Here is a 72089-nt window from a genome sequence, read left to right as displayed (position 1 = left end):
TTCCTTGTTTGTTTTTAGTTTTCCATAATCCTTGGGCCGGCCAAGATGGAAAAACATCTAAAGGAGCTCCTTTCAGGGGGCCGAATCTCCGGCTTTCGTCGCCATTTTTCAATCCTCGATGACATCCATCTGTCACTTTTGGCAGACAACACCACTAATATGGAGAAGGATGACGAGAGTACAATCGTCTTTCCCCTCCTGTCAATTGCTGAGGGCGGAGTCCGCTTTCCCCTTCATCCATTTTTAAGGGCCGTTCTACGATACTGGGGTCTAATCCCTTCCCAGCCCAACGTGAATTTCTTTTGTATCATAATGGGAATTGTAGAGCTAAATCGGCGTCTTAGGATTAATTTAGGTATACTCGCCGTTCGGCACTGTTATGTCCTAGCCAAATCTACTGGCCGGCTAGGATGCTACTTTCTTAAAGCCAAGGATACTGATCATCACTTAGTGACGATGCTTGCTAGCTCTAGCAAGCGAGTCGATGACGTGATGGTCATCGTCCGTGGCAATTGGGAATTTGACGAAGGTGAAGATCGCCTAAACCCTGTGCCAAGGCGAAAAGGTGAACCAGGTGGCCAATTAGATCACTTTTGTTTCTGTTATTTCCATATCTGAATTCGACCCTATATACATCTAATCGCTTTGTTTATGCAGGAAGCGACTTGAGAAAGTGTTGGTCTCAGACAACGACGCTATACTTGCAGAAATCAAAACCGCGCTACAGTTTGTTGGCCGTTCAAACCTTCAAAAACAAGGGAGGGCGGCCCACATTCTTCTGCTGTACGAGCCGACTTATACGACATTTTCGATGGCAGACAACATTTCGATCTCGAAAGGTGACAACCATCTTATAGCCCTTATCTTCCCCAGCTTCAAAAACTTGAGACAGATTGGTTTAGAAGCATCCAATTCGGAACAAGTAGAAGAACAAACGGCCGAACCAATCGCTGAGGACCCAAACCAGTTGGCGGCAGAGATTGACAAAGCTCTTAATTCGACCTTTGAGGAAGCCAGACTTAACTCGTCCATCCCTCTGTCCACATCAGACCGAGGGGACGTCTCCTTTGAAGATATTTTTACGAATTTAGAAGACCTTTCCGGTGCTTATTCTGAGGGCATGACTGGGGAAAGCCTCACGTAGTTGGCACAAAAGAAAAACGTCGAACGCATGGCTGCCCAACGGAAAGCCGAGGCCACCCGTTCTGGACCTGCCTCGATTGAATCTTTCGAACCCATTATAGTGGAAGAAATGGCTTAAGTTCGTGCGGTCGAGACGGAGAAGGATGCAGAGAGGCCGATGACAGAAGAACGGCTGATTTCAGAAGATCGGGGAGAAAAACGTACCGCCGAAAGCGAGGCCAGCTCCGAGGAGGGCCCCGCTGACAAACAACCACACTTAGAGAAGTCGGGTGCGGTTGCTCCTTTCGTTGTCGAACCAAAGATAAAAAACATGCCGATCTCCTTTGAAGCGTCGGCTTTGAAAGATCCGGCTGTGGCTCTAAGCTTAGCTGCCTCGGTCTCCTTGCCGGCTGACAGGGCAACCTTTCGTGCCGAGCCAGATTTGGTAACAATAGCATTAGCTGCCTAGTCGACCCTTCTGGTATGTGACTTGATCTTTTTTACTCCTTGTTTGGTTTGGTTTGCAAACGATATTTCTTGGTATGTGACGATCCCAACTCCTTGTTTTACAAACGGTTGGAAGGATAGCCGAACTAGGCCGCCTCCAGCACGATGCCATTGAAAGAATTGGCCGCTTGAAGTCGGAAGCTAAAGGTGAGAGGAGCAGGGCCGAGTTCAAGGCGGTGAGAGCCAAAATGGAAAGTGCTCGAGCCGAAGCTGAGAAGGAGAGGGCTTGGACTGCTGACTAGCTCAGATCCGACGCTGAGGAGAGGGAAAATACGAGCGAGGAATCACTCAAGTTAGCCAAGGAGGCGCTTGCCAAGGTGGAGGCCAAGTTAGAAGATTTGAAGAAGGCCAAGGAAAAAGCCGACTCTGAGGCTTCTACGACGTTCGAGGCTGGAAAGAGCGCCGCCCTTGAAAACTACGTAGAAGAAGTCCCCAAATTCGAGAATCGGGGATTCAAACACGGGTGGCTCAAAGCCCTTGTTGCCGCTAGAGTTACATTGGCCATGCCAATTCCATACGAGCAAGTGGACGTTGAGCTGCTTGAGTCTGATCCCGAGGCTTGATTTGGGAGACATTTTAGTTTTATTAGGTATTTTCAATTTCAATGTATGTTTTTGTTTTGTAGATTTCTGTTAGTTCAAGGTAATTTTCATGTATAAATTAGTTAATGAAAATTTCCTTTTCATTTCACTATTAGTTGTACGCAGTTTTTGATATTAATGAAGAGTTTTGTTTTTCATTACTTTGGATAAAATGATTACTGTCTGTTGTGCATGCTAACTATTGATCCAATAGGAAGTAGGGTCATGAGATGAGTAGATTAAATATCCCACTGCATAGCTGTCGATTAGATAACAGTGTAACTTGGCAATTAATTTAACCTTAATTTAACCGAACGAGTAAATCGACTCAGGGCCCCGTCGTATGCCCTTGCCCCAACCAATGTATGAACTCCGAAAGCCGAATAGGACTAGTTCATGGAGTGGCTACGGCACAAATCGATCGGCATTGCGCTTAGGTATTTGGCCGATCAGATTAATAAATTTGCCCTTGTCGCAGCCAATGTATGAATACAAATCGATCGGCATTGGGCTTAGGTATTTGGCCGATCAGATTAATAAATTTTCCCCTGCCCCAATCAATGTATGAACTCCGAAAGCCGAATAGGACTAGTTTATGGAGTGGCTGCGGCACAAATCGATCGGCATTGGGCTTAGGTATTTGGCCGATCAGATTAATAAATCTGCCCTTGCCCTAGCCAATGTATGAACTCCGAAAGCTGAATAGGACTTCTAAATCGAAATGAATCAATAATGTTGAATATTGGTGGTTGCTGAAGTGCGCACATTGATGATGTCGCCTCGGGAGTGGGGTGCACTCCTGAGTGATTAAAAAGGGGTTGAGCGATTCCATCTGGGTGTCATAAAGCAACTCGATTTTGCTCGTCTTTCGTGGCCGGAAAAGTGTGAATGTCAACCAGACTTTTCTTTAATAGTAAGGGAGAAGCCAGGACTTTGGCGAAGCTGGACTCATCAATGAATTGAGGTGGTGAGCCTCCCTATACGGGAGGTAGGGCATCTGCAGAGCACGAGAGGCGCCACTCTCCGCGTCGACGAAGCAGGTCACCAAGGAAGGAGAAACGCCAGCGGGGGAGCTCCCATCATTTGTGAAGTGAGGCCAGCGGACCACCATGGCCGTTGAGCTTTTCTGTTTTCATTGGGAACAGACCGATGACAGAGGCAGATTCCATCATCCGGGACCCAAACGTGGCGGTCGAATTTGCACAATAGATTTTTTCGCCAGAAGTACAGCAGTCGATGGTTGGTCGACCTGACTTCGAGGTGTTTTGAGAGGGCATTCATGAGGCAGTGGAAGGGCTGCACACCACCTATGAAATCGACATGCACCTTCGTGCTGCGCAACGAGAAATAGAGAAGAAGGATAAACGCATTCGAAGCTTGGAAGCTCGTGCGGAAGCGACTGAGCGCGAGCTAAAGAAGGTCAAGGCTACTCAGATACAACCAGCCGGACAGGCTAACCCAATCGTGGAAGAAAGGGTGACCCAGTGACTCATCAGTACCGCACTTGCCGATTGTGATACGGCGAGCATGTTTGCAATAGAGTCCGCGAATGGGAGGGCCTATGAAAAAGGCTTCCATGAAAGGTGGAAAGTAGGGATACAGAAGACCAGGGAGACGCTCGCCGAGGAAGTTTGCCGATGTGAAAATCGTGGATTTAGACATGGTTGGATCAAGGCATTTCAAGCCGAGGAAGCTCTCCGAGTAGTGGGCGTTGATTCGGTGTTCCCGCTATGCCAACGTGATAACTTCCCATTTTCCGCCTTCAAAGTCGAGAAGAGTGACGACGAGGGAGACGCCAAACAAAAATAGACATTGTAATGCTCAAACGCAGATTGCATGCAAGATTATGTAATTATTGTCTAATTGAATAATATGTTTTACTTTAAATGTTTGTATTTCATTCTGAATTTTTACATGCTTAATTAGGCATCTCATTTTGAATGTTGGCATGTTTTGTTTTGTTTATGCAGTTAGGCCGGCCCAAGTCAACTAATTATTTCATTTTGAATGTTTATATGCTTTGATGTGTAAATGGATTTTGCCGGCTCAACTTAACGGAGCATCCCACTTTGATGTGTAAATGTCTCATGTTTTAATCTTCGTCGTGAAGGGCGCTCCGAATTCAGAAAATTATTCGACCCATGAGCGTCATGGACCGATGGGCTCCAAATCCGGACTCCATTTGGCCAGCCGAATCCAGAGGCTTAACCGGTCGAAAGGCGTCATGCGCCGATAGCGCTCCAAATTTGGAGGCTTATTCGGCTCAAAAGCATTATGCGCCGATGGGGCTCCGAATCTGGAAACGCCAATCGTGGTATCCACAAAAGGCACTCCGAATCCGGAGGCTTTATCAGCCCAAAGGCGTCATGCGCCGATGGGGCTCCAAATCCAGAGACTATTTGGCCAATCGTGATATCCACGAAGGGCGCTCCGAATCCGGAGGCTTTATCGGCCCAAAGGCGTCATGCCCCGATGGGGCTCTGAATTCGGAGACTATTTGGCCAATTGTGATATCCACGAAGGGCATTCCGAATTCGAAGGCTTTATCGGCCCAAAGGCATCATGCGCCGATGGCACTCTGAATCTAGAGGCCTTATTGGCCCAAAGGCGTCATGCGCCGATGGGGCTCCAAATCCGGCAATTCTTCAACCCATTTGCCTTTAGCTTTCTCTAGCCTCTTCTTGATGGCATCCAAGATGGACTTGTTAGAGGCTTTAGCTTGACCATTGCTTTGTGGATAAGCCGGCGTAGAAAAATAAGGCCGAATGCCACACTTGCTGCACAACTCTCGATAAATGCCACAATCAAACTGGGTGCCGTTGTCTGAGATAAGTGCTCTTGGAATGTCGAATCGTGTTATGATATTTCTCCAAACAAAACGCTTCACATCGGTATCTCGGATGTGCATTAGTGCCTCCACTTCTATCCATTTTGTAAAATAATCTGTCGCGACAATAAAAAATCGCTTGTTACCCGGGGCACGAGACAGTGGTCCGACGATGTCAAGTCCCCATTGGGCGAACGGCCAGGGACTGGTTATGGAGCTTAGCTTTTCAGCAGGTAGATGGGTCAAAGGGGAGAATTTCTGGCATTGTTCACACTTTTTCACGTAACATTCGACATCGGCTCTCATTGTTGGCCAGTAATACCCTTATGTCATGGCTCGATGAGCCAAAGAGCGCCCGCCAGAATGAGCGCCACAACTGCCTTCATGTATTTCAGTCAGAAGCTCTTCGACTTTGTCCGAATGCACGCATTCCAAATATGGACCAGAAAGGGATTTTTTATAAAGCTTTCCTTGCGGATCCAAGTAGTATCGCAGGGCTTTATTTCACAGCTTGTGCGCTTCTTTCTTGTCCTCTGGGAGCTGTTCGGAAAACAGGAATGCGGCAATGGGATCCATCCAACTTGGTCCAGATTCTATGACACTGACCAGGACTTCCTCCGAGGGGCCAATGCTCGGCTCCGGGATGAAACCTACTTCGATGGTCCGTTTAATCTCTGAGTTAATGGCGAAAACTAGGCAAGCCAAGGCATTTGCATGTGTGTTCTGATCACATGCTATCTGATTCAATTCATGATGGTCAAATTTTGCTAGCAAGGAGTTAGTTGTTTTCATGTAAGCCGCTATATGGTCGTTTCTTGCTACGTACTCCCCCTTCAGTTGATTGATCACTAGTTTTGGATCACAAAATACAAGCAAATGCCAAGCACCCAGAAGATGTGCATTCCGCAAACCAGTTAGAAAGGCTTCGTATTCAGCTTCGTTATTTGATGCTTCGAAGTTGAACTTGACGGCCTGCTCAATTACTACGTCGTCGGGAACCATGATTACTACCCCGACTCAGCTGCCCCGCTGATTAGATGATCCATCACAGTATAACTGCCAAAATGTCACCATCATAAATTCTCCAGTTCAGCTTCGGTCGAATTTCATCAAACTTGAAGTTGGCAAGACCCCCAGTGAATTCAGCAACAAAGGCAGTCAGCACCTGTCCCTTGATTGAGGTTCTAGGTAGAAATTGAATATCGTATTGGCCAAGTTCAAGAGCCCACTTTGAAACACATCCTGATGCTTCTGTGTTTCGTAGTACTGATCGGAAGGGATAATCTGTTAGCACCCCGGTGCTATGCCCCTGGAAGCAATGCATCAGTTTTCTTGCTGCCACTACTAAGGCTAGGATGAGTTTTTCCAACGGAAGGTAGCGCGTTTCGACGTCAACCATTGTCTTGCTCACATAATAAACTGGCCGCTGCTCCCACAGCTCTTCCTTTATCAGTACGACGCTGATAGCCCGGTCGGAAACTGCCAGATACAAAATGAGCGGGTCACCTGCCGAAGGTGTTGTCAAAAGTGGTATTGATCAGAGGTAAGTCTTAAGGCCGTTGAAAGTAGCTTCGTACTCAGCGGACGATTCAAAAGCCTTGCCCTGCCATAGTGTATGAAAGAATTATTGACAGTGATCTGTGGACCGACTAATGAACCTGTAGAGTGCAGCGGCCATCCCCATTAACTTTTGAACCTCTTTTACTGAACGAGGGGAGTAGAGCTTCAAGATTGCTATGATTTGCCTCGGGTTGGCTTCGATTCCTCGGTGGTTTACAATATGACCCAAGAATTTCCTAGAGCCGATCCCAAACGTGCATTTGGAAGCGTTCAGCTTCATTTTGTATTTGCGTAAAATGCCGAATGTCTCTTCCAGATCGGCTAGATGAGTTTGCTTTTCTTTGGACTTGACCACCATGTCATCAATATACACTTCCATAGTCTGGCCGAGTTGCTCCTTGAACATAGCGGTGACCAGTCTTTGGTACGTTGCCCCTGCATTCTTCAGCTCAAAAGGCATAACCTTATAGCAGTAGGTTCCTCCTGGGGTGAGGAATGCAGTTTTGTCTTGGTCCTCCGAATGCATAACGATTTGATGGTAGCCTCTGTAAGTATCGAGGAAGCTCATACGCTGATGGTGTGCCGTCGCATTTACAAGTTGGTCAATTCTGAGTAAGAGAAAGCAATCCTTGGGGCAGGCTTTGTTTAGGTCCGTGAAATCAACGCACACTGGCCAAGTCCTATTTTTCTTTTTCACCACCACAGTATTAGAGAGCCATGTAGGGTAGGTCGCTTCCCTGATTGCCCCGGCATCAAGCAACCTGTCAACCTCTTCAACAACGGCGGCAGTGTGCTCTGCGGCTGATCGCCGGCTTTTCTAAATGACCGGCTTGCATTTAGGGTCAACATTCAAACGGTGCTGTGAAACAGACGGATCTATACCCGGCATCTCGTATGGAGTCCACGCAAAGACATCAAGGTTACTGAGCAGGAAAGAGATTAGCTGCTGCCTGTCGGCTTGATTCAGGGAGGCACCGACCATGAAGAATCTGTCCGGGCTTTCGTCGATTTCAACTCGATCTAGGGCTTCCGTGGCCTTTTCACTTGGTAGCCGGCCAACATCGTCGAGGCTCTCCCGATCTGGCGCCTCAATGGAATTCACTTGCAACTTTTTTGGCATTTTTCTAGCAAGGAGATAACATGCTTGTGCCGATTTCTAGGAGCCACGGATCTGCTCAATGCCGCGTTCTGTCGGGAAGCGTAGCAGTTGATGATAGGTACTCGGCACGGCCTGCATGGTGTGCAACCAAGTTCGCCCCATGATGAGATTATATGGCGACGATAGCTTGACGACCAAGAATTCTACTTCCACTGCTCAGGAGCCCGCTCGAACGGGTAGTGTAATTTTTCCCAACGGGTATTTTAGATTGGCGTTGAAGTCGAATAATGGATAAGGTGCTGGAGAGAGATCTGATTCAGAGAAGCCGAGTTTGGTGAATATCTTGTAATACATAACTTTCGATATGCTCCCTGAATCAATGAGTACGCGCTCAACGGTGAATCAATTTATGTGTAACTCGATTACCAAGGGATCGATGTGGGGGAGTGCCACTCCGGCCAGATCTGAATCATCAAAAGTAATGCTCGCAGCTTCATGGGACCGTTTAGCTGGAGTGAGTTGATTTTGAGGATCGGGATTCGACTGAATCGTATGCACCGCAGATGACATTGGCAGGCTGTATATCATGTGGATCAAGCCGAGTGGAGGTGAATCTTATCGTAAGGCTATTGCTTTGGTTGAGTTGCCTTTGCGGACATACTGTTATAGCTGACCATCTTGACCAGTTCCTCCAGGTGATCCTTCAATGCGTAACAACTCTCAGTATCATGGCCGTGATCTTTGTGATACTCATACCGCCTATCCCGTCTTCTTGTTTTGAGAGGTCCCACCATTTTGGAAGGCCACTTGAAGAACGGAAGGTGTTGGATTTTGGACATAACCGCACTGATCGACTCTGACAACTCGGTGTATTTCTTGTCGGCGTGCCTTGTGTGCCTGCCATCGACTTGCAGTTGTTCATTTGCTCGGTGGGGACATTGGTCGCTCGATCGGCGAGAATCTCGTCTCTTGTCCCGCTTAGCCCGATGCCGTGGTTCGGGGCTCTGAGGTGGTATGGAACTTATCGGCTGAGCAATTTCAGAAGGGGCCATCTTGTTGGCCATATTTCTGGCTTTAACTCGCAAGGCGTCATCCTTCACTTTGCAATATTCCTCAACTTTCTTCATCAACGACCAGACTGTTTTGGGGGGTTTTCTAGTCAAGGAGTTGCGGAGAGCACTATCAGGATGCAAACCCATTTTGAAGGCGGTGATGGCCATGGAGTCATTGCAAGCGTTATCAACCAGATTAAAACACTTCTAGTAGCGTGCCGAATACGCTCTTAGTGTTTCTCCTAGCTGGATCTGCATTGCCAAGAGAGAGTCGGCTTATTTCGACTGGACCTCATTGTTGATGAATTTGGCCCTGAAGGATTTCTGTAATTGATGGAAGCCGGCTCTAGTTTATAATACCACCTGACAGCCAATGGGCCCAAACTGCTGGGAAATATTTGGCACATGAGGGCCTCATCATCTGCATGTAATGTCATGGCTTGCTTGTAGTGACGGATGTGATCGGTGGGGTCTGATTTTCCATCATAGAGAGTGAATGACGGAGCTTTGAACTTTTTGGGCAGGACCGCTCTTGCGATCCGTCATACAAAGGGATCGTGCTGGTCTTCTTCGTCTGAGCTGTTTCTTCTTCGCTTATGCCTTATACGTACACTCTTTTCAGAAGAACTGGTAGCTTCGAGTCGACCCTTCTTTTTGGGCTCTAGGGATAGTGAGTCAAAGTCGTTGTCAGTGTCTTGTTGTCGGGCTCGAGGTCGTCGACCACCTGCCCTCAGAGGTCGCTCCGGATCTTGGCGTACAGCTTGTTTAGACATCGCTACTTCCAAGGCCAAATCCTGGCAGAGACGTTCGTTCTCAGCGATCATGTTCTCCAACCTTTATTCGTTTTGTTTTGCTTGCTCCATAATCGCTTGCATTGCCTCTTGTGCTGATGTCGAGGGTGAACCGAAGTTCAAGGCCCTTCTTGCGGTAATATTCTCTGGCCCAAGCATATTGCTTAGAGTGGTTTCATCTTGCGATGTAGGGTCGACAGTGATTGCCGGAGGATCTTCCGTCACACCCGTCATGGATGTGCTTGAGTATTCCCACAGACAACGCCAATTGTGGGGGAATGGTTTAGAAATACTCTTCCGGTCCTGGGGGACGCTTGTGATCCTCAGCTAGCCACTTGAAAAGGAATGAACACTCCGGTCAGGGGTGCCGGAATTAGCACTCCGACGGATAAGTCAGTGTATACTCTCTTGATTACTTGTATCTTAAGTTAAGTTCACTAGTTCTCACATACCTTTCTCTGACTGATGATCCCGTATTTATAGTGTTCTCTTTGGGCCTTAGGGCTAGGCCCATCCTTGATCCTTTACATGTACTTCTACTCAGCCTCTGTTCTACTGGTTGGAGTGCTGGTTATTTTATTCGGGTCTTCGATTGACTAGGATCAATGCCGAATAGAGGTTACATTCCGGACCGGACGGGTCCATTCGTCCCTATTGATCCAGCTAAATTCGGTTCCCACAATGACCATGTGCATTTGTTTGGACTAGGTTATCCCTCCTTATGCCTTCATTCTTGGGCCCTTCATCTTTACAAAAAGTCCTTTATATTGTTTTGACCATACAATCAATATAAATTATCTCACAATAATTTCTAAAAAGATTCTTGTAATGTCATCAATATAACATTTTTCTCCAAAAATATCATTTGTAAATTTTTACTCGAGTTATGTTAGGAACTTCAAATATTCTTCTAAATATTTTACCAAATCTCTATATGGGTCTGGACACATGTAAATTTGTGTGAATCTCACTCCATATGAGAGATTTAATAAAATAATTAGTAGAATGTTTGAGATACATAATATTTCTTTTCTGACCCCAGCTCTCACCGATAGAGATTTCCTACTAAAAACAATGTAAGGCTAATATTGTTGGCGTCTTGGAATGAATTGGTGACCCACCTTTTAACCCGCACGATACGAAAAATTATTTAGTCCTTTGGACCATGGTTTTGAAAACCGGACCGGATCAACCGGTTCGACCGGTTGAACCGTCGACCGGTCAGGGTTCCGGTCCGGACATACTCTCTGAACCGGCCAAAGATGAAAACTGGCGTATTTAACAGGAACCAGAAAAACCCGCGGTTGAACCGGCGAACCAGTCGACCCGGGGCCGGTTCACCAAGCTGTCCGGCTCGAATTTTTCTTTTTATTTTCTTTCTTTCTTTTCTCTTTCTTTCTTATTTTATATATATATATATATATATATATATAATATAAGAATATAAGAAAATTTTAATTTGAAACTCTTTTTCATGGGTCTCCTCTTGTGAGGAATCCCGTTAAGAGCTTGATGAAATTATTGTGAAAGTCTTTATCTATTCATAAGAAAAAAATTCTTTCAAAAAAACTCAAGAAATCCATATGGGATTCAATTAAATATATTTGAGGGAATATTGAAATTTTGATATCCCTCCAAAATTTTTGCTCTCATTTCAATCAAATTATTTGAATTAAAATCATATGGAGGGAATATTAAATATTTGATTTCATCTTCCAAAATTGAAATTAATAATATTTCAATATATATTATTATATTTTTCAGTAAAAAAAATATTAGGACAAATATTTAAGATAATTTAATATTTTTAATATTTTTAATTTATAATTTTATTACTTATATTTTTATTTAAATATAATTTTAATATATTTATTATGCACGATTCGATTACGGTTCAACCCAACAGTTGAACCGGTGACCCGTCCATCCGATCCCTTTTTGGGTTCGCTCACCGGTCCGATTTTTAAAACATTGCTTTGGACAAGGATTAATTTTTTATTTATTATTTTTTTTAAAAAAAACTCAGTTTTTGATTCATTGGACCAATTAATTTAGAGATTAATCCCATCATCCACTTATAGGATCCCAATTAAACTCAAAACAAAGTCCTGTATCAAAAAATTTATATGGTACTCTAATTTGATTTTTATTAGTTAAAATAGTATGATTTAATATTCTTTTTGTTAATTTTTTTTTAAAAACCAATCACCCATCAAATGATATATTTAGATTTTAGATTTCCTATAAAAAATTAAAAAAATATATTAAAAGTAACTTTCAGGGGCTGTTGTTAGGTGATGTTTGACAAAATTGAAAATTGAATGTTAAATTTTTTAAATTAAAAAGTTGTTTGATAAAATATTAAGGCCTGTTTTGAGAAGGTGGTAAAAAGCGTTTTTTTGGATAATATTTTTTGAAGTTGTCATATCATGGAGTCTAACTATAAAATTACCAAAATGCCCTCACCCAATGTAAACATTTCGCTGCATGATCCTGCACCAATTCTATTTGACAACAATGAGGGTAGTATCGTAATTTCATGTAGTTGCTTATAATCACAATGCCAAATCAATGGGAGCTTCTATTTACCCACACCAAACCCACTCTATACACACACTTAATGAAGAGGATATGCAAAAAGTGTATATTGTGTATGCAAATAGAAGCTCCCCAAATCAATTTTGTCCAAAAATGATGGCGTCTGGCATTGGCATTCTCGGCCAGACACAGCTTATAACTCTATTGCCAAAATAGCATTAAGTGTTAAACCTGAACAAATCTATACTATATATTAAGTAAAAAGGGATTTTTAACTCCAAGCCTTGTGGGAGTTTCAATCTCCCAATCTAAATTTCTTGATTTTTTTTTAAAAAAAAATCTTAACATTTATTAACTTCTTCCAACTCCCAAGTCTTACCATCATAATAACACTTTAATGCATTAAGATCAAGCATAAAGAAAATTCTTTGAAATCCAACACATATGAATTCCTTGAAAAGTTCCAACACATATGATTATTATCCCTCATAATAACACTTTAATGCATTAAGAACAAGCATAAAAAAAAAAATTGAAAAGTTCAACACATATGATTATTATCAAAATATTAAACTTTAATATAATATAACAATAAAACAAAAGACATTTAATTCCTTTAAAAGTTCAATACATATGATTATTATCAAAATATTAAACTTTAATATAATATAAAAAAGGGAAAAAAAATATTTAAAAAAAATATTTAAAAATTACAATTCACATATATAGATAATTGTAAACACAATCCGTGTATAGCACGGGTGATATGCTAGTTGTTTAATTATACAAAAAAACTGTTCGTGTAATTAATGTATGGTTGACAAATACTATGAGGCCCCATTTGTTTTGGGAGATAGAGGAAGGATTAGAATTAGGATTAGGATTAGGATTGAGGTAGGACCCACTAACATTGTGTTTATTTTGGGAGATGGAGAGGAGATTCATAATCCCCTCTAGATTAGGATGGGCCTTGGAGAGGGGATTATGATGGAGGCTTGGGACTTGGTATTAGAAAATAGTTCGCTGGATTATTTTTTTATTTTTATTTTTTACATGTTGGCCCCTTTTTTTTAAAACATTAATGTTTAATTTTTTGTTAAGTAAAAGTCATAATTTTATTTTTTATTTTTTTACATGTTGGGCATTTTTTTAACATTAATTTTTAATGTTTTTGCATTTTTGATTTGTTTTATTAGTTTGTATTTATTTTATATGAAAATAATTTAACAATTCATACACCAATAATTATCATCAAATAAATACAATTTTACTTAATCTCCTCACTATCAATTCCCTCCATTCTACTTTTGAAAACAAACGAGTCAACTTCTATCTAGTTAATTTGCATCCACAAGAACAGTTTTTAGCAAAAACATGTAAACATTTTAAAAGCATGACAAACCGATCTTGTTAACATAGGTCTTGTAGACAGTTGTTAATATATTTAAAATTTAAAATGATTGTATATTTTTTTGTGAAAATATTATGGTGAAATTACCACACAATGGTAGTTTCATAAAATTATTACAAATTCATATAAAAACTTATGGTTTTAATTATTAATATTTATAAACTTTATAAATAACAACAATTCTACATTTATAGAAAAATACATCTATGGACTAAAATTATAGTATGGCTCATATCCCACCAACTTAATTCTACACCATCCACTTCATTTTTTGAATAACTTTCGGAGTGAACTTTCATGGTTTGTAGCATTTTTCATAAATAAATTGATTAGATTATATTGTTGCTATTAAGTAGCATGCAAAATAGTTAGACAACATCTCATCATATATTATGAAAATTTAATATAATAAAGATTTAGAAAAATTATTTTCAAAAAATGAGGAGATAATCATATTATATATATTACAAATATCATACAATATAGAAGTATAGATGTAATTTTCCAGGGGCCATGGCCACCCCAGCCCCTGCATAGATCTGCATCTGGGTAAAAGGACAACATTTTAGCATTTCATAAATGGACAGCTCCCGAAGCAAGCAACACATCAAAGATTACTCTCTATTAGGGTTGAGCATGATCCATATTAGTTTAGTTTAGAGTAAAATCAAGATTAATCCGTTATCTACAGTTTTTTTTTTCTTCTTTTTTTTAAATTGGAACCAATCCAATTTATTTAAATCATGGAACCAATCCGAATCAGACCGTTTAAACACGGTTCGGCTCGGTTTGGAAACCACAGATTCGCATAATCTATTAATAAAGAAAAATCATATAACATTTTCATTTCATAATTTTTTAAAACATAAATATGTATATTGTTCCACTATTAATTTAAGCAAATATAATATCTAGTTCCACAATAACAACAGCCATCACCAATTTCAAAATAAAATTAAAATTAGTTTCACCATTAGACCATTACAAAACAAAGACTATAACTAAAAAAACTACAACAAAAGCAACAAAACTACACCAACCGTATCTAGCAGAATTGGTTTTATATATAAGAAGTATGATAATATGTAATCAGGGGTGTATGATATTTATATAGTCTAAGTTGCATACTGTTCGGATCAATTCCAATTCGAAATTGTGAAATGTAATCTAGAACCAATTTGCGAAACACGGTTCCTCAATTTTTTAATCTTTAACTGAATCACAGATTTAAAAAATTAATCAAAACCTATCAAATTGGTTTGGACTGAATCAATTTGCGAATTTTAAGAATTTCTTACTTACCACTCCTCTCTAAGAGAAGACCAAAACTAAGCATTGTACCATACAAAAGTTGCCCTTTCCTATAGAATGATAATTTTAAGAGTTCTCCTTAACAAGTAAAAAATTATTAAAAAATCTATAATTTTAAACAATAATACTATGAATTTAAATTTAATTATTTAGAAATTATATAAAATTATTATTTTATAATTCAAATTTATTTTATATGAATCGCATACTACATAAATTTAATTTTTATTACATAACCACTCACTCAGAAAAATCTGAGTACATAACTAGGAGTTTCCAAACTTATTGTATTAACAATAATTCTAAGGACTGTTTTTGATATTTTATATATATATATATATATATGTTATGTTACTTTCAAAATTAATATACATGTTTTTTTTGGATTCGCCTAATGGATGGCAATGGCATTGCTTGTTTCTCGGCTTGGCCCCAGCAATTTTGGCTTATTTTAAATAAATATATTTTTTGATTTTTTATAAAAAAAATATATAGAAAATTAGAGAAAATATATTGATTGATATGATCTAAATAAGTACATTTATGTAAAAAAAATATACTTATATAGTTTAACCTAAACAAGGCTTTTCTAAAAGTTAATTTTTAAATTTTTTTGATTTTTTTTGAAAACGAAAAAATAAATAAAAAAGTGATACAACTTTTAAAAAATCAAAAAATTAATTTTTTGTCAAAATAGGCCTTTAATAATGTTGTTGGCAACTTGACTGCTTGATGTCAAGGGATGACTTTTCAACTAACAAGACCGGAGGGGCTAAATATACTAAAATAAATTATAAATGTGTTGGAAGATTTCAATAAATAATGTACAAAGATTATAATTGGGGTGCATTGCGAAACTCTAATGTTGATCACCCAATCTCATATTTTCTAAGGTAAATTATAAATATATTTTTTTAATTTTTTTTAAAACATGAATTGCTATTTATAATTTTAAAAATTACATCTCATCCTTTTAAATTTTTAATTGCATAACAAACGAGCTATTTCATTAGTAAATTATTAAGTCAACTAACAATTTTTAATGATATTATAAATATATTTTAATTAAAAATTTTGATAATTTTATTATTATATAAGAAAATAATTAAAAATTTTATTTTTTTTGTTAATTCTGTTAAATAAAAAATTCTGACAATAGAGTATGTATAATTCTTAGAACTACAGGGGACAATTTATATTTTAAGCAATCTCAAAAAATGTATTTGTAATTTATCTTATTTTTTAATAGAAGGAACTTGTAATTAAAAAAAATAAAAATAAAAAGTAAAACAAGAAAAGTCTATTAGAATATCTACAATGAACTCTTTAAATAAAAGTTGTTAGTTATTATAACTACTATAATCATATTTAAGTCACTCAAATTGACTAGCAAATTATAACTATTTTAATTTTAAAAAGAACTAAGATTAGTTACATTTGAAGAGTCTTATAAATTTATTTAACCAATTTATGTACATGACATGTAAAATAAAAAGTAGAGTTATAAAAACAAAAATTAAAAAATATGATTGCACCTGCTCTTAATAATTAAAAAGGGGAATTACATTAAGAGAAAAAAATTTACCCAAACAGGGAAGGTTGCACCCCATTAAAAATTGGGGTTTTTTTTTAATGTCCCTGGTATTAACATTTTCTAACATAAAGGATACTAAATATTTTCATAATGTCTAAGGTCCCTCAGGTTGATCTAGAGAAAATTGGTCCAAAGAAAATTAGTCCAGAGAAAATTGGTCTAGAGAAAATTGATCCAGAAAAATTTCATCCAGAGAAATTATTCAACCCAGAGAAAATTCAAATTTCTCTGAGAATTGTGAATATATATATATATATATAAATATAACTATGACTGCCAATTAGGTGGAAGGGGAGAAAAGGGAAGGAAATGGAGAAGGTATGGAGGAAGTTGTTGTGAGGAGGGGAGGGAAAGAAAAGAGATTCTGTTTCTCTGGACTCCCCAAACCCAAAGAAATTCTCAGACATACATTTCCAGAGATTCTTCCACCCAGAGAATTTCTGTTGACTCCACAATCCAGAGAAAATTCCCAGCCAGAGAAATTCTCTCAACCCAAAGAATTTCTCTGGGCATGACCAGATGCAATAGCTGCTGTTGCCATAGCTTCTGTTTCTGTTGATATTCATGATAAATTGCGGCTTCCCAAATCATTAGATTCTAGTTCCTCCTCAGGAAAATCCCATTCTTTTATTTCTGATTCATTAGAAGAAATAAAGTCATAATGTGTGTCTAACATATCAGTTTCCAAGCTTGCAAACTCGTCATTTATAACCAGAATACCAGTACTTGTTCCTAACATAGCACAACCAATTTCCAATTCTAATCGTAGCTTTGTTCCAAAATTTTTAGGTTCTCCTGTTGCTTCTACTCCTGCTCTGCTCAACTCGTATTAGTCTGCAGAATTGGCCAAATCTGCAAAACCAACTGCATATCAATCAACAACCAGTTTACACCAAGTTTGACTTGGCCTTCTATATTTCTCATGTTTATTCCAAGCTCTTTTTGTTGGTCAATGAATGAACATTCACAAACTGGTTCTTATATATACATCTAACCCAGAGAAAATTCAGTCCAACAACCCAGAGAAAATTCAGTCCAACCAAACTAGAGAATTTTGTAAGAACTAGTTTGTGTGTATACTTTTAAAAAAATCAAATTATTTATACTCAACTCATCTTCGACTTGTTAAAACTGCAACAAATTTTTTCATAAAAAAATTTTAAATGCACATAAATCAATTACCAAACAGGACACAACATATCTCTCCTTCCATATCTCTGAACCTCAGCAAGTACACCTTCAATGGCTCGACGTATTCTTCAAACCCTAGTGTCGTCATGGCCCAGAGCAAATCGTCGCCGGTGATGAAGCTGATGAACTCTGAAATGCACTCTTGAACTGTTTCCTTGGCGTCCTTGGAAATCTTGGCGTTTGCCGGTAAAGCCTTTTTCATGATTCGACTCACATTCGCGATCGGAAGGAACCTGTCTTGCTCCCTCGGTGATAGCTCGCTGTTCGAGTTCTTGTGTCCTCCTGATGGGTCAGATTCCGACGGTGGTCGTGGTGGTGGTGAGAGTGGTGTGAGATGGGTGAGTTTAGGAGTGGGAATGGGGTGAGGGACCTTAGACTACAAAAGAACAGATTATGGACCTAATCTATTACTAAAAGTTGGATAGGGACCTTAGACCGATTTTCCCTTAAAAATTTGTATCTCATCACAAAATTACTTGCATTTTATATATTTTTGTAATTTTTTTATCTGGAGTTGAAATTCTATCTAATTAAAATATATATTTGGATGAATTGCACTAACGATCCTTATAGTTTGGGACTTGTGTCGCCTTAGCCCTTAACCTTTCAATTGTAATACATTTAATCTTGAATTTTGAATCTCATTTCAAATAAGGACAATTGAAGACATTGTTACTTTTTTTTAAGGGCAAAATTGTCAATTTGATAAACTATAAACTAGTTTGACAAATATAAATGTCAATTTTAAAAAAAAAAAATTTAAAATTATTTTTACTTACCAAATATAAAATTATATAAAAATAATAAATTTTTTATATTTTTAATATTTTACCAAATTAATTTTTAGTATATATTTTGATGATACTCATGTAATGAGTGGTTGTTTTTGTTCATATTTTTTGACGGTTTCATGTAATAGATTGTTGTATTTGTTGTTGATAGAGTTTTTGGATTGTTATCATGTAATTAATTGTTATTAGGCTTTTAATGTATAATCAATATGTTTAATATATGAAATACTTTTAGTTTTGGATTTTTTTAATTTAATGGATTAGTTTAATAATAACATCAATATGTTTAATATATGAAATATTTTTAGTTTTGGATTTTTGGATTTAATAGATTGGTTTAATAATGACATCAAAGTTATCTTCATATTTGACTTTAAAAAAAAAAGAAAACTAATTTAATGAAAATAAATAACAAAAAAAATATTTTTTAAAATTATTTCTAATCTTCTAAAAGATAAAATTATATAAAATGATTTATTTTTAATTTTTTTTTACCAATTTAATTTTTAGCTTCGTAGAAAAAATTTCTGAAAATAGATTCTGAAAATCAAACAAAACAAAACTTTATAACTAAAAAAGTTCCAACATTATTCATTAATTTTTTTTTTTTTATATTTCAAACAACATATAAGTTAACCAACACAAAATAAGTTGTATGACGACTTTGCCCTTCAAATGGAGCAACAATATCTTTAATTGTTCTTATTTAGAATTAGATTTAAATTCAAGATCAAATGTATCACAATTAAAAAGTCAAGAATTAGAGTTATATAAGTCTCAAACTATAGAAACTATTATATAAAATTATACTCCCTCCGTCCTAAAATATTAGTCACTTATTTCATTTTTCATTGTCCCAAAATATTAGTCCATTTTCAAAAATTAAGGACAAAAATAATATAAATTTCCTATTTTGCCCTTCTTTTGAATTCATTAGCAACATATGACAATTGATGTTCCTTAAAAAATGTACTATCAAAAGATAATTTTGGAAAATTAATTTTTTTAAATTGCAATATTTGTACAATAAAAAAAAGTTAGATTTTCCAAAATAGACTATTATTTTGTGACGGAGAGAGTATAAAATTTAAGAAATAAATTAGAAAAGAAAAGAAAAGAAAAAATATAAATATAAAATATATATATATACAAGGTCGGTGTAATTGCCACGTATATTCTCAAGAAGAAACCCAGGGGTGAGCGGCATTGTGGTTCAGACTTGGAATTTAAGCCCCAAGGTCACAGGTTTAATTCCCTTTCCCCTGGGTCAATTTTCTGGGTGAAACACAGTTGGTTAAGAGGTTGGACCTCAAGTTGTCTAATCAGCACTTGGTGTGGGTTCAATGCCCCCCGCTGCGTGAGTCCTGACTTAAACGGAGTTTGTCTTAGGAGGTCGGGACAAGTTTCCAGGTTATAGTCTCCTTACTCGGAAAGGCTAATAGAACACTTTGATGATCTCAGTAAGAAGCGCTGTCTTGAACCTACGAAAATGTAGGAAAAATTTTCCTGTAACAAAAATATATATATATATATATATATATATATATATATATATGTATATATATATTCTCAAGAAGAAGACGTACTTCAGTTTAAAAAATAAAAAATAAAGAAAAGGGTGTGAGCGACAGTTAATCTTTCACTGTCATATCCTGCAAACATGTGACTAGTTGATCATTCACTTTCCCCTGGATGTAGCAGGGTACAAATATAAATAATTAATAAGATAAAGAATTATTTTGAAAAACTAGTTCAAAATTAATATTTTGATTTTTTTTTAAAAATGTACAAAAAAATTAGAAAAATAGTATGACTCAAAATAAGTTAAAAATTAAAATTTGACTTTCAACCTTATTCCCAAATTTAGCCAAAATATAACCTTATTCCCTAATACGAGAGGTTTGGGAATGACGCACCTCTAATGTACCGCTTGTTAACATAAAATTTCAGAACATAAACCTTACACTTTGGATCATTTACCATGTGTATTATCAAGAAATCAAGACAAAATGACATACCTGAATCCATCGATGAACGGTTAAACGGAAGCGTCTGATTGTCAATAAAACCTTAATATTGACTATGTTATTGCCTTCTAATCCTTTCCCCTTTGGTGCCTTATGTTTCTCCTTGAGAGGATTTAGAAAAACAAAACAGTGTTCTTATATTTCCACCTTAGGAAGGAATAGGGACCATAACCTTTTAAAGGTTGTAATTGGTTTTCATAACTGAAAGGTAATGAAAACCAATAAATTAACCATTATTGGTTTTAAAACTGAAAGGTAATGAAAACCAACTTTAACCAATATGTTTTAATTTCTATTTATGCCCCTCATAGAAATAGAAATTATACAACTAGTATCTACACATTAGGTCCATAACACATATACCCTTAAGCCTATTAAATAAATTGAATCACTTAAATTGTAGGCTTCTTATAAATGATAACACCACATTTAATTATGTGGTCCCATTGAGACATTATCTAACAATCTCCCACTGGACCACATATGTATCTTGAAAAATGTGCTTAACTTTAGTGAGCTCAGAAATTTGTTATCATAACTTGAGGGTATCCAAACAATTTTGTCCATTAACTATATTAATATAGGATCAAAGCGGTCTTCGTTACATCAATCGTAACTCGACCCACCAATGGTCACGTATACAAATATAGCTAAATGACATAGATCAATCATGGATGCGTAGCATGGAAATTACATGTGATGTGATCCATACATGCCTATGTCCAACTGGTCCTACTTAACTTTATTGAGATCAATACTTCACAATACGTAACAGAGCGTAATAAACTGAATACTTCATTTCTGCAGAAATTAATCTAATTACATAGATAAAACTCAAGGCTGACATAAATCAGTAATATAAATATAAACTCCCACTAAACCAGAATGTTCTCAAATAGAACAACACCCATATGAGCAGTGTGCTCATGAAAGACCTTGGGTGGTAGTTTCTTCATAAGTGGATCCGCTATCATGGAGTTTGTCCCAATGTGCTCTATGGAAACCTGTCCACTCTGCACTCTTTCTTTTACAACTAGGAACTTGATATCAATATGCTTTGATTTTGTCGAGCTCCTGTTGTTATTGGAATATAAAACTGCAGACTTATTGTCACAATATATCTTAAGTGGTCTTTCAGTGCCTTCCAAAATACGCAACCCAGTGACAAAATTCCGCAGCCATATCCCTTGGTTTGATGCCTCATAACATGCTACAAACTCTGCAGCCATGGTGGATGAAGCTATGAGCGTCTGCTTTGCAGACCTCCAAGAAATTGCTCCGCCAGCTAACAGATAAATATAGCCTGATGTGGATTTCCTACTGTCTTGGCATCCAGCAAAATCAGAGTCGGAATATCCAATGACCTCTAACTTATCCGATCTCCTATATGTGAGCATATATTCCTTTGTTCTCTGTAAATATCGCATAACACGCTTGACTGCTTTCCAATGATCCATGCCAGGATTACTTAAATATCTGCCTAACATGCCAACTATAAACGCAATATCCGGACGCGTACATACTTGAGCATGCATTAGACTTCCTACAGCTGAGGCATAAGGAATCTTCTGCATTTCTTGAATTTCAAGACTGTTCTTCGGGCATTGGCTGAGACTAAACTTGTCTCCCTTAGCAACCGGGTTTCACCTGATTTACAATTTTGCATGCCAAATCTAATGAGTATTTTTTCGATATAGCTTCTTTGTGATAATCCCAGAATACCCCGAGAACGATCTCGGAGTATTTCGATTCCTAATACAAAGGAAGCATCACCAAGATCTTTCATTTCAAAATTCTTAGATAGAAATCTCTCGGTGTCATGCAATAAGTTTATATCGTTTTTAGCAAAACGCTTTTGAATTTCTAAAAGAAATTCACCGGCAACGGTAACATCCTCTGTTATTGCACCCCGAAAAACTTCTGGAATCCCACGCTTCATGATCATAAGACTTAGCCTGTTAGAACGATCCCACTTTTCAAAGTACACAGTTTCCTCAAGAGTACTTTGTGTAGTGAGAGCATTCGGTTTTGGCATCCTTAATGCCAAGTCTATGTCCATGCAGCCGAGAACAATCAATATGTTCTCTTTCCAGTCCTTAAAGTTTGTTCCATTTAACATTGGAACATTGTTCATGTTGGCAGAGATTGAAGTAGTCGACATTAAAGCTGAATCGAAAAGAAAATAAAAGGAATAAACAATTATACTCACATTAAGTTATCAAACAGATAATCTCTAAATAAATTAATTTAATGACAACATCTCAAGATACCTAGCACAACATTAATACCAAGCCTTTGGGTAGTGATATTAACTGTAAGTGGTATTCTTGTTGTAATGATCAAACATTGACAATAAGTTATGTCAAATAACAAATCTATCTTTTGATGGATTTATTATTCACATTAGGTTTCCTTGACAATTGGCACATGTTTATCACCACAAAATGTGTGTGTAATTCTGCCAAGTCTTAATCATGTCTTTGGACCGATAAATACCCGCATGAGATACACAGACATGAATTTCAAAACATTCCATATAAAACAATCAAGACAAGAGAGATCACTTTTGTGACATCTTGTTTGAATTGACTTATATTTAGAACATTAGAAAATTAAATTTCCGTAGACGTTGTATGAAATTACATTAAATTTAAAGATTTCTAAATTTGTTACCCCGTATATGTTATATAATCTGCAGCAATCCCAATTATATACATATATATATAAATACATGATGTTCACCATTTGAAAAATGAACCGCCCATCCGAATTATGTTCCATTTCCAGAAAACAAAACAGAATTTGCAGCAGAGGGAAAAACAGAAATACAAAAACAGAATCTGATTCCAAGAAACTAAATAGGATGAATAAAAGCATATCTATTCTGATAATACACTTGATATAACCGCTCTGATACCACTTGTTAACATAAAATTTCAGAACATAAACCTTACACTTTGGATCATTTACCATGTGTATTATCAAGAAATCAAGACAAAATGACATACCTGAATCCATCGATGAACGGTTAAACGGAAGCGTCTGATTGTCAATAAAACCTTAATATTGACTATGTTATTGCCTTCTAATCCTTTCCCCTTTGGTGCCTTATGTTTCTCTTTGAGAGGATTTAGAAAAACAAAACAGTGTTCTTATCTTTCCACCTTAGGAAGGAATAGGGACCATAACCTTTTAAAGGTTGTAATTGGTTTTCATAACTGAAAGGTAATGAAAACCAATAAATTAACCATTATTGGTTTAAAACTGAAAGGTAATGAAAACCGATAAATTAACCATTATTGGTTTTAAAACTGAAAGGTAATGAAAACCAATAAATTAACCATTATTGGTTTTAAAGCTGAAAGGTAATGAAAACCAACTTTAACCAATATGTTTTAATTTCTATTTCTGCCCCTCATAGAAATAGAAATTATACAACTAGTATCTACACATTAGGTCCATAACACATATACCCTTAAGCCTATTAACTAAATTGAATCACTTAAATTGTAGGCTTCTTATAAATGATAACACCACATTTAATTATGTGGTCCCATTGAGACATTATCTAACACCGGTTATCGTGTCCACAGTAAATATTGGATAGCCAAGTACTGAGCGAACAACTGCTGAAAGCATCTAAGTAGGAAGCCCACCCCAAGATGAGCGCTCTCCGATTCTGACTTTCCCAGAGCATCCGATAGCACAGCCGAGGCAGCGACGAGTTCTCTACCTTTGCGGGGATGGTGCCACAAAAATTTTGAGAATTCAAGAGAAGGTCATGGCAAGGAAAGCCGTTTAATCTATAATCATTTAACTTTTCAAATCTATAATCATTTAACTTTTCAAATATAAATATTTTACTAAATTAAAATAATCTAGAGATGAGTAGCGGATATACTGATCCGCCAAAACCGACCGAGCCGAACCGATCCGCCGTATTTTGGACGGATGCGTGATGACGAGTGGACGGTTGCGGATTGATTTTCTCCAATCCGCCAATCTGGTGGACGGATGACGGATTTGAGATTCCTTTGGCCGCAACCGAACCGCCAAACCGCGAACACCCTTAATAATTTATAAGATTTTGTGTTTTCAGTTTATTTAAATATTCTGTTTCTGTTTTCAATTAAAAAAGAGTTTAAATATTCTGTTGAAAAAGTTTTCAACTTGAATATCTTTTTTGAATTGAAAAAAATAAACGTATTATTTATCTATATTTTTTGGTTTTTAAATTTATCTCTAAAAATAATAAATAGAAAATACAATATATGCTGGTTGGTTTTTGTTTTCAAAAATAGATATGGATGTAACAATACAAAGACATACAATCTCTACTACTGTTCTATTCATGGTTTTGATGGTTTGAATTGTTTTTATATTTTAAGAACCACAAATTATAATACTTTATGTGGATGAGGCATGCTATAATTGTAGTATGTGGATGAGACATGCAGTGGTTGTAATATTCTAAAGTTTCAAACTTTCTTGCTTTGGATGAGGCATGTTGTGATTGTAATATTTTTTTTAAGTCATTGACTGTAATACTTTCTTCTTCTTTTTTTAAGGAAGTGCACAAGTTGAATTATGTTGAAAATTTATAAAATTATAAACCGCTAAACAGATTCGCATCTATCCGCCAAACCGCTCAATTCACATCCCCCGGATTGGCGGACGGATGCGGATTGATTTTCTCTAATCCACCAATCTGGCGAACGAATGGCGAATTAAAGGTTCCGTGGCCGCAAGAGACTCGTGCCCACCCCTAAAATAATCAATTAAAATAGGAGTAACTAATTTTTCAAACAATTAATATTTCAATTATTAAATTTCTTACGGATTGATAGAAAATAGACAGTAAAACACGTGTAAACAAGTGTACACGTACGAATATTGTAGGGAATGTTAATATGGAAAAGATAAAAAAATAAAAAATAAAATATAGATACAACTAAAGTAGTTTGTAAAAAATATTTATTTTTAATTTTAAATAATTCAAAAATTAGTTAAATAATTTGATTTGTTACTATACAACTTATAATAATATAAAGCAAAATTAAATAAATAAATAATTTGTAAATTATAACTTAATTTTAAAATGGGCTAGATTTCTTTCATGTTCATATCTCAATATAAGAGAACTTAAAAAGTCTATAGATCTCACCACATGTTTCTTTTTAATGATTCAAACCGTTCATATTAAAATTCGTTGAGTAAAATATTCATGCAAAAAATAAGATGATCGAACATTGATAGTTATATGTTTGAATTAAATTTAGATTATAAAAAATATATTGTTATTTTTAAAATTATATTTGTCATCTAATTTTGTAAAAAAAATATGATTTAAATACATAACTACCGATATTCAATTATCTTAATTTTACATAAATATTTTACTCAATGAATTAAAAAAAACAGTTTAATCACTAAAATTAATTCTAAAATGAGCTTATAAAATTTAAATCCTTAATGCCTCAGACCTCACTGGGGTGACCCCTAGGGCCCCAATGGGGTGTGATTGGTCTCTTTTTTTCTTTTTTTTTGATCCAATAACCAACCCCCACGTGTGTGTGGGGGTGGTGGGGGTGCTTGGAGACTGGGGGTCTCAAGCATAGCTCAATTTAAATACTCTCACAAATTAATATGACAAATTAAAAAAAATCAAACTATTTTTTTAACATCATGCATCTCTTTTCTCGCTTCTAATTCTCTTACACACTCACACATACTCTCTCTCTCTCCCTCTCATTGACACGCACACTACACGAACACACTACAGGAAAAGATGGCTATTGCAACGCTTCTTTTATGGCGTTTATGAAAAACGCCATTATAGATTATTTAAATACAACGTTTTTAAAAACGTTGTATCAGATCTCAGTAAAACGGCACCGTTTGGGTCAACTTGTGAACACCGTTCAATGCTCCGTCCCTTTCAAAGCGTCTCTCCGTCAATCTCACTCTTGTCTCCCTCTCAGTCTCACTTTCTAAACTCTCTCAGTCTCACTTTCTAAACTCAGATTCTCTCTCGGTCAGAAACCCTTTCGATTTGAAGCTCAAAAACTCCCCACTCTCACTGATTTGAAACGCTCGATTTCAACCAATCTTTCTCGCTTGATTTCAAACACTTTCTCTCGCTCGATTTCAAACAGTCTCGATCTATTTCAGATCTGTCGATTTCAGAACCTGTCGCAGATTTGAAGCTCTCCAGATCTCGCTCAATCGGTCTCTTTTTTTTGTTGCAGAACTCAAATCTGTAAGTTTTTATTATATATGCATTTTGTTTGTATGAACTCAGATCTCTGATTTGTCATTGTTTTGAGTTCATTGTTTTGGATTCATTGTTTTGGATTTGGTGGATGTATCTCACCTCTCTCTCACGCACACACATCAAGCTATTAATGTTTCGTTTACATTTCTCACAACGGAAATAATAACAGTTTGATTTTTAATTTTTATTATTAGAGGGAGAAAAGACCTACATTAAGATAAAGGAAGACTACATATGAAATATTATTGAAATATTCAATAATATTGAAATATTATTGAATATTTGATGTAACAAACAGAGTTAATTATTGAATATTATTGAAATATTCAATTTGATTTTTAATTTTTAGTTTGATGTAACAAACAGAGTAATTAATTGAAATATTCTTCTAGATATTTGAAGCCTACCTTTCCCACCTTTAAGTCTTTAGAAATTGGTGGAAACTGGGTGGGGAAAGGTTCCTCTTATTATATGCTTATCAGTACCCCTCAGTGCTCAGCATCATCAAATTATTGAAATATGCTTCTAGTTATGTTTTCATTTTCCTATTTTTTGTTTTTGCTTTCTAGAAAACACAAAAACAGAGGGGATTGTTCGTTTTGGACTTTGGTTTTGTGTTCTCGAAAACAGTAACAAATGAAAGTTCGAAAATACCCATCATTTGTTTTAGTTTTTATTTTTTTATCTTTCTTAATATGTAGAGGTTGTTTTCATAAATGATGTTTTGAAAATTGTCTTTGATTCACCAAGCAAATATTTGTACAGAATTGCGCTTTGTGTTGCTATGGGACTAAAGGAGAGAATTGATGCCAATTGGATGAACCTTGTATTATTAATGTTGAAATATTTTCACTAAATCTCTGTGTAATTAAGAATCCCATTCTGAATTCGTTTTTCTTCTTTCTTTTTTCTACACAAAAACGAGGCAAATAATGCTAAAGATGGGATTAGCTTCATTGTTGCAGCTTCAATATGTTACATCAGTATGCTATTTTTAAACTTGTTATTTAATTATTTGAAAGTTACAGTATTAGGCTTATCAATGAACCTCTGAAATATCATATTCCTTAATGACAAAGAAAGACATTAAAAAAAAATGTGTTAGTGTATGAATGAGTTGATATTTTTTTGAAGTCTGATGCAAAGTTACAAGTATGTGTGGTTTTGCAGTTCTTTATTCATCCCCTTTTTCCTTTTTTGCTTTTCCTGTTAGGCTATAGTTTGTTTGAACAATGAGTTAGTGGGTACTAAAAAGGTGAGAGAGCATATATGCTATCCATTTGTTTTAGTTTAGACCTGCCTGGAAAGAGAGAGTGGCCCTTTTGTCATCTACAAAGAATATAAAAGGATCATAATAGAAATGTCCTCATCGTACTATCTCATCTTAAACAATAATGTTAACTACTCAAAAAAGTATTTTCAAAAAGGGTTAGTTTTCAAATTTGAACTAATTTGAGTGACCTATGAGCTCACTACAGGTCCATGATCCACAGTATTTAACACCATTAAATCTTTTCACAATAAATTTCATGGTTACATTTTGAGGATGCATAAGTACCACTTTTTGGCTAACATGTGCTTTTTTTAATTGATTTTTTTTTTGACTATTTTAACTTTTGTTAAAAAGTTCGTTTATGTTAATTTTTTTGATTTTTTTGACTTTTGTGAAAAAAAAATAAAATGATTATAATTTGAGTGTGACATTTTATCTTATTAACATTTTAATTTTTTTTTTGTGTGTGTGTGTGTGGCGGTGTCTCTGTCGACCAACGCCGTAAAATTATACTCAGCAGTCACAGGTCAATACTTGGGGGAGTGTAAAGGCCATTCTTCCACTATTAATCAAATCTCATTCTCTACTCCAACAACCCCTCACCTTCTTCACTCTTGCTCTTCCGATTCTACCATCAGAGCTTGGGACTCTAGATAATTCCAGCAGGTCTCTTTCTCTCTCTCTCTCTCTCCCCCTCCATATATTTATGTATGTATATGTATTTATCTCTATAGACTAGCAATACGATTGTAATTTTACATTTAGATTTTTGAATGGTTTGATAATTGAAAGGTCATTCATTTGATGAATGAGGAAAACCATTAACCATTTAGCAATATTCGGTAATTTGAATGAGAAAATCCCATTTACAGAAATCATTAAGTAGTTATTGAATGTTTTATTTATGTGAAGTGAAGGGCATTTTTTGAAGAACAAAACAAAACAAAACAAAAACTTGACAGTTATTAAATGTGAGGATATTTTTGAAAATGTTAAAAACTGTGACATTTTATATAATACAACTGACAATTTTTTCTATTCATATTTTCTATCCCTTTTATTTCAATTGGTGGGTATGGTTCAATGGGTATCGTTCGGAAGTCTATTCTTATAGGCAATAAGGTAATTATATATAATTTAAACAACCTAAATCATTCATATAACCAAGCATCTTCATACCTGCACTATATTAGACTACTTACCGTTACAACCAAACATTAATATTCTTCTCCATCCATCCCTCATCCTCTCTCTTTCTCTGCCCTTTTACTTAGTTGTTCAAATTCTATAATGGCATTTTTGTTCTTCAAATTCGGCTTCAACAATTATTTATGTCTCCAATTCAATTACATGAGCTGAAATAAGAAACTCTGAAGACTAAATAGATGAAATTGTTAGCTCAGGATCAAATAGAAAAAGAATAGCAATGGCTTAGAGAATAAAAGCAAAGGCAACTCTGTATATATTCATCTCTTTCTCTGGTGTTTTTGCACTGCACCACTGGTCTTTGTTTGTATATATTTTCTAAATTAATCTGCTGGACATATCAATTAATCTTTTGGTTTCTAGAGTCATGTTCAGGCCAGTCTGAAAATTCATAAACATAAAATGCAGTGGCCCAATCATGAAATCAGGCTTGAGCTTAATTTCCTAAGCTCAGACCAAAAGGAAATGAAAATGGTAATGATGCAAATTTAACCCAAAACTACTTTAAAAAAAAAAAAGAAAAATTTTGTAACAATTTTGATACAAATGATAGTTAGATTAAGTGGCTTGGCTATGAATTTCGGGGTTCACATCTTCGAACTAGTCCTTTTATCATAAATGAATTGGTGGCGGCAGTGGTGGTAGTGAAGTGACAGTGGCAGCAGTAGTGATGGTAAGGTGGAGGTGATGATGGTTATTGAGAAAGTGACGATAATAGAGTTTTGAGTGAAGTGACAGTGGCAGCAGCAGTCCTTTTCTTATGAATTCACTGAATACTTTCAGTTTTTAGTGTTGAATTGAGTTGTCAAACAACTCCTTAGCCCTAGTGAAAGCAAGAAAGAGATTATGCCATGTGATTAACAATGTAATGCTTATACTTGATAAGAGTTGATCTTATAAGAATTTGGTATTTTGTTTTTTGTTTTTTCGAATTTTCTTAGAGACATAAATCATTAAAGGGTCAACTGTAGTTGCTCCCTTGTGTGAAAAATTTGTCCCCTTGTCTCTCTCTCCATTATTTTGAAATGGTTCTGCTACTTCCGTTCCAAGAGAAACAAAAAACATCCAATATTTTCAAGGATTCCATTTCTAATCGCTTAGGGGCAGGGTTGTTCATGAGATCAATTACAGGTCATGTATAATAAAGTAAGATGCGACAGATTTCTAATATGTAATGCATGATGAATTATCATTTGTTCACTGTCAACTTATTAGTCTAATGGGACTTATGTTTTGTTTTTGCTTCATATTTCAGGTAGAACTAATTGATCCTGCATTGAAGGGAACAGTTAATGTGTTAAGATCATGTGCAAAAGTTCCATCTATCAAAAGAGTGGTTCTAACATCTTCTATGGTTGCGGTCATTTGCAACCGAAAGATGCTAACTCCTGGTTTACATATTGATGAAACTTGGTTTTCTGATCCATTGTTTTGCAAGGAGTCAAAGGTGTGTACATGTGCTACTTTCTGAGTTTCTGATCATCATTTCTTTGCAATTGCTTATGAAAATAAAGCTTGTGGAAATTCTACTTCTTGTATTTCAATGTGATGATGTGAAACACTTGAAAAGATCACCTGTCAGTTTGGTGTACTTGTGAGCTGGAGCCAGGATTTGATCATGTATACAGCAGGATACTTTCTTTTTTTTGGTTTTCGTTACTATTACTTTACGATCAGAAACAACTGTTTATAATATGGCCATTCTCTTTCTTGGTCGCATTTTGAAATGTTGACTGACATGATCTGACTTTGTAATATGAATATAACCAAAAGTAAAGATCATTTTTCTGATGCTTCATAATTCATATGTTGGAGAATGTGGTACTTGGACTTGACAATTTTTGCATTGAGATTACTAGAAGTAGAAATGTAGCAACAATGACGTTATGTATTACAGTCGAGTTTGTAGCGATGCACATATTCTATGGTATTTATGTAACTTTAACACGTCTCTATTAATAACTAAAGTATGTGTACATATGTTAGATCCGTTGATGGATCTGGTTGTTCTTGTAGAATCTTCATTAGAGATACCTAGTTTTTTTTTTTTTTGATAAATAGAGATACATAGTCATTTTTTATGAATCTCTATATCATAATCTATCAAGAGCATTGTAGAAACTATTAGTTTCTTCATTAATATGCTTCATGCTAGAAATGCTTCTAGTATGCTTGATAGTTTTGATTCAGGTTGCACCATCGGATGCAATAATCATGACAGTTGTTAAGTTAGCAAGTAATTATCTATGCATACATAAAAAGCCTTAGTCATCTTTGATGAAGCTCTTCTTGGATTGTCCAATTGGGACAGTTCAGGAGCACAAGTCTATGTTGTAATTAGTAGTTCTACCGCTTAAATGTAGTCCATCTCGTAGAGATTTCGTGTAGTAGCTTCTCATGTTCTCTGAGTGCATACTAGACAAGGTGTAGCAGTACACCTAGTCTATGTCGTGTACTTGGAGAATCATGGGGAGATGCTGCCGAAATTTCGTTAGAGATGGATAGAGCGGTATGAGCTACTTTTTACAATATAGACTGTGCATTCCTGAATGGGAAAGTAGGATGAACCAACCTATTAGAGAAGAGTTAGCGGTGAATGGTGTCATGTTGCATGCATTGTAATATACTTAATTGAGGTTAAGAATAATTAAAATGAAATGATAATTTTGAACCTTGTTGATTTGGCAGTGACATTTGTAGTGTAAGACGAAGTCAGATGGATAAAAGTTGGATAAATCAGCATAGGTTGCATCCAGAATATATAGAAGGGGTTAAAGAATTTTTTAAACTTGCATGCCAAAATAATCCTCTATCAAATGAAGTCACATGTCCATGTAAACGGTGTCGGAATGTCAAACTAGTAAAGAAAGACCTTTTGGGGGAACATTTAATGGTCAATGGGTTTCTTCCAAGCTACACCAGATGGATTTTTCACGGGGAAGATTTATCGGCGTCTGTGCCATTGAATGAGAATGTCAGTGATTCGAATGATGGCGATGAAGTCAATGAAATGATATATGAGGGGTTCGGACTTCCTCCACCAAGCTTGGTTCATCGTGCTAGTAATGAGACAGGAAGTTCTAATATCGAACTAGGCCCGGATAAGAAAACTGAAAGATTTTTCAGTTTATTGAAGGAGGCCGAAAGAGAGTTGTATCCAGAGTGTCACAAGTTTTCAACGCTGTCATTTGTTGTTCGATTATTGCATATCAAGTGCCTTAGTGGATGGAGCGACAAGTCTTTCACGATGTTGCTCAAACTTTTGAAGGATGCATTCCCAAAAGGTGAAACTTTGCCAAAGTCGTTCTATGCAACGAGGGCACTCCTTAGGGAATTGGGCCTCGATTATCACAAGGTACATGCATGCCCAAGAGACTGCTCACTGTATTGGAAGGAGACAGCTAGTAGGGATGATTGCATAGTGTGTCAGACGCCTAGATACAAACAGTTTGAGGGTGAGAAGAATGATTATAAAAAGAAGCAACAAAGAATTCCCCAGAAGATTGTGAGATACTTTCCTTTGATTCCAAGGCTTCAAAGATTGTTCATGTCATCCAAAACTGCTTCATTAATGAGATGGCATGTAGAGGGCCGAATTGATGATGGCAAAATGAGACATCCTGCTGACTCTCTTGTCTGGAAAAATTTTGATACTTTGTATCCCAAGTTTGCGAGTGAGCCTCGCAATGTCAGACTAGGTTTAGCAGCGGATGGATTTAATCCATTCAAGGCAATGAATGTTGCTCACAGCAGTTGGCCAGTTATTGTAATGCCTTATAATTTGCCACCGTGGTTGTGCATGAAACAACCTCATATGATGATGATATTGCTCATTGATGGTCCTTCTTCACCTGGCGATAACATTGATGTCTACTTGCGCTTGTTAGTGGATGAACTGCTTGAATTGTGGGAAAATGGTGTTCAGACGTACGATGCAGAAACTAATCAAATGTTCCAATTGCACGAGGTCTTACTGTGGACAATAAATGATTTTCCTGCATATGCAAATTTGTCTGGATGGAGCACGAAAGGTGCTTTAGCTTGTCCTTGCTGTAACATACATACTCGACATCGGTATTTGAAGAATGGAAGGAAAATTTGTTACATGGGGCATCGCCGCTGGTTGAATGCGAGTCACAAATTTCGAAAAGATGGTGCGTCTTTTGATGGAACTTCTGAATTTGAACCATGTCCAACTCGGTTATCGGGGGCTAATGTGTTACGACAGCTAGGGCCTAAGCATCAACCAACTAACAGACAAAAAAGAACTAGGAAAGGAAAGGAAAAAGAGGACAACGAGCAGGATCATAATTGGAGGAAGAGGAGTATTTTCTTTGAGCTTCCATATTGGGAGCATAATTTGATTCGCCACAATCTTGATGTAATGCACATTGAGAAGAACGTGTGTGATAATGTATTGTGGACGATATTAAATGTTGATGGGAAAGGAAAGGATAATTTAAATGCTCGTCGAGACTTGCAAGATATGGGAATTTGAAAGGCATTACATCCTAAAAAAGGGGTTGGGAACAGGTATTATTTGCCGCCTGCATGTTTTGCTATGAACAATAGAGAGAGAGGTTTGTTTTGTACACTCCTGAAGAATATCAAAGTTCCAGATGGGTATGCATCCAATATTTCTCGTCGTGTTAACCTCAAACAACATAGCATATCTGGACTGAAAAGTCATGACAACCATATATTGATGCAACAAATTCTTCCAATAGCAGTGAGAAATTTGTTACCGAAAAAAGTTGTTGAACCATTGATTGAGTTAAGCAATTTCTTCAGGCAGTTGTGCTCCAAAACTCTAGAGCCAGATGGGTTAGATCGTCTTCAATCCCAAATTGCTCTTACACTTTGTCATCTTGAGAGAATTTTTCCTCCATCCTTTTTCGATATAATGGAGCACTTGCCTATTCACCTAGCAGAGGAGGCCAAGATTGCTGGTCCAGTGCAATATCGCTGGATGTACTTCATAGAAAGGTGTGCAATTCTACTCAAATTTAAGGTTGTAGTCATTTGTTTGTTTATAATTGAAAGTCATGTGTGCATTTGTTTGTTTATAGGTATCTTATGACACTTAAGTCATATATGCGTAATCGAAGTCATCCAGAAGGTTCAATTGCAGAGGGATACTTAGTTGAAGAGTGTATGACCTTTTGCTCAAGGTACTTGGATGATGTCGAGTCAAAATTGAATCGACCAATAAGGAATTACGATGTTAGCGACAATCCTGGGATATTACTGGGTCATGCTTTAGGAAAAGGAAAAGGGTTTGCGCTTGATAACACATCATGGGTACAAGCTCATCGGTATGTGTTATTTAACACTACTGCGGTTGTCCCATATCGAGAGTAAGATACAATCTTTGTTCCAAAATTTTATTGATACCATTAATAAGTATCTTGCATTTTATAAGTACTTTAAATGTATAGGGAGCATCGTGATTTTATTAAGCGGTCACATCGTCGTTTTAAAGATTTTGATGTGGATCGCCGTCACAATGATGAGTTTCCCAGATGGTTTAATTCTCATGTAAGTACTAATAACTTACATGTTTTTAATTTTCAATTCTCATGTTTTCAATTTTTAATTCTCTGTTAGTTGATGTTTAATTTTGTTGACTTTGTAAAAATAGGTTGAAGAGCTTCTAGCTATTGAAAATGCTGTGTTGCCAGATGAGATTAAAACGTTGGCATTGGGACCTAGTAAAAAGGCCACGAGATTCAATGGGTATATAATTAATGGTACTAGGTATCATACGAGGAGTCGTGAGTGGAGAAGAAAAACTCAAAATAGTGGGGTTATGGTGAAAGCAAAGACTTGTAGCTATGCAAGTACCAGAGACATGAATCCTGTGGAAGGTGAAGTAGCATACTATGGATATGTGACATATATTATTGAATTGTATTACTCATACGACCGTAGATATGTGCTATTCATGTGCGACTGGATTGACAACAACAAAGGACTGAAGCAGGATGGGTTTGGTTTCACACTTGTTAATTTCAATCCTTTGTTATATACAAAGAAACAAAATAGTGATGAGCCATTCATCCTAGCATCTCAGGCACAACAAGTTTTCTATGTTAATGATCCCGTTGAAGCTGATTGGGATGTTGTAGTCAAGATGAAACCTAGAGACTTGTATGAGGTGTGTGGAGAACAACCAATTAATGATGGAGAACATCACAATGAAGTGGAAGGATTTGGCAACCAAGAGTTAGATGCAACTTCGTTTGCTTGTGAAGAGGACATAAATTGGGTTAGGCAAGGTGAAGTTGGAACAACTATTGATGAAACTATTGGACCTCTTGGGATATCGACACAGACACAATCTGAAGATGATGAAGAAATGATATGATATTGTAATTTTGTTTCATATTCATTGTTACATTTGTGCTTTTAGCATGGATATTCATGTTAATGAAACCTTTGCTTTTAAAATGCGTCATTTGTTTACTTTTCAACGTGATTGTCCTTGAGACAACCTTTTATGTCCTTGAGAAAGATCATATCTGTTATATTAAGATTGTGTTTAAAATTTAAATTTGTAGAGAAATTTTTTAATATTTTGGACTTTATATTCATTGCTAACCCATAAAATTCTACACGTATGCTTGTGGTCTTCTGTAAACTAGCATGACAGATCGACGATGCTCTAGGCAGAGGCAACATTCAGCCTCTGCAAATTCTGAGAGTTCTTACAGTGGGAGTGCAGATGAGAGTTCTTATAGTGGGAGTTCAGATGAGAGTTCAGAGGAGAGTACACGCATCATACCTGATCCACCCATGTCATGGTATCCTCCAGGTAGCTTGCCTAGTACATCATCGAGTACTGGTTCGACACATGACAGTACTGCTGGTATGAATTATTTTATTCAATTGAATTACTCCATTAGATTTCTCTGTTGATGTTCTTTTTTCTTTTGATGTTTATATTTCTTTTTTTTAAACTAAGTGACACTACTCCATTTGCTCCATTGTCTGCTCAATTCTTGTATTATCATTCTTTCTAGTATCTTCTAACTTGATATTGATATTTGGATGAGTAGGTCATAGTTCGAGAGGCCCAACACTCATGCATGGTAGTGATTGGAACCCAAGTGGTGGCATTTTACATATTGTGCCTAATGAGTTGAACCAAGTGGTTGACGGGTATACACCCTTGGCTTCTCGTTTGGGTGTTTTAGCTCGAGATGGGAACGTTATGCCCCTCACTTATAGAACTTGGAGCCATGTACCGAAGGAAAACAAAGAGAGAATTTGGAGAGAAGTAAAGGTAAAAGAATTATTTCATTTTACATATCAATTTTAATCTTAATTTGTTATTATTTATTTTATTTGTTTCATATTTTATAGTTGCTAGTTTGTTTTGTTTCTTCCTTTTGTTGTTTCCTTGAATAATTCGAACAGAAAGAATTCGATGAAGTAGCTGAATATCTATGTATATATGTGTGTGTATTTATACAAGTAATTACATGTACTTACACAATAGTCATTTGCTTTCTTGGGCTATCTCTGCAACTTTAGAGGAATCTCTGTTTTACCAAATTACTATTATTTTATAGTTTTATTTTTCTTATTTTGTATTTTTTTTCTTTCTGCTGCTGTGTGTATGCTACTGCGTGTATGTTGTTGCTGCTGTGTGTATGCAATAGTCACAAAGTTGCCAATTATTTGCAGATCAATACAGATGCCGACGAGTCAATGAAGAAATTTGTTTTAGCATCTGTTGGAAAAAAATGGAGAGAGTGGAAGGCTAGAGTTAAACAATTGGGGTATACGCCATTCGACAACGATGCTGATAGGTTAACTCATCGGCCCGAAAGAGTACATGAGCATCAATGGCGAAGCTTAGTCTATTATTGGGGCACTCGGAAGGCACAGGTATCATTTAAATTGTTTATTGAACTCTTTCGTAATCTCATAACATGAGTTTGTTAATTAATAAATTATCTTGTGTTTGTGTTCATATGTAACAGAAAAAAGTATAAAAAACAAAGAAATTCGGAAGAAGAAGACATTAAATCACATAACTGGAAGAAAACCATTCTCAGTTGTTCGAGTAAAGGTATATAGTTTCTTTATGTTTCAAATTGAAATTGTATATTTTAATTTTGTTACTTAATTTTAAGTGTAATTATAGGAAACTAATAAGAAGAATGGAGTTCCTGCAACTCGCTTAGAGGTGTGGATGGCTGGGTACACGAAGGATAACAAACCAAGTAATGATAAAGTTGTTGAGGTCATGGTATGTAGCACCATAATTATATACTTTGCATGTATGGAATGTATTAGATATTTGTCTCATATTTGTTTCTTTATTTATTTTTTAAAGAAATGTTATGAAATTACTAGGGAAAAAGGAGAAACAAACCCGCATACATAATTTGTTAAGTCAGGCATAAACTTACATCACATGAGCACTTAACGTGCTAGTTAATAATACCCTCGATTTATACAGGAAATTAAAGACTCTCGAGTGATTACTTTGTTGTCGAAAAGTAGCTAACCATGGCTTCTTCCCCTTCGCTATCAAGTGTCAAGTTAAGCCCCTCCGGAGGTAAGTCATCTTCAGCAGAGTCAAAATGCTGTACAGAGGTTGTTAACCTTTATGTTAGAGGGGCACTCCTGTTGGATTGGGCTGGCAGGGACACATAACCTGCTTCTCTTTGGCTCAGATATCCTTCTACGCGAAATCTCCATAGCGAGGGCATCAACAAAACCATAGTTGTCATCTTCTGTCTTCTTAGTCGAGTTATTGGATGAGAAGGCTAACATAGAGTCATCACTGAGAGAGCTGCTGGTTACTACCTTGTTTCTCTCCAACTCCACTGCATGTCTGGCAGTCAGTTTTCGTGAAGTCAATCTTACATGGTTATCCATTTTTGGCTTGGAAGCTAGTGTCTTCAATGTGGATTCTGTATGGGCCAAAATCCACGGATGATCTGAAAAAATATAAATTGGATCATTAATGTACAAAGAGATAAGACAACGGTTTCATTTGGCTTTAACAAAGCCAAAAGTAAAAGAATGCTACGGAACTGGGGGTGAATGAGACAGAACACTTACCCATCTGATTCATCCTTGCACATGTTTCTAGTGAAAAAAAAATGAAAAAAATGAGATGAATGGAGATTTAAAACAGATTGGTATGCAACTTCCAACAAAATTAGTCATTTCGTTCATTTTAGACAACCAAAATGGTAGCAATAAGAGAAGTGAACCCTTCCTGTGCCTAGTTATCTGATTACCAAAATGCAGCCTAATGAAAGCAAGAGAAGTATATTGAGGCTTACTTAGTACTTCGTCAGCATTGAACCTCGCTGAAACATCCCTTGTAAGTGTATGAGCAATTAGATCACAAGCAGCTTGGGGTACTGATTCCCATACTCCACTGCAAAAATCAAGTTTCACCATGTTGACAGCCTCAAACACAGATTCTACAGAATCACCTTGAAATGGGAGCTCACCAACCAATTAATTCTACAGATTCAAACACTGATTCTATGTTTGTTGACAGCCTCAAACACAGATTCTACAGAATCAGCCTTACTTAGTACTTCGTTAGCTAATTGATTAGGTATTCATAGATTATAGATTAGCTATGAATACTATAATTTATAAATTTAATGATTAGGTCTAATTTATAAATTATAAATCTATAATAACATTAAATCTATAATTTAGTGAAAGCTTCTTGTTTGATTCCATTTACCTTTTTTTGCTGCCAAATCTCTGAATTTGAGCATATGAAGTGGAAGTGTCAATGAAACAATTTTGAATCTGGATTGATGATGTTATTGAATTCATATGGCCCAATGGAAGTAGGTTACATTTAACGGCACTAGTTATGAACAATTTTATTGGTGGCTAATTACTAATTAACAATTATAGACACAAATGAAGGACCTTGGGGCGCAATCCAATGCTACAGATGAAGAAATTATCTCACAGGTTCTAGGGCCTGAGCGACCTGGTCGTGTTCGAACATATGGATTGGGTCTTTTCCCGACAGATGTCTTTGGAGGCGGATATAGGCAATCGCAAGAACAAACTCGTATCATCCAAACGCAAGTTCAAGAGCAACTTAACCAATATAAAGCACAAATGGAGATGCAAATGAAGGAGATGATGGACGCTATGCTTAATCAACAGAAAGTACAAATGGAGATGCAAATGAAGGAGATGATGGACGCTATGCTTAATCAACAGAAAGTACAAATGGAGATGCAAAGCACAATCCAAGCTCAACAAGCCCGAATAGAGCAATTGGAGTCTCAACAGGCCATGGGTGGGCCTGTTGCACCAGCTGCTACACATGTGCATTCACAACAACAATCCCATGCATACACCTCATCATTTAATTGTCATCGTTCGTCCGAGGAAGTGAGTAAAAGTTAATTATGAAATTTTCATATGACATTTTATTCATGTTATTTATTCTTATCAAACGCAGGTTCACATATCAAAGAAAGAAAAGAAGAAGAAGAAGAAGTAGATATGACAAACTCAGGTTCATTCTAAACCATTATAGTTGGATTTGCTTCCTCAAAAAGGAGTTTAACTATATTTCATCAAAAAGGATTGCCTATTTCTATGCATCCAAACATCAGCCACATCAATGGTAAGCAAACTAACTTATTTTATAGAATGTCTGTATGGGTTTTTGTGGTTCCTCGCTTTAGTCCTTTGCATAAGAAGTAGATGTTTAGTTAACATCTAAAAGTGTCATTATGACACTCCCTCCATTTGGGGGTTTTGTATAAAATTAGTTGATAATGCTTTTCTTCAATTTGGTTCATGAATGGAAAGAGATACTAAACAGAAATATATGGAATGAGGAAGTCTCAAGACATAGCAGCCTTTTAGTAGAAATACGGAAGCTAGTGGTCTTGAAGACAAAAGATCCATGTCTATCGGTCTTGAAGAATGTTGTGCTAGATATGCTGGACTTGAAACAAATCATATCATGAGCAAGGTACAGAAAAAAAAAAATTTGTAGTGTGCATTGATTGTCCCAATCAACAATAGATAAATACAAGACATCTAGGAAACAAATAGAACATGAACAATATAAGATCATTATGAAACTTTGTAGGTCTGGTGATAGATTCAACTCATTTAACTGGTGATAATAAAGTTGTTTCTCAAACTAGAGATGATTCAAGTAGACTTCAAACAACAAATTATCCCAACAAGATCTCTTCTTCTTTCACCAGTGTCAACTAGCTAGGGTTGAAAAATTCGGAGAAGTCAAGAACCAAAACAAATCTGTTATCAAATCCTAAAAAAAATGAGTCAAAATTTATACAAATTTTTGATACGGAGAGTGGCTTCGTTTACTAGTATACCTAAAGGATGCTGAATGAATAACCCTTTAACAAGAAAAGTCCATCAATCAAATGCTCTAAGGTTGCAATAGGATAGGATTCATTAACATCTTTAATGATTTACATACCGAGAAAATGAGGACATGCGCAACCTGTATAAGATGATTCAGATTGGTATCTTTCATATTTGGATAAGCTTTTTAGTTGTTTTTTTTATCGCCTTTTAGCTTTTTAACGTGCTCTTGTTTCAATAAGTAATCAATTTTTAAACTTTTTATAGGCTTTGTGTTTTTATTTATTTGTTCATAGCAGCCTTTTAGTAGAAATACGGAAGCTAGTGGTTCAAGACATCGGATAATTATTTTCTTCAATTAATTGTCTCAAGGCATACTTAAAAGCTTAGAATAGTTTATTGTGCTCTTATTATTATCATCGTCATTTTTTTGTGTGTAATTGGTTCATGTGAATGAAATTTTGAGCCTTTTGGAAGATTAAATTAGTTGCAGTCTGCACTCCTTTTCATACATTGTTCAATTGGAGCATTAGAACAAAATTATTTTAGATATAACACTTCAGATGTGGTTTAGTGCACATCTTAAAACTATATCAACTTGCTTTCTTTTTCCTTTGTGACTTCTAATTATTTGATTTTTTTCTTCTTTTCTTCTTCTAGAGTGATGCAGATAAATTGAATAGGAGGCTTGTTCGCTTGAAGTCAACAAACCGTACTCGAGAAAGGTTGAGGCGTGATGGCTTTTTGGGATTGTTTGGACACAAGGTTGATCTTTTAGATTACCATGAAAAGAAGCTACAAGACTTGGAAGTCAACAAACCGTACTCAAATTTTTTTTGGTTGTCTTTAGTTTCTAAAACTCAATGTGGGCATGGAATCCTTTGTTTGGATTGCATCCTATGGAAACAATGTGTTACTAACTCATGGTTGTTTAGATGTCTTAGTTGACAATATGCATGTATATGACACTAGATGTGAAATTTTTACTTGAAATGATGATTCTGGTGAGATTATATTATGCATGTATATGGCATGTATTGAGGATTGATTTTAAATCTAGCAGTTTGGTTGCAAACATAAAACATGAGATCCCCAAATTGTGAATTCAGTTTCCACCACCAGCAGCAGGGAACCCACTAACCACCACCACCCCCCCCTCCCCCCAAAAAAAAAGAAAAGAAAAAAAAAAGTGGCGTTTTTGAAAAACGCCACAAAATGACGTCATTGTGACCTCACATATTTTATTATAAACAAATAAAAACAGTGGCGTTTTTTGAAAAACGCTACTAAATGACGTCATTCTCACGTCACACGTTAATAGGGGCCAGACGGTCGTCAAAGATTTTGCGGCGTTTTAAGAAACGCCGTATAATGTTTTTAGCGACGTTTTTCAAACGTTGTGTAGCTATTGCGGCGGCCCTATCAGCGGCGAAAATTTTACACGTCACTATAAGATATTACGGTGTTTTTTAGGATTTTCGCGGCGTTTTTAAAACGCCGCTAAAAAACGAATTTCCTGTAGTGATAATGTTTAAGAGTTTTAATTTGAGAATTCTAATATAATTCTAATAATATACATATTTTTTTGAAGGTATTAATTTTATAAAAATTAAATTTACATTTTACAAGATATACATATTTATCTAAATAAACCCAAAAAAAAAAAGTGTTCCCGTGATTGACTTGAATTGATTTGTGACATTGCCATATCAATGCCTTTGAAGCAATGAATAATTACTCTTCACTGTGGGGGCAATTGCCAAAAAATGAAAGTAAAACATGAAAAGAATATTAATAGTTAAAATGTATATCATGGTTTTGAAAATTGGATCGGATCGGCCGGTTGAACGGTTTGACTTGTTGATCAATCCTTGGTCTGATTCGGGTCTATGACAGAATCGTTCTATACAAAGAACTAGAGTATTTTTTGAAATTCAGTTGGATTCATGGTTAAACTGCCAAATCAGTTGACTCGATCACAGTTCGAATGAATTGGTCTGGTTATGTTGATGTCTTCCTTGCATTAAAAATTATATACCAAATGGTGCCGGTTACCGGTCCTTGGTCCGGTTTAAGTTTACACTAGAACCGTTCTGTACAAAGAACCGGAGTATTTTTTGAAATTTGCTTGGTGCAAATATGACCTATGAGGGGCGCAAGTTCAATCTATACAGGTGCAAGTCCAATTTGGTGATTTTTTTATTTTTTATAATTTCTAGTATCTCACTTAATTATAAATTATTTTATTTTTTTAGGCACAATTTGGATTAGTTTTCAATTTTTTTTTTAAAAAAAAAAATCGAAAAAAAGAACTCATCATTTTAATAATAAACTTATATCCACGCATAAGTTGGGCTTGCACACCCCCGCATATGTTGGACTTGCACTAAACACAAATTAAACTTGCACCTAGCATAGATCGGACTTACACCACACACAGATCGGACTTGGACCCTATACATGTGAAATGTGCAAGTCCAACATGTACAGGGTCCAAGTCCGATCTGTGTGCGGTGTTAGACTTGCACATTGTCTGATTTGAGTTAATAAAAAAATAATGTGTTTGGTTTGAGTTTTCTGGATTAAGTTTTTTGAAAACTGACTTTTTTTATTTTCGTGTTTTTTTTTTTGTTTTTAGTGAATATTTTTTAAATTTTAAACTTTTTTTTTTTACTTTTTTAGATGCATCTTACTTAGATGTATCTAAAAAGTAAAAAATTTGTGAAAAAATATTTTAAAAAATTAATAAATACATAAAAATATAAAAAATGTACTGAATTCTTGTATTTTTTTTATATTTTTGGTATTTAGTGAATTTTTAAAAGATTTTTTTTACAATTTTTTTACTTTTTAGGTGTATTTATGTTAGGTGTCTAAAAATTAAAAAAAAATTGTTTAAAATATTAAAAAAATTCAGTAAAAACAAAAAAATACGAAAAATAAGAAAATAGAATTTTCTGAAAAGTGTTTTTTGAAAAGTGTTTTTTGAAAAGTGGAAACAAGCAAATATTTGTGTGGTTTAATTATTATTTTTATTGTTTAGTTTGACTTACTATTTGTATGGTGTTAGTTAATATTGTACAGTTTGAATATTATTATTTTTTATTTTTATAGTTTCAATTAATATTTATATGATTTGAATATTATCTTTTATTTTTAATACCACTTATTGGTAATTTGTTATTGAAAAATTTACTTATAAATCTCATTTTGAGAAATGGTGATCTATTTAGTCCCAATAATTTTTTTGTAGACCAATTAGTGCCATTGGTTTTGAAAAGGTAAATTTAATATATTATTTAAATTTTTGATTTACAATTATACTCTTATTTTTATTATATTACCTTCTCTTTTTTTTCTTTTGTGCTAGAAAATGTAAGGTACACAATATATGATAATCAAATTTGGGATGAATTTTTGTATGAGAATCTTTTTTATTTGGAAAACATTTCAAAGGAGTACAAAAATAACTTAAAATATGAAAATTTTCAAACATTTCAAAAGAAGTACAAATACTCCTTAGTAAGTTTTGAATAAATGTATAATTTCAAATTGTAACACTTTAATATAACATTTCAAAAAAAATTCTTAGTATATTTTTTCCAAACATAACACTCCAAAAAAACTTCTTAGTGTAACACTTTAAAATAACACACAAAAAAATTCCTTTAGTATGCTTTTCCGAAATGTTACACTCCAAAAAAACTCATTAGTGCACACTCTAATGTAATACATGAAAAAATTTCTTATTGTACTTTTTCCAAATGTAACACTCCAATATAACACTTCAAAAAAACTCCTTAGTGTAATACTCTAATATAACATACAAAAAAAAAATTCTTAGTGTATTTTTTTCAAACTAAACACTCCAATACAACATTCCAAAATAACTCCTTAGTGTATTTTTTTTCCCAAACATAACATTCTAATATAACACTCAAAAAAAAAAAAAAAGATGTGGGATTTTTCAAACCATTTCAAAAGGAGTACAAAAATTCTTTAGTAAGTTTCAGGCAAATTTATAATTTCAAATTGTGAGTGTTATGTTTAAAAAAAGTACACTAACGAGTTTGTAGTGTTTTTGTGGGTGTTATATTGGAATATGTCACATTGGAGTGTTACGTTTGTGATTACATTGATTGGAGTGTTACGTTTGGGATTACATTGATTGGAGTGTTACGTTTAGGAAAAGTACACTGAGGAGTTTTTTTTTTTGAATGTTACGTTGTTACGTTTGGTGAAAGTACACCAAGAAATTTTTTAATGTGTTACATTGGAGTGTTACATTAGAGTATTGTGTTTTTGTTCGTAATGTGGGATTTATTTTAAAAGGAGGAAAAATCCAAAACTTTTATAGTGCGAATTGCACAAATGTGTAATTTTTACATTTAGAGAAATTCACTTTTATCCCTAAAAAATTAAACCCAAACATGTAAGTGATTACCCTTTTGTGTAATTTCTATTTTAATGGGACCTTTAGTTTTATAAAAAAAAATGAAGAATTAAACAGTTCACAACATCACATTTTAGGATTTATTGGCGCTTCACCATTTTTTTTATTTTACTTAAGTAATTTTAAATAATTTTTTTGTTCATATTAACTTCAGCCACATATTTTATTTTAATTGTTTAATGTTTTATATCTATTTTAAGTTCTTATTTTTAAATTTTGAATTTTATATATTTAATATTAGTCTTATTTTAACGATATCGTCGACATATTTTTAATGATATTATTTTTATAAAAATTAAAATTTCATATTAAAAGTTATATATAGTTTATTAAAATAAATAATAATTTAAAAGTAATGATAAAATAAAGAAAGACAAAAATGAGGGATGCAAGAGCTGCATGAGAAAAACAATGGAAATTATTCAATAATCTCAGAATATCATGTGGTCCTACTCCAAGTCAATCATCAATTACTTAATCTTATGTTGTTTCCCCATCCCCAACATAAATCGTCAACCCTTACCCCTCTTTATCAATAAAAATTTTATGAAGCACTACGTATTCATACTCCAGAAATACTGAATAATCACCCGAAAAAGAAAGAGAAGAGAGAGAGCGCTGAAGAGAGAGACAGAGAGAGTAGAGAGGCGTGAGGGGAAATGATAGGATAGGAGTGTGAGTGGGGATAAATTCTCCATTATTTGATAATTAATTTAGATAATGTTAGAAATATTAAATTTTCTACTCAATAATGATCAAATATCTCACATGAATCATAATTTTTTAACGATAGATGCAAAAAATGTCACAAAAATTTATTTTTAGCGACGATTTTATGATAACTTATTTTTAATAGGACTTGATGAGAATTAACTTCAACTATTAGAATCTATGGATTTTTTTTTTAAATTAATTTTTGTTGCACCCTAGAGTTACTTAATATATACTCAAGTCATGTCGTAACTGGAATAATTTTGTTTATTTATTTTTTGTTAATGTTTAGCATGATTTTAGCTTTAGGATAGTGTAATTATGTCCAAAATGTGGGAATGATTATATTTTTTTCAAATCTCATAGATGGTGAATGTAATTTATCCAAAAAAACGAACATAAATTGTTGACATTATCAAAAAAATTATTTACATTTTTGATTTTATCCTTTCAAATTTTGCACGATTACAAAAACAAAAACAAAAAAAATTTTAAAAAATACAATACCTATTTTCTCTCTTTGTTATACTTAAGAGATCACGCACAATCTACTACTACAAACCTTATTTTTCTTATTATCTTCTTTACCCCCAAGACTCTGCGGCAACAACGACAACTTCATGCTGGTTACAACTCCCACTACTGCACTTTTCCTTCTCAACCATGGCCCAGCCACCTCCCTCCCAACCACCACCCAACCACAACCCGTTCTCTAGCTAATTACAACCCATCATCTTCCCAACCACCACGCAAAGGATGAAATTAATTATGTAGATTCCTAAATATGTATCGAAGGTCTCTTTTGAGAATTGTTATAAAAAGAAAAAAAAAGTTTAATAAATTGATTTTTTTAACTTATTTAAATCGCATTATTCCTTTATTTTTTTCACATATTTTCATGATAAGTAAATTTTTTTTTTTTTATACTTATTAAAACAACCCTAAGATGCTTGCGAAACTGTGGGGATATATTTTTTGAGTACCAACACGTGACAAGGTAACGCTGACGTGTCAGCCGAGGTGCCATGTGTTCTAGTCATGACGCCGATGTAATCTTGGCTAGGCCGAGGTTATTTTCGAAGATATCGGAATCCGAGATAAGCGGATAAGAGATAAGGAACAAGAGTCCTAGAATAAAGAGAAAACTTAGCCAAGATAAGGATAAAACTCTTAGAGAGTTTATCTTTATCTCTTGAAGAGTCCAAAGTAAGTACATAATTGGAGTCCGTAGAAGTCAGGCTTCTTGTGGGACTAGGATTAAGTAAACTATAAAAGAGAGGCACCCCCATGGGTCTAAGGTACGCAATTTTATGCTTTGAGTAGTGAGTTTAGCACTTGATTATCTTTGAGAGATATGCTGACTTGATCGTCGGAGTACCCCCGGGTGGAAGAGCCGCCGCCGGAGCCTTTTCTCTCTGTTACAGGTTAACTGAAGCCATCTATTCTGCCAGTGCTCTCTAGCTGATTACTAAACGGGCAGTGTGATCAGAAAATCACTCACACAATTTGGCGCCGTCTGTGGAAACTTAGAAGAATAGATGGCCAGTAACGGACAGAAGGAAAACATTGGGGGCGACACTCCTGCTGGGAGTGGCAGACCAATTGACCTTGACGTTGAAGGAGAAAACCACAATGCAGAAACTCATGACCAGGGCCACGGAGAGAAAGACGTTGGCCAGGGGGGCGACACTTCGAAGAGGACAGACCAAGGCAAGTACTATAACGAAGATAACCTTTAGGTATGGAGGGATAGGTGCCTACGGAGGGATGAGGAAGTAAAAGAATTGGCAAACAAGTTGGTAGACCTACAGTCGGTCGTCAACTTCATGATGCAAAACAATGTCATGCAGCCACCATACCCGCTGCAGGATATGCCGATGCCAGCAACTAATACCCAGAAGGGAGGAAGAAGAACAATCCCCGAAGTCCCTCAGCACACCAGGAGCGGAAGGCACTCTCACCGACCTTCCAGGGAAGTCAAACGAGAGGAGTCGAGACGAGAGGAGTCCCGAAGAACGTACCACACGAAGGACCCAGAGCCCAAAGAACATCAGCATGTTCAAGGGCAGGCACTCTGCTTTGACACAACACACGGAGATAGATCAAAACGAGCCCACCACGAGGCCGAAAGTAGTGTGCCAAAAAGATTGAAGTCCAAAGATAGCCGGGCTCCAGGGAGGAGTAAAGAAGACTTGAGAGATTACCTCAAGAGGAAACAACAGAATGCTGAAGCCGAGGTAACTTCCACGGATAAGCCGAAAACACCATTCTCGGTGGAACTGGACCAATTTGAAGCACCAAAGAGATTCAGTATGCCGAGGTTCCAAATTTATGATGGTAAGTCAGATCCCAACTTTCACGTTGGACTATACCTGAATTCAATGGCATTATATAGTGGGAACGAGCCGTTGCTCTGCAAAGTATTCCCCTCATCCTTCGGGGAAATTGCATCAGATTGGTTCCATAAACTACCGAAGGGAAGCGTAAAGACTTGGGAAGGCCTGGCCGAGATGTTTGTGGCCAGGTTTGTGACAAATAAACTACAGCCCTTGAGGGTCGACGCACTGATGGCTTTAAAAATCACCAAGGATGAAGGCCTTAGGGCTTACGCAAAAAGGTACTACGAGGTGCTCAATCGAATACCTGAATGTAACCAAGAGGTGGCGGTCGTATCTTTCAAGAACGGCCTGAAAGATTACTGCCCACTACGGAAGTCTCTGGCAAAGACATTGCTAAAAAGCATGGAAGAACTCATGGCGAGAATCGAGAAGTACGCCAGAGCCGATGAGGATGCGTCGAGAAACAAAGACATAAAGCAGGAGAAAGGAAACGGCTCGCCGAAGTGAAGTCGAGGTAATAATGGACCGAACAAACAAGAAACGTAATTGAGGGCTAAACAGGCAGTAACGACTATATTCCGAGTCCCGATCCACAAAGTCTTGGATCAAATACGAAACCAACCCTATTTTAGAGGACCGACAAGAACACCAGGGGAATTCATGGGAAGAAACATCGGTAGGCGTTGTGCTTACCACAATGAAGAAGGGCACCCAACTCAGGGCTACAGAGCCCTAAAAGCACACTTAGAAGACTTGGTAAGGCAAGGACATCTGAAGCACCTTGTTGATGAGGCCAGGACTAGAGAAGAACAGGCAAGATTGCCTCAAGCACCAGCAGCTCCGCCTCCTCCAGCTCAGCAACCACAGGCAGGAGGACCACGGGTGGTTAATGTAATTCACTCAAAAGTGAACGAAAACGACATATGAGGGGAGACCCAGAAGGTAAAACACCTACAACACGTGGACTAGGTCGGACATAAAAGACCTCGGCCTGAAGAATGCCAGGGACCGACGATAGAATTTACTAAAGCCGACCTAGAGATGGTCCAGCATCCACATAATGATGCCTTGGTAGTATCCCTCCAGGTTGGGGAGTGCCAGGTGAAACGCATCCTGATTGATCAAGGCAGCTCTTGCGACATCATGTATGTTAGATGTTACAAAGAGTTGGGCCTTCATCCTGATGACTTGGAGCAATCCAATGGCCCGATGGTTGGCTTCAATGGAACGTCGACGTGGCCGCTGGGCGCAACAAGCTTTGAAGTACAAGCCGGTACTAAGAAGATCAGGACAAAATTCATAGTGATTGACACACCTTCGCCATACAACATCATCTTGGAAAGGCCATGGTTGCATGCAATAGGGGCAATTCCCTCAACGTTGCATCAACTACTACGGTTCCCAACAGAGCATAGGATTGAAGAAGTCAGAGGAGATCAACTGCAGGCAAAGAGTTGCTCCATGGCAGCAATGAAATCCACCTGCAACATTCGAGAGCCAGAAAAGGCAGAAATTGAAGATGAGGACATGGAAGTCGTAGAAGACGTTGGCAAAGAACCAGCCGAGAAGAGTGAAGAAGCGCTAAAGAAAATCCTCGTCCAGGATGGGGATGAAGAACGCTTCTTTCTTCTCGGCTCGGGCTTAGCCGAAGAAGAAGAAAAAGAGTTGGAGACTTTTTTAAGAGCAAATATTGAGGTATTCGCTTGGACACCTTACGAAATGCCTGGCATTGACCCCGAGGTCACTTGCCACAAACTGAATGTTGACAGATCAGCCAAACCTGTAATTCAGCGAGCCAGAAGACCGATGTTGATACACGTCGAAGCAGTAGAAGAAGAAATAGATAGACTTCTGGAGGCCAGGGCCATTAGAGAAGTACACTACCCGACGTGGCTATCCAATACAATAGTGGTAAAGAAGAAGAATGGTAAATTGAGGGTCTGCGTAGACTTTACCAGCCTCAACAAAGCCTGTCCCCAAGACAACTTTCCCCTGCCCAAAATTGACTAGCTAGTAGATGCCACTTTAGGGCATGGAAGAATGAGTTTTTTGGACGCCCACAGGGGGTACCATCAGATCACCATGTACCCCCCCGACAAAGAAAAAACCGCATTCATCACCCCAAAAGGCCTGTACTGTTACAAAGTAATGCCTTTCGGGTTGAAAAACGCAGGAGCAACTTACCAAAGGCTGGTAACCAAAATGTTCAAACACCTGATTGGCCGAACAGTAGAAGTCTACATTGATGACATGGTCGTGAAGACCAAGGAACCTAAGGGTCATCTTGCCGATCTAAAAGAGGTCTTTGATATACTCAAAACATACCAGCTCCGACTCAACGCATCGAAGTGCGCATTTGGAGTTGGATCAGGTAAGTTTCTGGGGTACCTGGTAACAAGAAAGGGCATTGAGGCCAGCCCAGATCAAATCAAGGCCATCCAAGAGTTAAAGAGCCCGACGTCGGCAAAACAGGTGCAGATGCTAACTGGAAGGGCCGCAGCCCTAAATAGATTCATCAGCAAGAGTTCAGACAAATGTAAACCTTTCTTCAACCTGGTGAAGAAGGCTACGGACTTCCTATGGACTAAGGAATGTGAGGCCACTTTGGCTGACCTAAAAAAATATCTGACCACGGCTCCAGTCCTCTCAACACCTGAACCTGGAGAAGAACTATTTTTGTATTTGGCAGTTTCCGAACACGCAGTGAGTGCAGTGCTAATCCGAGAGGAAAAGGGGAAACAAAAGGCTATTTATTATGTAAGCAAAACCTTGGCCGATGCAGAAACAAGGTACCTACCACGGGAGAGATTAATGATGGCCTGAGTAATGGCCTCAAAGAAGTTGAACCATTACTTTCAAGCGCACAAGATTATAGTGCTAACAGAGCCCCCACTGAAGTCCTTGTTACAACAAGGAGACTTAGCTGGAAGAATAGCAAGATGGGCAGTGGCCTTGGGACAGTACGACCTGGAGTTCAGGCCAAGAACAGCAATTAAGGGCCAAGTTTTGGCCGACTTCATGGCCGAATTCACGCCAGAATCCATCAAACAACGGACTCCCTTGAGCCAAGATGAACGATGTCCAAGCAAACAAGGAGAAGCCCAGCCAAAGGCAAAAGAACAAGAAAAGGAAAAACTCAGACCCTGCAGCATTTACATCGGTGACTCCTTTCGCCTGTTTGTCAATGGGAGTTCAAACCAATAAGGAGCGAGGGCAAGAATAGTGTTAATATCTCCTGATGGGGAGATATTGGAACAGTCTATTCGATTGGGGTTCAAGGCCTCAAACAATGAGGCAGAATACGAAGCATTGATTGCAGGACTAAGCTAGCAGTGGCAGCAGAAGCAGATGAGGTAATAATTTTTTGTGATTCACAACTTATAGTAAATCAAACAACAGGAGAGTTTGCAACCCGAGATGAGATGATGTCGGCATACGCAGAGGAAGTCATCAGGCTGGCAGCCTTGTTTCGTAACTGCCAACTTCTTCAAGTCAGCCGAGATGATAACAGCCACGCCGACGCGTTGGCCAACTTGGCAAGCTCAATGCAAATTGGAAAAACAAGAACAATAATGATTGACTATCTGTCGAGCCCGAGCATAGAACAGCCGATCACAGAGCAAGAAGCAATGTGTGTGGACTTGGGACCAAGCTGGATGGATGCAATTGTTGCATTCTTGAAAGAGGGAAAGCTGCCAGAAGACCATAAGGAGGCACACAAGGTCAGATTGAAGTCGGCAAGATTCAATCTGACAGCGGACGGACATCTCTACAGAAGGTCCTTCACTGGACCCCTTTTAAGGTGCGTACACCCTTTGCAGGTTGAAGATTTTCTATACGAAATTCATGAAGGGATTTGTGGAAGCCACGCTGGGGGCAGATCACTAGCTCACATTAAGGGATGTCGGCATACACAAAGGAATTCATGAAGGGATTTGTGGAAGCCACGCTGGGGGCAGATTACCCAGGGGTGTTGGTGGCCCTACATGCAAAAAGATGCAGAAGCCTACGTGAAGAAGTGTGAACAATGCCAAAGGTTCGCACCTTTGATACACCAGTCAGCTGCTGACCTGAACCCTGTATCCAGTCTATGGCCATTTGCCCAATGGGGCATGGATCTCATTGGGCAGTTGCCCCAAGCAACTGGGCAAAGGAAGTACTTACTAGTAGCAACAGATTACTTCACGAAGTGAATAGAAGCAGAACCTCTTGCCAAAATCCGAGATGTGGACGTCAAGAATTTTATATGAAGAAACATAATCACCAGATTTGGCATTCCAAGAGCAATAGTTACTGACAACGGAACGCAGTTTGACAGCAAACTTATCAAGAACTTCTGTGCAAAATTCAAGATAAAGAATTACTTTTCAACACCAAGTTTTTCCCAAAGCAATGGGCAAGCAGAAGCATCCAACAAAGTAATTCTGGATGGGATAAAGAAGAGACTGCAGGCAGTAAAAGGTAAGTGGGTAGACGAGTTGCCCAATGTACTCTGGACATATCGGACTACGCCGAGAAGATCAACAGGGGAAACCCCCTTTGCCATGGCCTATGGCACAGAAGCAGTCATTCCACTGGAAATCGGCATCCCAGGGATCAGAACCCAGGGAGTAGATAATGGGACCAATGAGATACTTCTAGCTAGAGATTTGGATCTCTTAGAAGAAAGAAGGGAGAAAGCTGCAATTCAGCTCGCAGCGTACCAGCAGCAACTTGCTAGAGCTTACAATAAGAAGGTTAATCCAAGGGATTTTCAGGTCGGCGACCTAGTCTTGAGGAAAGTTGTTGGCAACAAGAAGGACCCCAGAGAGGGCAAGCTTGGCCCAAACTGGGAAGGACCCTACAGAACCACTTAAGTATTGGGCAATGGAGCATACCGGCTTGAAGATAATGAGGGCAAAGCATTGCCAAGACCTTGGAACACTTGTAATTTGAAATTTTTCTATTAGTAGATGTTCCTTGTTATTTTTTACCGACGTCATCAATAAAATTTTAGCAGAGTTCTCCAAAGACTTGTGAATTAATGCATAATGTTGTTTCTGAATAATGAGAACCCAAGTGGAACTCAGGTTCACATTGGGGGCAGAGAGAAGACAAAAATGCTTAACGCTTGTTAAAATTTGTAGCAATTTACAAGTTGAAGTTAAGCCGAGATAATTATTTATCTTCACTTGTTGAAATTTGTAACAATTTACAAGTTGAAGGTAAACCAAAGTAATGCTTAACGCTTGTTGAAATTTGTAGCAATTTACAAGTTGAAGTTAAGCCGAGATAATTGTTTATCTTCACTTGTTGAAATTTGTAGCAATTTACAAGTTAAAGGTAAACCAAAGTAATGCTTAACGCTTGTTGAAATTTGTAGCAATTTACAAGTTGAAGTTAAGCCGAGATAATTGTTTATCTTCACTTGTTGAAATTTGTAGCAATTTACAAGTTGAAGGTAAACCAAAGTAATGTTTAACGCTTGTTGAAATTTGTAGCAATTTACAAGTTGAAGTTAAGCCGAGATAATTGTTTATCTTCACTTGTTGAAATTTGTAGCAATTTACAAGTTGAAGTTAAGCCAAGATAATTGTTTATCTTCACTTGTTGAAATTTGTAGCAATTTACAAGTTGAAGGTAAGCCAAAGTAATGTTTAACGCTTGTTGAAATTTGTAGCAATTTACAAGCTGAAGTTAAGCCGAGAGAATTATTTATCTTCACTTGTTGAAATTTGTAGCAATTTACAAGTTGAAGTTAAGCCGAGATAATTGTTTATCTTCACTTGTTGAAATTTGTAGCAATTTACAAGTTGAAGTTAAACCGAAATAACGCTTAACACTTGTTGAAATTTGTAGCAATTTACATGACGAAGTTAAGCCAATATATATTGTTTAGCACTTATTACAAAAAGTTTATAAAGATTAAACTAGTATATGTTTATCCTTGTTGAAATTTATAAGCAATTTGCAGGACAAGAACTTGCCGAGGTAGATCATCAGTTGGCATAACCGAGGTGTGTCACCTCGAGAAGGTTACACAAAGGAGGAAGACTATACATAAACAGAATATTCTAAGTATAGAATCATGCAAAGACAAAAAAGAGAAGACAGGAGTATAAACACTTATAAAAGAAAAGTTGCATTAACATTCACCAAGAAGGGGGCACCTCGGCCATACAAGAGCTTACATTGTCTAAAAAAAAAAAAAGAAGAAGAAGAAAATAGTACAAAAGACAAGACAAGAAAAACATGAAAATTAAGGTTCATCAGCATCAACAGCAACTTGGGTTTGGACCTCGAAAGGTTCTGGAAGAGAGACCTCGGCCGCCTTTTCCATTCCAAGTTCTGCATCAATCTGGGCAAGGGTTTCATCAATACTTTTTTCGGCTACAGGAACATTGGAGGATGCCTGCTCCGGCGTAGTTTCCTTGACAACTCCATCGCCCTCTTCATCTTAAGTCAAGTCCAGGACTTGCTCAGTTGAAGGAAGGGACTGGGACGCAGTAGCCTCTTTCTTCCCTTTTCTCACCAAGGCATCGTCCTCTTCCTCATCACCATCTTCAGACTCAGATTCGCCAATGTCTTGACTTGAAGATTGAGCTAGAGGGAATGGAAAAGGGATGGCATCGGCTTTTCTCAATGGTGAGTCTTCAGGAACATTGAGTTTTTTCAGAAGAGACATCCAACCAAGGGTGAAACCCTTGTTGCATGCCTGCTTCACTTGAAGTTCATAGGCCTCAGTGACGTCAGCCATGCCTTGGGTCTATGCCTTTTCATCAGCTTCTTTTATTTCGGCGTCCTTGGTGGCCAGAGCCTCCTGAAGCTCTTTTTTAGCCTGGGCCATTTTTTCTTCTGCTTTTCTCTTTTGAGACTCAGCCACTTTCCTGATGGCTTCAGCGGCCTCAGCCTTCTCTTCGGCATTGGTTTGGGCTTTTATTGCAGCCTCAGCTTGGTCCTTCAGTTTTTTCTTCTTCGATTGAAGACTTTTGTTGGTCTTTTGAAGGGAAGAGAACTCCCTCTTCATCTCAACAAGCCTTTACCGATTCTCAAAAGACTGCATTGAAAATGAGTGGGCATGCTGGATGGCCTGAAAGAAAACAGAGGTGTTAGAGAATACTCAAAGTATAAAATAAAGGGAAGAAAAGAAGAAAGATACCAAATAGAAAACATTTACCTGAACGGAGTGTTGAAACATAAGGGCATAGTTCTCATACTCACTATACTGGGCATTTCGCTCCAGATCGCCTGGAAGAAGCAAAGTTGTACTAAGTGCGACGCCGACGTTTATATCATCGGCACTATCGCTCGCCATGACAGGCTTGTCTTCCAAAGTAATTGTGGGGGCCCAGGGGGCATCGGGCTTTTTTGATCCTGAAGTTGTTGCGGAAGAAGACCTCGGCTTTTTTGGTTGTTGGGATTCTGATGGTTGAGACTCAGAGTGCCTCTTCCCAGCAGAAGGCTGAGATTTATCACTCTCAGCTAACTTTGAAATAGGGAGAGTGTCTTCAGGCTCAACCTGAGCTACCTTGGCCTTTGGTTGAGCCTTTTTTATTCTTTTTGGCTTCGGTGGAGAAAGGGTTTGTGTTGGCTGCTCATCGACAGATGATAGAATATTGGCTAAAAGATCTTTTGCAACAGGCTTAGGGCGACCCATCTCGGCAGTAAGGACAAGTCGTCGCCGACGTTTTCATTCTGCAATTGGAACCAAGTATGGAGCTGAAGAAGATGGATGATCTGCTGGGTCAGATGTTGATCCTTGATCCGTTCGTGATGTGGAAACAGTCAATGGAGTTGTAGCGGAAGGTGGAGAAAGGCTTTTCTTTTTCCTTTTGGGAACGTCGGGCAAAGTCAACTTATATAATGGAATAAAATTGAGAAGCATAGGCGCTTTTCTCTTATGGACTAGCAAGTCCAGAAGTTTCTTCAAGTCCTTGCTAGGGACAAAGGACTGGCGAAATTTTTTTAGTGGTTGACGAACAGCTACAAGAAGAACAAAACGTCAGAAACAAACATAGTATTTAAAGACTTCGAAAGAAAACAGGCAAAGCTGAATACTGGGCTCTTACCCTTGCCCTCTAAAACTGATCAGGGAAGAGGGTAGAGATGGATGTCCTCGTCTGGAGCAAACTCCCAATTTCCCGAGGTAATGAGGTAGCTATCTCCAGCCCCCTTGTTGGAGTCTGGGAGGTCGGCTACAATTTTGAATTCTGTAGACCTCAGCTTAAGGTAATAAATGTAGCCTTTTTCTTTCAAATTAAGGGCACACATGGTATAGCAATACTGGATATCGGCTAAGGTGATCCTAGCGTTTTCTTATTTAGCTAAGGCTATGGCACCAAAGATCACTCGATAGGAGTTGATTGCCAGTTGCATGGGGTTCAACTTATAGTAATGAAGAATCTCGCGAAAAAGAATGTTGAGTGGGAGCCGGAGTCCGCATTCAGTAAAAGCTACAATAGAAAAGGGCATGGCGTTTTCTGTAGGCATGATGGAGTCATCATCCCCAGCCAGCCTCAGATGGACATCGGCAGGGATGAAGTACTCAAGTTTGGTCAGGGTATCTACCCTATGTCTCCACATACCCATGATATCGGCCTGAATTAGAAGGGTTGAAATTCAGAAAGAAGATGTTTCTTATTGATGGGACCTCGGCAAAAACCTAGGTTTAGGCTGGTACAGAAATTTGTAAGGAATGTTTCAGTTTTGCCTTAAATCGTGGGTTCTACAAACAAATCCCAAACGTAAAGCTATGAAGATGAAGAGCAAAGGCACAGATCTGGAAACAGAAAGCAAGAATGGTATTTCAGGATCAAGAACAGAGATGGTTCATCAAGAGCATAAAGAATACAAGAAATACAGGGCCAAGATTAGTGACAAAGATATTGGGAAATAATGAAATAATGCGTATGTACAAGATATGGGCAAAGGGAAAATCATGAGAAGGACACATTCAGGTGTATGAATCGCAAAATTAAAAGTTTCAACAGATGCAGTAAAGGCCACAAGTAACGAAGAATATCAACAGAATTGAAAAATGAAAGGAACAGTAGCTTACCAGAAGAGAGTGAAGCCGGTATGAAGATTGCCGAAGTCTGACGAAGGTTACAAGAGTAAAGAAGCAGCGAAAGCTTCACCAGAAAGACGAACGGAAGACAATTGCAGAGTTTGGAGCTTGGGCAATGGCGGATTCGAAAGAAAAAGTTTAGAGAGAGAAAAAACAAGAGAAATTAGATGCAAAAGTGGAAAAGTGAAGAAAGGGGGAAAGATTTTGTCAAAAATGAAAACGGCAGCAAAAAAGTAATCAATACGCCTAGAGGAACGCATACGTCAGATGGCGCACGTGAGAATGAGATGACTTACAGGCGCGTCACAGGTATGAACCAGTGAAAAAGAAACGCGTGGTTAGAAACGGTTGAATTATGGTGTATGACAGCTCATACACATGGAAAGGTTCTTGAAATTCTTGTTCTTCAATAAAAGGATATCGGCCAAAATAATGATCTCGGCTGAAATACTGAAAACCGACGTACTGGAAAAATGGAATGGTATAGGTTCCATCACCTCAGAATGCCGAGGTAATAGAACCTAAGGGGTAGTTGTAGGGATATATTTTCTGAGTACCAACATGTGGCAAGGTGACGCTGACGTGTCAGCCAAGGTGCCACGTGTCCTGGTCATGACGCCGAGGTAATCTTGGCTAGGCCGAGGTTATTTCCGAAGATATCGGAATCCGAGATAAGCGGATAAGAGATAAGGGACAAGAGTCCTAGAATGAAGAGGAAACTTAGCCAAGATAAGGATAAAGCTCTTAGAGAGTTTATCTTTATCTCTTGAAGAGTCCAAAGTAAGTACTTAATTGGAGTCCATAGAAGTCAGGCTTCTTGTGGGACTAGGATTAAGTAAACTATAAAAGAGAGGCACCCCCATGGATCTAAGGTACGCAATTTTATGCTTTGAGTAGTGAGTTTAGCACGTGATTATCTTTGAGAGATATACTGACTTGATCGTCGGAGTGCCCCCGGGTGAAAGAGCCACTGCCAGAGCCTTTTCTCTCTATTACAGGTTAACTGAAGCCATCTATTCTGTCAGTGCTCTCTAGCTGATTACTAAACGGGCAGTGTGATCAGAAAATCACTCACACAGAAACAATTTTCAATGATTCAACTCTATCGATTAGATAAAAATAAAAATTGTGCAGTATAATTTTACTGTTCAAATATAAAAATACTTTTACTAACTTTCAACACAATGTCGGCACAACCCTTGCCATCTTTAATTACCCCAATTATTACAACAGTTCTAATTTTTCATATTGGATTTCTTATCATTTTAATATTAAAATCAAATAAGTAATATCCAAAATTGATTAGATAACACAATATGATCTAAAAATTATTAAATTAATGTGGGTGTTGATTTTTGACCACACAACTAAACGAGGAACTCGGCTGAAGAGCACCGACAGAATAGATTAAGCCCAACAACCTGCACAAGAAGATGAGAATCTGGCGGTGGTTAGTCCAGGTGGTTGGTCCACCTAGGGGCACTCCGATGATCAAGTCAGTGATCTATATCTCTCACAGATAGCAAATAGTGCTTAAACTTACTAAAAAGAATTTACTGTTCACAGTATATCACCCATGCCTGAGACCCACGAGGGTGCACTGCTTTTATAGCCAGCACTGACCTGATCCCTGTAGAAGCCTCCCATCAGTGGATTCAGGCTCAATACTCATCCTAAACTCTAAACTAGATAGGGATAAACTCCCTAAAAGCTTTATTTTTATCCAGACTGAGATCCTCCCCTGTTTTAAGACTCTTGTCCCTTATCCGCTCATCTCGGATTCCGGTATTTCCGCAGATAATCTCGGCCTAGCTAAGATCATCTCAACGCATGACTAGGCCACGTGGCATCTCGGCTGACATTTAGTATCATCTTGGCCACGTGGTGTCATTCACAAAATATATCCCCACAACTGCCCCCTAGGTTCTATTACCTCGGCACCTTGAGGTGATGGAACTTACATCGCTTATTCATATATTATGTCGGCTAAGATTCATTATTTCCTTCGACCGAGATCATGACTCGTCGATTTTGAGTACCTAGAACTCAACTGTCCATCTTTATCAAGGATCAAGAACCAAGAACCAAGTTCTTTAAACATCTCAATCGAGATCCCTTCTCTAGCCGAGGTTATGGTATCATTATTTCAAGAATTCCAAGAGTGCTAACTGCGCGTGAACTGTTACGCATGGTCTCCTCAACCGTTTTGTCCCCATGTCCGTTTCCCTTTGGTTCGTACATGATACGCGCTATCAAGTCACGTCGCTTCTGCCCACACCGCCTGAGAAGCACGTCGTCCAAGGCGTATTTATTTCATTTTGCCGCCTTTTCAGTTTTAACAAAACTCTTTCTCTATCTCTTCGTCTTCTCATTTCGCATTCCCGCATTCTCTCTCAGTGCTCAAGTTTTTCTCTCTCTAAAAGTCCGCTATTGCTGTGTCTTCAAGCTCTCTACAACTATTCTGTCCGTTTACTGCCGGCATACGCTTCATTTTTTGGCTCCGACAATCCAAGCTCTCTGACCCCGGCGTACTTGTTCTCGGCCTCATTCAGTAAGTTCTTGATTTCCCTTCTCTCTCTCTCTCTCTCTCTCTCTCTCTCTCTTTTATTTATTATTTTTAGTCTTGTATTATTCCTTTGATGTATTGCTTTTCTAAGCTCGCCGTATGCCCCTTTCGCCACATTCTTTGTCGTTGAGTCTTGTATTCATAGTTGTACCATGGATCAATGTCTTGAATCTGTTCTATGTTTCAAAGCTTGTCACTGTATTTCTGGTGGATTCAATAGTTTCGTTACATTGCACTGATCACATTTTGTGCTCTTGAATGTTTGGCACTACTCTGTGTTTTTGGCTATAGTTCTTCTTCGTTTGATTTTCGAACTTTGCTTGTCTTTGATTCTTTTTTATTCTAAATCATGTTTCTTTGCTGTTCTTTTTACTATTCTTGTTTCTGTAGTTCTAGATTTGGGATTTGTTTTAGAACCCATATACTTAGGAAAAACTGAAACAAATTTCCCTTCAAATCTTCAAAATCCTAGCCCTAGTGCCTCTTTAGGATCTAGTCGAGGTTCTAAAACCCCTGCCAGTGTTTTTTCCCCGAAGTCCTTTGCAAAACACGTCTAGCCAAGATCATGGGTATGTTTAAGTGGAGGGTAGGTACCCCAGTCAAACTAGAGTACTTCTGACAAGAGTTCTCCATTCCAACCGACGTTCAAATCAGGTTGGCTGGGAAGGAGGATTCCATCATGCTTGATGGAAACTCCATGCCCTTCTCTATAGTTATATTTATAGAGTATGGACTTCGATTCCCTATAAACATCCTGTTTAGGGAAGTTCTTCACTTCTACAAACTTAACCCTATGCAACTAGACATCAATTCTTTTAGGATCATCAATGGCATCATCGCACTGGCACGCCGACAAAATGCCAGAATTACCCTTTTTGATATCCAATACTGCTACATCATGTGTAGCCTCAAAACAAACAACGGATGCATATACTACCTCAAGCCGAGATCTACACAATACAAGTTGATAGTTGATATCCCAGACTTAAATAAGGGCGCAGAAGACAACTACCTGATTGTCTCGGATAATTGGGAGTTTGCGCCAGTGGACGAGCTCCACCTTTTCCCTTTGCACCGAGAAGTATTTAGGGATGATAATGATAAGGACTTAGTCCCTCCAAAGTCCCTTCTTTAAATTACTTTTGCATTCTTTCTGTTACTTTGTTATAATGTCCTCTCTTTACTTTTGTAGCCCTTCCTCAGCCCGAAAAGAACTTTTGCTAGTACTACGTGTCGAGCAAAGACTTGGTTCACTTTCTCGACTTACCAATTGAGGCACGCAAAGCTTCTCTTCTTCTTAACTACATCCTAACTTATCGTAGTCTGTTGCCCGACGTCCCCAAAAGAATCAAAACTCCACCTTCTGCCACAACTCCTCCGACAGATTCATCTCTAAGGCCAAATCAGGCCTCATCATCTGATCCTACAGGCCAGCTATACCTTGGCCCCTCAATTAATCCCTCCAGCCCAATGCCAGCGTCGATGCCGAGCTCTTTCAAACGCTCCCACTGGTAAAACTCCACCTTCTGCCACAACTCCTCCAACATATTCATCTTCAAGGCCAGATCAAGCCTCATCATCCGATCCTACAAGCCAACCATCCACCTCGGCCCCTCAGTTAATCCCTCCAGCCCAATGCCAGCGCCGACGTCGAGCTCTTCCAAACGCTTCCGCCAGTAAAACTCGCAGTCGCAGACACCGAGATTCTGACTCACTAGCGTACGATCTAACAAACCCTCCAATCGCCCTGCCAGTTATTCATTTCAGCTCCAGAGTCATCGTCGCTGCTACAGCCGACGAAATGGGCCGCACCAAAATAGTCTCTGATGACCTTCTTCCAAACATCCTAGGGGTGGTGCCTATCAATTCTTTCTCTCCTTCTTAGTCCTAGCCAAAGCGCAAAGTCAAAAGGGTGAAAAAGGCCAAGACCAAAGCCATCGCCACCGAAGTCGAGTCCGAGGACACATTGCCAATTTCCAAATTGGCTGAAATCAAAAAGCCTACTTCTGCAGCCGAGAAGAGGCCTGCCGAGGCCGAGCCATCTGACAAACCTCAAAAAAGGCTGAAGTCCGAAGGTGTGACTCCTCCTAGTGCTTTCGCTGCTGATGAGCCGTGGGTTCCAGCAGTCAGTGTTGGAGACCGACCTTTGCTGGCCGGCGACAATGCCCTTGACTCTGTGAAAGTTAATGCTGCCATTTCTACCATCGTTTTGCTACCGGGCGACCTCAACCGCATGGCCGAGCTGACGGAGTATGAGAACTACGCGCTAATGATGCAACATTACGTCTTGGTTAGTCTCTTTACTTTATCTTTTAAAGTTTTCCAACACTTAGCCAAATTTCACTAATCTGTTTCATTTCTTGCAGGCCATCCAACAAGGTCATTCTTTTGGCGGTCAAGACTGAGGAATTTAAGAAAGAATTACCAGGAAGATAAGGAGGTTGCCAAGCTCCTCTCTTCGCTTAACCAGGTTGAGGTTCGCATCCGGGGTCTGCTGGACCAAGCCAAGCCTACTCAGGCTATACAAAACAAGGCCGAAGGCCGTGTCGAAGTGGTTGAAAATGTTACTGCGGTAGCTAAGGCCAAATTAAAAGAGGCCGAGGAAAAGATTGCCGAGGCCCAGAGCGAACTTCTGTTTGCACTCTCCACGAAGGAGGTCGAAATAAAAACAGCCGACGAGAAGGCTTACGCCGAGGGTGCGGCCGACGTCTGTGATGCTTACAAAAAACAAGTCAACCAGGCATGTAACAAGAGTTACACCCTTTGATAGATGGTTGTGTTGAAGGAGTTGATCGTTCCTGAGAATTCGCCTATCTATGACGCCAGTCGACTTGTTCTTCCATTTTCCCCAACTCTAAGCTACTCTGAAGACGAGGTCGAGATAGAAGAAGATGCCGAGGCTGACAAGTCTGAAGAGGCTGCTATTGCTGGGGTCAAGTCCCCAACTCTAAATGAGCAAGTCCTGGACTTGACTTAGGATGAAGAGGAGGATGAGGTCGCGTAAAGTACTACTGCTAAAAAGACCACACCAGAGGCCGAGATCGCATTAGCTGAGAATATTCTGGACCAGACCCTTCTTGAAATTGATGCCGAGAAAATAGTTGAGGATGAAGGAACTCTGTCAATCGAGGCCGACACAATGCCAACAGTCGAGGTTGAGCAATTCGTCACTGATGCCAATGCTTAGGATCTTCTTCTTTTACTTGTACTTTTTGTTCATTTCATTTTTGTTGGGCCGAAGTACCATTTTTGTAACTAACCAAGTAATCTTTTATGCCAGGTCGAAGTGCCTTGTTTGTCTGACATTTGAACAAGTTTCCTTTGAGTGAATGCATGCCTTCCTTGGATGTTTCTCTTTATATATGCTTACTGTTTTCTTTCATGCCTTTCATGCTTCCATACTTAGAATATTTTTACATTTCTTCAAAGTACACCTTAACTGTGTAATCACTTCGGGTTGCAATACAAGTTTTTACCTCGGATAAAAGCCTTTACTATTTTTTTCGGCCAACACTTAAAAATATTTCAAAATATTTCTTTGCTAAAATTTCTTTGCACAACATTCAACAAGTATTACATCCCTACTTGTACTTGCTGTCTTTTACCCTTCCAATCTTTCCAAGTTTGACAACTTGGTTGGTTATCTCGGTTAATAAATACCTCGGATACCCCTTCCCTTTTTACCTCGGCTAACTTCAACTTATAAATTGTTTTGAATTTTTAACAAGTGTCAAGCTGTAATAACCCTCATCACTGCTTACCGATAAACATTGATTACCGTCAAACTGAACTGATTATGACTGATAATTGAACTGATTAAAGTACTGAACTGACTGACTGAAAACTGGAACTGAATTGACTGAGTATGTGTGTTAATCTGTATTCTATCTGTTTGATTGTTTACTTGATCTGTTCACGTTTTATGTTTAAACTGCTAATTGAAGGCCTTATCGGTGGCCAAACCGGGAATTGATTGATGTTTTATGATCCTCATAATTAATGTGATTTTATGGTGTATTTATCTAAAAACTGATTAGGTATGATTAAATTAGATTAAATATTGATAGATTGCTTAAGTTTGACTTAATTACCATTAGACCACTTAGTGGCCACTACCTCACACATGTTGAGCCTTGTACACACTTAAATCAAAACATTTGCTCAGCCTTCCTCCTTGCCATAGCCAACCAAGAGAGAAGAGAGGGAGAGAGTGAAAGAAATTGGATTCATCGTGAAGAATTGTTTGGTAATTGAAGTGTAGATTGCTATTTGAGCTCCCAAACCTTAAATACAAGACCTAGGTAAGGATTTCATCTTCTCATTCTTGTGTTTGAGCTAATTCGTGCATGGTTCATGCTTCATTGTAGAACTAAGTTATGCTTTGGTTCATTGTTGTCGAATTGAAGCTCAATCCTTGCATGCATGGTTGTATTGTAGATGTTGAGTTGCTTTCATGGCAAAATGGTACTTGCATGTTCACAATTATGTTTAAGTCCATGATTTCATCATGTTTTGGAAACAATTGGCTCCTTAGAGCATCAAATTGAAGCTTTGAATTGATTTGAATTCATGCATGTTCGCATGTTCATTCTGTTCTTGAAAATGGTTTGAAATTGGGTTTGAATTAAACACCCTTGGGCTTTGATTTCTCAAAGTTGAGTTTTGAATCATGTTTAACTATGTGTTTACAAATGTTTTCTGGAAATTCAGCCCAAGAGGTCGAGTTTTGAGTTGTTAAAAACTTGGTTTTTGGCTTGGAGGTGCAATCTGGGTTTTTCCAGATTTTGCACTTCCGCTCGAGCGGGGGAATGGTGACGCTCGAGCGTGGAATCCGAGCATCCAGTATTTTCTTTGCACTGTTTTACAGTCCGCTCGAGCGGAGGATTGGGCGCTCGAGCGGAGGCATGTGTCTCACGATCGAGCGGGCGTCGAGCGTCCGTCGAGCGGAGATTTCACCCATCCAGTACTTTTACAGTACGCTCGAGCGGGAAAGTTGACGCTCGAGCGTGTACCTTATTGCATGTTCGCTCGAGCGGGTAAAACCGCGCTCGAGCGGGACTCTGTTTTTCTGAAACTTCTGAAACTACTTTTAAACGTGCATCTTTGCATCCTCATCCTATTCTAGGCATTCTTAGGCCTAGTTTAAGGCGTCTTGTTGAGGATATAGATGTAGAACGCACCGAGGCAAATTAGGGATTAAGTTATTATATTTCCCAGCTGCGTAGCTTAGTGTGTTCATCTGTTAACTGTGTAGGGTTGGCGACTGGGGAGGCACGCTCTAGCATACTGTAGCCCAGAACTCTGTGAGTAACGATTGTGTAAAGATATGTTCACAAATGATTATCTTCTGAACAACTGAACCGTACTGTTTTCTGAACTGATTTACTGTTAACTGAATGAATGTATGTCCTATATTCTGAACTGTATTGTGGCATCCTTAGCACCTACTGTTTACTGTTACTGTGACAGAATTCTCTGTCGGTTCCCTTGTTGGAACCACCACTGTTTACTGACTGATGGCCATCATTACTGCTCGGTCTTTTAAGACCTACTATTTACTGTACTGTTATGCTAATGGGTGTACCACATATGACTGAACGACTGAAATACTGATTTAATGAACTGTTTTCATTACTGTAAGGACATTCATTCTTAACCCCTTTACGCATTATGTTATTCACTGGGCTTTAGCTCACTGCTTATATATATATGTAGGTGTTCAGGCACCAGACCGTGGCTAGGAGCGTCAGGGTTACTCCAGTTTTGTCAAGCCAGCCTATGTGCCTCACTGCGAGGTTCCGAGCCTATCGTGTTAAGGCTTAGGGGTGTTTTACAATTCCCCCTTCTGTACTGTCTTACTGTTTTGTATAGACCGAATGCTTACTATACTGTGATGTAAAGGGTTGAGTCCCTAGTCTCAATGATTGTGCATTTTGTGCATACTGTTCTGTACTGATTATGTATATATGCATGAAAATCTTTTTGCATACAGACTGTCACAGCTCATTGGACATTGTTTATTTACTGTTTTGGCTTCCGCCAGGCCCTGTACTCTGTTTTACTGTTCTACTGTTATGCAGGCCCTCGGTAAGCTCGGATTACTGGCCGGTTACGGTGCTAAACCCATAGGGCCGGGTTTGGGTCGTGACACAAGCCCAGTCTAAAATTTTCAACTAGTGCCAAGCTCTCAAGCTTATTTATCATTCTTACTCCCAACCCCCTAATATGTATCTAAGTTCCACTTAAATTCATATTATGCATTTATGGTCTTTTGCCGAAGTCAGATTCAAACAAAGATTAGCCGAGGTGTTCGATCTTGGTTTCTCTGTTAATCTAACTAAAGCAAACTTAGTTCCATTATCCGACATATTTAAACAAGTCCGAGTTTATTCAACTGAGTTTAACTCTGCCGATATAGCAAGTCTAAGTTGATTCAACTTAGTGCAATTCTATCATATACAAGTATAATTCAACTCTACCATAGAATAAGTATAAGTTATGCGTCATGTTTTATTCAAAAACATCGCTAACTTAGTTTAACTCTATTATATGCAAGTATAGTTCAACTCTGCCATATAATAAGTCTAAGTTATTCATCATGCTTCATTTAGAAACATTGCCAACTTAGTTCAACTCTATTATATGCAAATATAATTCAACTCTGCCATATAACAAGTCTAAGTTATTCGTCATGTTTCATTCAGAAACATCGCCAACTTAGTTCAATTCTATTATATACAAGTATAATTCAACTCTGCCATATAATAAGTCTAAGTTATTCCTCATGTTTCATTCGAAAACATCGTCATAGAACTGGTCAGTCCTATCGCACAAATTTCAATTTCATAAAAATCAAACTAGCATTTTATTATTACTTCAGCTAATAAAATTATGACATAAACATCGAAAAAAAAAAACTAATGATAAAAAAACTTTAAATTGCAAGTGTTCCAGGCTCTTAGCAACTTTTTGCCATCAGTGTCTTCAAGCTGATATGCCCCATTACCGGCAACCAAGATGATTCTATAAGGCCTCTCCCACTTTGGGCCATGCTTGCCGTCCCTAGGATCCTTTTTGTTGCCAACAACCTTCCTCAGGACGAGGTCCCTAACTTTGAACTCTCTTGGGTTAATCTTCTTATTGTAAGCCCTAGCAAGCTGCTGCTGGTATGCCCCTAGCCAAATTGTTGCTCTCTCTCTTCTCTCTTCCAACAGGTCCAGATTTAGGGCCAGAAATGTCTCGTTAGTCCCATTCTCTACTCCCTGGGTTCTGATTCCAGGGATGTCGACTTCCAGTGGGATAACTGCTTCAGTGCCATAAGCCATGGCAAAAGGAGACTTCGTAGTTGATTTTTTCGGCGTAGTCTAATATGCTTAAATCACATTGAGCAACTCCTCCACCCACTTCCCTTTTGTTGTTTCTAGCCTCTTCTTGATCCCATCCAAGATAGTCTTATTGGATGCTTCTGCTTGACCATTGCTCTGAGAAAAACTTGGAGTGGAGTAGTAGTTCTTGATTTTGTACTTTCAACAGAAGCTTTTGATTAGCTTATTGTCAAATTGTGCACCATTATCTGCTATTATTGCCCTTGGGATCCCAAACTTGGTGATGATGTTTTTCCATATGAAGTTCTTCACATCAATATCTTGAATCTTCGCAAAGGGTTCAACCTCTACCCGCTTCGTGAAGTAGTCAGTTGCTACTAGTAGAAACTTCCTTTGCCCAGTTGCTTGGGGCAGTTGTCCAATAAAATCCATGCCCCACTGGATAAATGACCAAAGGCTAGATACTGGGTTTAAATCTACTATTGGTTGATGTATCAAAGGTGCAAACCTTTGACACTTCTTGCATTTTCTGACGTATTCTTCAGCATCCTTCTACATGTAGGGCCACCAGTACCCCTGAGTGATGGCCCTATGAGCAAATGACCTGACCCCAACATAGCTTCCACAGAATCCTTCATGAATCTCATACAAAAAGTCCTTAGCCTGGGAGGGATGTACACATCTCAAAAGGGGTCCAGTGAAAGATCTCCTGTAGAAATGGCCATCTGCTATTAGGCTGAACCTAGCCGACTTCAATCTGGTCTTGTATGCGTCTTTTCAGTCGTCTGGTAACTTGTCATCCCTGAGGAACATCACTATTGCATCCATCCAACTTGGACCCATCTCCACACACATTGCCTTATACTTTGTTATTAGAGGTTCCACACTTGGTCCTGTCAAGTAATCAATCATGATTATCCTTGGCTCCCTCGACTTTATTGCATTAGCCAGGTTGGCCAAGGCGTTGACGTGACTGTTGTTATCTCGGCTAACTCGTTGTAGCCGGGAATCTTCGAACAAGGAAAGCAATCTGATGACCTCTTTAACATAGGCTATCATTCGTTCATCTCGGACTGCATACTCGTCTGTTGCCTGATTCACAATAAGTTGGGAGTCACAAAAGACTACCACCTCATCAGCTTCCATTGCTGCTGCCAATTTCAACCTTGCAATCAGTGCCTCATACTCTATTTCATTATTTAGACCTTGAATCCCAAATGAATAAGCTGCTTTATCATTTTCCCATCTGGCGATACTAACACTACTCTTGCTCCCGCTCCCGCTCCTTGACGGTTTGAACTTCCATCAACAAACAGGTAGAAGGGGTCATCCATGTAGATGTCGCAGGGCTTTGGTTTCTCATCTTTCTTCTCTTTTGCTAGAGTCGGGCTCTTGGGCCCTGGTTAGGTTTTTTCCTACTCCTCTAGGCATCCCAAGCTGCAGCTTACCGGAGTCCCACGTAGGATAGCACCAGAGGTGACCTTGGCCACGAAGTCGGCCAGAACCTGGCCCTTAATTATTGTTCTGGGCCTAAATTCCAAATCATATTAGCCAAGCACTACTACCCATCTAACTACCGTGCTTGTTAGATCTCTTTGCTACAACAAGGACTTTAAGAGATGCTTAGTCAACACCACAATCTTGTGGGCTTAGAAGTAGCGATTCAGTTTTTTCGAAGACATCACCAGGGCTAGTGTTAGTTTCTCCAAGGGCAGGTACCTAGTTTCTATCCCTGCTAGGGTCTTACTTATATAGTATACCGCCTTCTGCTCTTCTTCCTCCTCTCGGATTATTACCGCACTTACTACGTGTTCTGAAACTGCCAAGTATAGGAACAATTCTTCTCCAGTTACTGGTTTTGACAAAACTAGAGCTGTTGTCAGGTACTTTTTCAAGTCAGCCAAGGTGACCTCGTACTTTTCTGTTCACAAAAAATCTGTGGCCTCCTTTAACAAACTAGAAAATGGTTTACACTTATTAGAACTTCGGCTGATAAACCTGTTCAGGGCTGCTGCCTTGCTGGTCAAAATCTGGACCTGTTTGGCTGACGTCGAGCTCTTTAAGCCAAGAATGGCCTTGATTTGATCTGGGTTTGTCTCAATGCCCCTTCTGGTAACCAAGTATCCCAGGAACTTACCAGGCCCTACTCCAAATGCGCATTTCGAAACATTGAGTAGGAGCCGATATGTTCTTAGAATATTAAAAACTGCCTTCAAGTTGGCCAGATGATTCCCAAGTTCTTTGGTCTTCACGACCATGTCATCAATGTACACTTCTACTATTTTGCCAATCAGATGTCTGAACATCTTGGTCACCAACCTCTGGTAGGTTGCTCCTGCATTTTTTAACCCGAAAGGCATTACTTTGTAGCAGTACAATCCTTTTAAGGTGATAAATGCAGTCTTTTCCTCATCAGGGGGATACATTGCTATCTGGTGGTATCCCCTGTAATCATCCAGAAAGCTCATCCTCCCATGCCTTGAAGTAGTATCCACCAGCTGATCGATTTTAGGCAGAGGGAAGCTGTCTTTGGGACAAGCCTTATTTAGGCTGGTGAAGTCCATGCAGACCCTCCACTTCCCATTCTTCTTTTTCACAACTACTGTGTTGGACAACCAGGTTGGGTAGTTCACCTCCAGAATAGCCTTGGCTTTCGATAGTTTGTATACTTCCTCCTCTATTGCCTCCACATGAATCAACACCCGCCTCTTTACCCGCTAAATGACAGGTTTAGCCGACTTGTCTACATTAAGCCTGTGGTAGGTGACCTCGGGGTCAATGCTAGGCATCTCGTATGGCGTCCAGGCAAACACTTCTATGTTTGCTCGCAAGAAAGCCTCTAACTCTTTCTCCTCCTCCTTAGCTAAGTCTGAGCTGAAAAGGAAGAAGCGTTTTTCTTCATCTTCTTTCACCAAAATCTTTTTCAAGGCTTCCTCACTGTTATCGGCCAGCTCTTTGCCAACGTCATCCAGGACCTCCATGTCCTCGTCTTCAATTTCCACTTTTCCTGTCGCTCGCACATTGCAGTTGAATTTCATTGCTGCTATGGAGCAATTCTTTGCCTGCACTTGATTCCCTCTGACTTCCTCAATCCTTTGTTCAGTTGGAAATCGTAACAACTGGTGCAGTGTTAAGGGAATAACCCTCATTGCGTGCAACCACGGTCTTCCCAATATAACATTGTAAAGGGATGGGGTATCGATTACCATAAATTCTATGCTAACATTCTTGGTGCCTGCCTGCACCTCCAAATTTATTGCTTCCAGAGACCATGTTGGCGTTCTATTGAACCAGACCATTGAGCTGTCGGACTGCTCTAAATCATCTCGGTGAAGGCCAAGCTCCTTATAACATCTGACATACATGATATCACAAGAGCTGCCTTGGTCGATCAGAATGCGCCTTGTTTGGCATTCTCCAATCTTGAGGGTCACTACCAGGGCATCATTGTGTGGATGCTGCACCATGTCTAGGTCCGCCTTAGTAAAGGACACCATTGGTCCTTGGTTCTCATTTGTCCTAGGCCTATTTTGCTGGACCTGATAAACATGTTGTAAGTGCCTCACCTTTTGGGTCTCTCTTCGTATATCATTCTCATTAACCTTCGAGTGAATCACATTGATCACCCGAGGTTCTGCTTGTTGTGGTTGTGGCGGTGGTTGTGCCGCTGGTGCAGGGGGAAGCCTTGCATGCTCTTCTCTCGTTCTGGCCTCATCTACTAGGTCTCTCAAGTGGCCCTATCTGACTAGGTCTTGCAAGTGCGTCTTCAAGGCTCTACACTCCTAAGTCATGTGCCCGTCCTCATTGTGGTAGGCACAGTGCTTCCTGAGGCCCCTTCCCATGAACTCGCCAGGAACCTTCTTCGGTGCTCTATAATACAGCTGGTTGCTGATCCTTTCTAGAACTTTATAAACCGGGGTCCAGAACATAGTGGTGACTAGTTGTGCTGCCCTCAGCCTTGTTTCCTGCTTGTTAAAACCAGTATTACCTTGGCCTCGCTTCGGCGAGCCGTTCTTTTCTCTGCTTCGGTGCCTTTGTTCCTAGCATATCCTCTTCTGCTTTAGTATATTTCTCGATCCGTGTTATGAGCTCTTCCATACTTTTTAGTAGAGTTTTTTCCAGCGACTTCCGAAGTGGGGATTCATCCTCCAGGCCGCTCTTAAAAGACACGACCGCCAACTCTTGGTTGCACCCCAGTATTCGGTTGAACACCTCATAATACCTTTTGGCATAAGCTCGAAGGCCTTCACCCTCGCCAATTTTCAAAGCTATCAGGGAGTCTACCCTTAGTGGCTGCAACTTGTTTGTAACAAACCTAGCCACAAACATCTCAGCCAGACCTTCCCAACTCTTCACAGTTCCTTTCAGCAACTTGTGAAACCAATCCGATGGGATTTCCCCAAAGGATGAGGGGAACACCTTGCACAACAATTGTTCGTTCCCAGTATACAAAGCCCTTGAATTTAGATATAAGTTGACGTGAAAGTTCGGATCGGACTTACTGTCATAAATCTGGAACCTCGGCATATGGAACTTCTTTGGGGCCTAAAACTTATCCAACTCTACTAAGAAAGACGTTCTTGGCTTGACGGGTGACGTGACCTCGACATTCTATTTCTTCCTCTGAAGGTAGTCTCTCAAATCCTCCTTAGTCCGACCAGGAGCTCGATTGTCAATAGATTTCAGTCTTTTTAGTGCGCTACTCTCAGTGTCGTTATGTGTCCTCTTGGACTTCTCTTCATTCACAGTGTCAAAACACAGGCCCTTTCCCTAGATATTCCGGGGTTCTTTAACATATGTTTTCCTGGTACAAGATGTCCTCCGCGAGTCAGCTCCGACCGACTCTCCTTGCCCGACATCCTGTGAAGGCTGATGTGAGGGCTCATTTTCTCTAGCATGCTGCGGGACTGCTGGGATTGTTTTTAGCCCCCCTTTCTAGGCATCAGTCTTGGCCCCTGGCATCGATGTGTCATGCAACGGAAATAGTGATTATATGACGTTGTTTTGCATCATGAAGTTGACAACTAATTGTAGATCTGCCAACTTGTTAGCCATTCCCTTCATCTTGTCATCCCTTCTCAAACATCTATTCTTCTATACTTGAAGGTTGCTCTCGTTGTAATACTCATCTCGACTTGCTTT

The 72089-nt window shown here is 38.2% G+C and overlaps 2 protein-coding genes across 2 annotated transcripts; both read left to right on the top strand.

Annotated features, from left to right (window-relative positions):
* Positions 1–29665: 29665 nt before the first annotated feature.
* On the top strand, positions 29666–41553 carry LOC114257190 (uncharacterized). The gene is made up of 7 exons (XM_082870480.1): positions 29666–30602; positions 35800–36440; positions 36845–37048; positions 37144–37232; positions 37308–37412; positions 39059–39550; positions 41168–41553. Exons 3-7 carry the CDS (start codon positions 37006–37008, stop codon positions 41453–41455), a joined length of 1017 nt encoding a protein of 338 aa, XP_082726606.1. The 5' UTR covers positions 29666–30602; positions 35800–36440; positions 36845–37005; the 3' UTR covers positions 41456–41553.
* LOC114267285 (uncharacterized) lies at positions 33132–34823 on the top strand. Its single transcript, XM_082870481.1, has 2 exons — positions 33132–34141; positions 34225–34823. The coding sequence occupies exons 1-2, from the start codon at positions 33717–33719 to the stop codon at positions 34514–34516; spliced, it is 717 nt and encodes a 238-aa protein (XP_082726607.1). The 5' UTR covers positions 33132–33716; the 3' UTR covers positions 34517–34823.
* Positions 41554–72089: the final 30536 nt, after the last annotated feature.

The sequence above is a fragment of the Camellia sinensis genome, chromosome 5 (genome assembly GCF_055761805.1).
Source record: "Camellia sinensis isolate YWXY chromosome 5, ASM5576180v1, whole genome shotgun sequence".
In the NCBI taxonomy this organism is placed as follows: domain Eukaryota; kingdom Viridiplantae; phylum Streptophyta; class Magnoliopsida; order Ericales; family Theaceae; genus Camellia; species Camellia sinensis.
Note: the sequence above shows the minus strand (reverse complement) of the source record. Positions and strands in the feature narration are given on the sequence as shown.

Excerpts from the sequence above, each read along its gene's own strand:
- LOC114257190 (XM_082870480.1), top strand. The coding sequence starts at position 37,006 with ATGGCGAAGCTTAGTCTATTATTGGGGCACTCGGAAGGCACAG. Across the intron at positions 37,233-37,307 it reads TCTCAGTTGTTCGAGTAAAG|GAAACTAATAAGAAGAATGG; the intron begins GTATATAGTTTC and ends GTGTAATTATAG. Across the intron at positions 39,551-41,167 it reads GTCATCGTTCGTCCGAGGAA|AGTGATGCAGATAAATTGAA; the intron begins GTGAGTAAAAGT and ends TTCTTCTTCTAG.
- LOC114267285 (XM_082870481.1), top strand. The coding sequence starts at position 33,717 with ATGAACAATAGAGAGAGAGGTTTGTTTTGTACACTCCTGAAGAATATC. Across the intron at positions 34,142-34,224 it reads TGGATGTACTTCATAGAAAG|GTATCTTATGACACTTAAGT; the intron begins GTGTGCAATTCT and ends GTTTGTTTATAG.